Source organism: Helianthus annuus, chromosome 13, assembly GCF_002127325.2.
Source record: "Helianthus annuus cultivar XRQ/B chromosome 13, HanXRQr2.0-SUNRISE, whole genome shotgun sequence".
NCBI classification, from domain to species: domain Eukaryota; kingdom Viridiplantae; phylum Streptophyta; class Magnoliopsida; order Asterales; family Asteraceae; genus Helianthus; species Helianthus annuus.
The window spans coordinates 66833755-66905843 of record NC_035445.2 but is presented as its reverse complement, the minus strand read 5'-3'; the positions used below and the strand labels follow the sequence as shown (position 1 = coordinate 66905843).

The 72089-nt window shown below is 38.0% G+C and overlaps 3 protein-coding genes across 9 annotated transcripts; all 3 read left to right on the top strand.

Annotated features, from left to right (window-relative positions):
- The first annotated feature begins 36915 nt into the window (after positions 1–36915).
- LOC110898010 lies at positions 36916–41868 on the top strand. The gene is made up of 12 exons (XM_022144745.2): positions 36916–37089; positions 37883–38054; positions 38176–38238; positions 38337–38442; positions 39039–39143; positions 39221–39297; positions 39384–39513; positions 39607–39679; positions 39777–39968; positions 40578–40695; positions 40793–41017; positions 41610–41868. The coding sequence occupies exons 1-12, from the start codon at positions 37016–37018 to the stop codon at positions 41652–41654; spliced, it is 1380 nt and encodes a 459-aa protein (XP_022000437.1). The 5' UTR covers positions 36916–37015; the 3' UTR covers positions 41655–41868.
- A 3381-nt stretch (positions 41869–45249) lies between these two features.
- LOC110898011 (SHUGOSHIN 2) lies at positions 45250–48562 on the top strand. Of its 4 annotated transcripts, XM_022144746.2 has the most exons (11): positions 45251–45697; positions 46698–46735; positions 46872–46980; positions 47098–47121; positions 47210–47278; positions 47502–47540; positions 47632–47670; positions 47767–47805; positions 47898–47964; positions 48057–48114; positions 48179–48562. In XM_022144746.2, exons 1-11 carry the CDS (start codon positions 45560–45562, stop codon positions 48447–48449), a joined length of 891 nt encoding a protein of 296 aa, XP_022000438.1. In that variant the 5' UTR covers positions 45251–45559; the 3' UTR covers positions 48450–48562. The 4 variants fall into 4 exon arrangements, with proteins under 4 accessions (XP_022000440.1, XP_022000439.1, XP_022000441.1 ...); XM_022144748.2 differs by lacking the exon at positions 47632–47670 and having other exon boundaries at positions 45250–45697; XM_022144747.2 differs by lacking the exon at positions 47767–47805 and having other exon boundaries at positions 45250–45697.
- Positions 48563–56208: 7646 nt separating this feature from the next.
- Positions 56209–60030, top strand: LOC110898013 (protein UPSTREAM OF FLC). 4 transcript variants are annotated; one of them, XM_035981944.1, is made up of 8 exons: positions 56241–56615; positions 56775–56975; positions 57051–57291; positions 57379–57448; positions 57808–57923; positions 58052–58874; positions 58961–59257; positions 59753–60030. In XM_035981944.1, the coding sequence occupies exons 3-8, from the start codon at positions 57060–57062 to the stop codon at positions 59787–59789; spliced, it is 1575 nt and encodes a 524-aa protein (XP_035837837.1). In that variant the 5' UTR covers positions 56241–56615; positions 56775–56975; positions 57051–57059; the 3' UTR covers positions 59790–60030. The 4 variants fall into 4 exon arrangements, with proteins under 4 accessions (XP_022000442.1, XP_035837838.1, XP_035837837.1 ...); XM_022144750.2 differs by having other exon boundaries at positions 56209–56981; positions 57053–57291; XM_035981945.1 differs by having other exon boundaries at positions 56240–56977; positions 57053–57291.
- The last annotated feature ends 12059 nt before the right edge of the window (positions 60031–72089 follow it).

Genomic DNA, 72089 nt, shown 5'->3' with positions numbered 1-72089 from the left:
GCGGAATTGCAAGCACTGATAGATAACGCTGTTGCCAAAGCTATGGATAGGCAATTCAGGGAATCTAGCGGTACTCGGAGTAGAACCCGAACAGTAACGCACGTAAAGCCCAAGACTCATTCTGAGGCTGATAGTAAGCCACCTTCTAAAAAGAGTGAGCCGAAGAAGGATGAGGATGATAATCACTCCTCCAACCATAGCAGCATCCCAAGGCAAGAAGTTAAGATGAAGCATGATACGCACAGCAGGTCCTGTACGTACAAGTATTTCGTATCTTGCAAGCCCAGAGATTTCACTGGGGAAAAGGGAGCCGTCGATTGTATGACATGGATTGATGAGATGGATACTGTGGTTGATATCAGCGGGTGTGCTGATAGGGATGTTGTGAAGTACGCGTCCCAGTCGTTCAAGGGAGACGCGTTAGCATGGTGGAAGTCGCTTCTACAAGCTACTGGAAAGACCGCTCTGTATAACATGACATGGGATCAGTTTGTAGCACTGATCAAGGAGAATTTCTGTCCGCAGCATGAGGTTGAAAGAATAGAATCGGATTTCGTATCCCTGGTTATGAAAAACCTCGATTATCAGGCATATCTCACTACGTTCAACACCTTGTCTCGTTTAGTGCCTTATCTAGTGACCCCGGAGCCGCGTAGGATTGCTCGATTTATTGGGGGTCTGGCACCGGAGATAAAGGCAAGCGTCAAGGCTTCAAGGCCTACTACATTTAGATCAGTAGCCGACCTATCCCTCTCCCTCACTCAAGATGTGGTCAGATTGAGAGCTATTAAGAGCTCAGAAGAAAACAAAAGGAAACGTGAGGATGACACCTCACGAAGGTCTGAGAAACGACACAGAGGGAGCAACGACCACCAAAAAGGGTCGGGATCTAAGAAAGGAGATCGTCAGTCGGGTGAGAAACCCAAATGCAAGGTTTGTAGGAGGCATCACTTTGGGAGATGCAGGCAGGAGTCTAAGTCCCAGTCTTTCGAGAAACGTTGTGGGATCTGCAAGTCCACAGATCATAAAGCTGTGGATTGCAAGAAAATGAAGGATGCAACCTGTTTTGGTTGCAACGAGAAAGGGCACATTCGGCCCAACTGCCCAAAGAATGCGAAGAAGGTTGATGATGGAAAGAAGACTAATGCGAGAGTCTTCAGAATGGACGCCAAGGAAGCAGTCCTTGACGACAACGTCATTACAGGTACGTTTCTTGTAAATGATGTTTTTGCTAGAGTCTTGTTTGATTCAGGAGCTGATAAGTCGTTTGTAGATGATAAGTTTTGTAAATTGTTGAACCTTCCTGTTAAAACCTTAAGCGTGAAATATGAGGTGGAATTAGCCAACGGAACCATAGAAACCGCCTCGACTGTTCTAGATGGATGTGTTATATCCATTAGGAATCATTCTTTCCCGTTATCCTTGCTTCCCTTTAAGCTAGCTGGATTCGACATAGTGATAGGCATGGATTGGTTGTCGAGTAACCAAGCCCAGATTCTGTGCAATAGAAAGCAAGTAATAGTTAAGACTCCGTCTGGTGAGTCACTTACTATTCAAGGAGACACCCAGCATGGATTGCCGGAGCAGGTGTCCATGCTCAAGGCATCCAGATGCATGCAGAAAGGATGTGTCATTTATATGGCACAAGTTACCATTGATGAGCCGAAGCCGAAGATTGAAGATATTCCTGTTATCTCGGAGTATCCTGAAGTATTTCCTGAAGAACTACCCGGTTTGCCACCGGATAGGCAAGTAGAGTTTCGGATAGACATCATTCCAGGCGCTGCACCTGTAGCAAGAGCACCATACAGATTGGCACCAACGGAGATGAAGGAGTTGAGGACGCAGTTGGATGATTTTTTAGCTAAAGGTTTTATTAGACCTAGCTCGTCTCCTTGGGGAGCGCCAATCTTGTTCGTTAAAAAGAAGGATGGATCGATGCGTCTGTGTATCGATTACCGTGAGCTTAACAAGGTCACTATCAAGAATAGATATCCGTTACCCAGGATCGACGATCTGTTCGATCAGTTGCAAGGAGCAAGCTATTTCTCCAAGATCGACCTGAGGTCAGGTTATCATCAGTTGAAAGTCAAGGATGAAGATGTGCACAAGACAGCGTTTAGGACTCGTTATGGACATTACGAGTTCCTAGTGATGCCGTTTGGGCTCACCAATGCACCAGCCGCATTCATGGATCTCATGAATCGTGTCTGCAAACCCTATTTAGATAAATTCGTTATCGTCTTTATTGACGACATCCTTATCTACTCGAAGAGCCAAGCTGACCATGAGAAACACCTTCGTTGTATTCTCAAACTTCTGAATCAGGAGAAGCTTTATGCCAAATTTTCGAAGTGTGAATTTTGGCTTCGAGAAGTCCAATTCCTTGGACATGTTGTAAGCGAGCGTGGTATCCAAGTAGATCCCGCTAAAGTAGAAGCAGTCATGAACTGGCAGGAGCCGAAGACTCCTACCGAGATTCGCAGTTTCCTAGGATTGGCAGGATACTATAGGCGATTTATTGAGAACTTTTCAAGAATTGCTGCGCCCCTAACTTCGCTGACTCGTAAGAAGATTAAGTTCGATTGGGGCCCTAAGCAGCAGGAATCCTTCGATATTCTGAAGAAGAAGCTGAGCAATGCGCCAGTGTTGACATTGCCCGATGGCATAGAAGATTTCATAGTGTATTGTGACGCATCACATACTGGCATGGGTTGCGTACTCATGCAGAAAGGCAAAGTCGTTGCCTACGCTTCTCGCCAGCTAAAGGTGCACGAGAAGAACTACACCACCCACGATTTGGAATTGGGTGCGGTCGTATTTGCTTTGAAGCTATGGAGACATTACTTGTATGGAACCAAGTGTATAATTTATTCGGATCACAAGAGTCTTCAACACTTGTTCAATCAGAAGGAATTGAACATGCGTCAAAGGCGTTGGATGGAAACTCTAAACGATTATGATTGTGAGATAAGATACCATCCAGGCAAGGCTAATGTAGTTACCGATGCCTTAAGCAGAAAGGAAAGGGTGAAACCGATCAGAATCAATGCCAAGCGCATTGAAATAAGAAATAATTTGAATGAAAGGGTGTTAGCTGCACAGAAGGAAGCTGTGCTGGAAGCTAACTATCCTGCAGAAAAGTTAGGAGTAACTGAGGAGCAGTTATCCTACGACAAAGATGGAATGCTACGACTAAACGGACGAATATGGGTTCCAGTCTATGGAGGACTTCGAGATGTTATCCTCCAGGAAGCCCACAGCTCTAAATATTCCGTTCATCCTGGAGCTGATAAGATGTACCAGGATTTGAAAGCAAACTACTGGTGGATTGGTTTGAAAAAGTCAGTAGCTGAACATGTAGCTAAATGTTTGACTTGTGCGCAAGTCAAGGCTGAGCATCAGAAGCCGTCAGGTTTGCTTCAACAACCTGAAATTCCCAAGTGGAAATGGGAAATGGTGACAATGGATTTCATCACCAAGTTGCCGAAGACGAAAAAGGGAAATGATACCATATGGGTCATAGTAGATAGACTGACTAAGTCAGCTCATTTTCTACCCATCAAGGAGACGTATAGCTCTGATATGTTAGCTCAATTATACGTCGATAAGATTGTAGCATTGCATGGTATACCTATATCTATTATCTCTGATAGAGATACTAGATATACGTCGCATTTTTGGAAGAGTTTCCAACAATCGTTGGGCACTCGTTTGAATTTTAGTACGGCCTATCATCCTCAGACTGATGGTCAGAGTGAGCGTACTATTCAAACGTTGGAAGACATGCTTCGTGCATGTTGTAACACCTCGAATTTTTGTGTCCAATGATGTGTTAACACGTGTCATTTGATTACACGTGGCATCTATAATAAATAAAGGACTAATTTTGACAAACCTTGAAAGGATATAAATTCGAGGGTTATAAATGTCAACAAGGGTAAATATACTGTATAGTAACCCTAAATAAATGCTTGTACCTTCAAACGAATAAATCATAAATCATACGGAAGCGAAACGCGGAAGAAAGTGAGAGATTACGAGCTACAGGGGTTAACTGTGTCAACATGTTTAATTATACCTCTGAGTGACCCTTTAACGTTCCCAAGGCTTCGTAACAGTATTATACGCTCACTAGAACATACTGTATAAATTCCACGAAGTTCCGTCTTAAAACGAAAGAGTTATACTCAAATTCGTATGAGAAGGGTTAAAAGCGTCAATAATGAAAGTTAAGGCTTTCTGTATAATTAATAAATAAACCGGGGACTTAACAACACGGGTAAATAACACGAGGCCCCTATCGGTAAATAACCGAGGGCCAAACCGCAAAGTTACCCTTTCAAACCCGAAAGGTCAGGTAAATCATTACGAAAGATTTCGTTATTAATTACCAGGATTTCGCAATCATGACAAAAGATTTAAAATTTCTGAAATCTTAACCTCTCGCGACCCGCGTGAAGGTTATGGTTAAGTTGAGGCGGGCCGCGAGCCTCCTGTATTACGCGTCTGATATTCAAATCCTAGGCGACCCGCATTAAAATGGCATGGAACTCCCATGCGGGCCGCGTGGGACGCCCAGATGCAGAAACATTGTAACTACTTGACCTTTGGACCCTTTGAACGACCAACAACCAATTAATGGGGCATGGGCACTCTATGCTCGACCCATAACACTTAGGGGACATCTGCCCATCATCCACACTCAGTGTAGCATGAGTTGTAATGATCTTGGAGCCTAAGTTTCACTATAAATAGCCACATTGGCTCATAACAATTCACACAACACAAATCAACTTCTCTGGTCATTCTAAAGAAGCTCCAAGCATCTTTCTCTGCTCTATAAGCAAGAACACACTTCTGTAAGTCGTTCATACTCAATTGGTCCTGCATTTCCATAGTTATAGTTCATAAACGCAACCGTCGTAACTAACGGTTGTCATTACCATAACTTGCAAATGGTTCAGTCTTATGACGAATCAAAAGTAGTTTTGAGAAGGTAATTATGTGGGTAATAAACCTCTAAAAAGGTTCCCCCTGATCACCACTCTAACTATGTCAAAAATCGAGTCAAACGTGCGGTTAAAAAGTCAACAAAAAGCTATTTTAGCGATTTATGCATAATCTGTAATGTATATGTTATGAAACCTGTTTTGACACTTATAAAACATGATATTAAGTATATAAACTTGTTTGCGCTCGTTTGAATCGATCATTTGCTATATTGACCCGGTTCGGAGCCGAATGTCGCAAAAGTTTGACTTTTGCTTTGACTTCAGTTCTGACCCGTTTTAGTGAGGTATAAATATACCTTAGGACTCTCTTAGGACCAGGTTACATGATGGTGTAAACCTCTGTGATCGGTTCGTGAGTTATCCGAGTCTTTTGCGCATTTCCGTCATTCGCCTAAAAGTTGACCGTAACGGCCTTTATAAAATAAAACGAGTATTTCGGACACGTGAACGGACCATAACCTTGCTTATTAAATTATAAGCATGTCCTTAAAGTTTCACGTCAATCCGAGGTCTAGAATGAGAGTTATGCTAAAAAGCGCAATTTAAATAAACTTTAGTAATAAACGGCGCAATTAGCATAACACCTATCTAAACCAAGATTTCGTCACCAAAACTTTTACCCACTGTATTAAAATAATATTTTGGGAATTTTAAAGATTTTTAATAATTTTTGCCTCGCTCATAACCTGCGGTTATGGCTACGGTTCGGTAAATACCGAATATGCCCTTTTCGGCCAAAACATGAGTTCTACAAGGTCTTTTGACCCGATTCCAGTTGCTACTGGTTTTAAATAATAAATAAAGTATTTTAAGCTTTATAAGCTGTTCGGGAAACTCAGATTTCCTGTAGAACTCGAAAAGCCCTTTTAAAGTCTTTAAAATGACCGAAAAGCCCCTACGGAGCATAATATTAACTTAAACTCGTTACGGGCGTCACGGAAGGTATCCTACTGATACAACAACCCAATTAAGGCATATTGACTTAGGAAATAAGCGTACGACTCTCATAGTTAACCGTTTCGCCTATTGTGCGCACGGTTCGGCTTATGAAACTAGTTTTCATAAATTAGCCGATACGGGTCAAACTATATTATTTGAACCCCAAAATCCAGAGTGTGAACCATAAACCCGTATAAAACAAGTCTCTGAACTTGTTGGGTCAGAATCACACTCCATTCTCGGTTTTCGCCTTTCACGCGATTAAACCATATATATATATATATCGGAACCAACCGGTCTAGGCTACGGCCATTATAACGACCCGTTAGGATTCTAAGAGGTTAATTAAAACCTTCGTTCCAGATTAGGAGCCCCAGTAAAAGCTATCGGTGATTTAATCCAAATTAAGGAAATATACTTGCAAAGGTAAATACTTTAACTTATTTCCCCTATATGGGCTTGGGTTACGGTATATTAATACCGCTTGATTGAGCATTATATTCTTCCATCGCTTAGGTGGTTAATTAAATAATATGATCGGCTCATTTAAACAGTTTTGTTGCTTATAAGCCTTTGGGGGGTTTAATGACCGTTGTCCCGGATATCCTTGGCATCATTTTACGAAATGGCCACGACCATCGACATCCCGGTGTAGGCGTACACCCGGTATAAAGTGTCGACATTAAATTTAAAAGACGTAGCCGTTGGTTTTTATACTACGGTTTTACGCAAACGTGGTGTGTCTATAAATCTTTAACCCGGCACGACCCGGGCTACTGAACGCATAAAAGAACATGTAAAACGTTCACAAGATTTTATTATAATTTTCCCAAGTTATAAAAGAGTTTGTGCCTTGTGCATTCAAATCAATTTTAATAAACATTTTCAAATGTGTCAGTTGAATGTATTTACCAGTGTAAACTGACGTATTTTCCCCAAAAAGATTAAGTGCAGGTACCTAAACGTAAATTGGCTGGTATTAGCTCCCTAGCGTCGTGATAAGTCTCGCAAGCTTGATTGCAGTATCTGATGGAACAACACTTTATGTTTATTTACGATCCGCTGTGGATATATTCAACTTCTGTAATACATTTGATATTACAACCTGAGGTTGAAGTTTATATATTTATCTTTAAGCTTCCGCTGTGCATTATATAATTGTGTGGTTTGACTATATTGTTGCCAACATCGTCACGGAAATCCCCCACCGGGCCCACCGGTGAGACACGTGGAAATCGGGGTGTGACAGGTTGGTATCAGAGCCAACATTGAGTGAATTAAACACTATCCTATTGTGTTTAATCTCAATGACACAATTGCACATACTTGAGTCTAGACAATAACTTAGGACAAATTCGGATTGATACTCCTTTTTGTCTTTATTTCCGATTCGATTTTTAATAAGTTTTGGAGCAGGAAAATGCCACCTGTTATATTCCGAGGAAGAGGAAGGGGAAGAAGAGGCCGAGGAGAAATCGTGACACATCACGATAACGAGGCTGGACCATCTGGTACAAGACATCCTTCGATGACACGGAGTGAAGAACCACAACGACGAAGAGATCTGTACGAACCTGCGAGGCATTCCACTTCGCACAGCTCGACGCCATCCTACCGGCACTCCTTTGGGCCAAACTCAGAAAATGATCCCAACAACCCACAACCTTCCTTCATACCACTACAACGTTCAGTATCGACCCGGAATTATGACGACCCTACTCCATACTACATAGGTCAGTTTAATCCAGCTGACTACATACAGGAACCTTCAGGATTTGTTCCGCTTGGTCCACAAGACCACTTTTCTGAAGATCCCATGGAGGAAGATGAGGATCCTACTGAACCAGCTCGTGGTACGCCCACGCATCCGATAGAAGTTTCTGATGGGTCATCCTTCCATGGAACGCCCTATCAAGGACCTGACAGTTTCCAAGCGATGTTTGACCGACATGAGTGGTACTACACACCACCTCAACAGACATCTCAACAACCGAGACATCCACAGGATCCCTCTGAGGATTCACGCTTTGAGGCAGTTACGCCACCACCTCCGCCACCGGCACAACCAGTAATACCTGATCCGCCAAGGCGTAGGAGGACAAATGCTCGTATGTCTACACGAGGAGGAGGGGGTATCCACTTCGGCACTCCTCGACATTCTAGTAGTAGCCACTATCCGCCGCTACAAGGAGAAGGACCTTCAAGTCCTATACAGGAGGCGAACTCCGCACCAGCTGCACGAAATTCGCCACCATTTGGGTATGACCAACCCATACCTGCTTATACGGGCCCGACGGCTTACAACCCGTTCGAACCGTCACAAGCACAATACAACTACGGCTATGAGCGCGACCCATATGTGGTGTCGGCAAGATATAATGCGCGCTACCCTGACGGAGCACATGGAAACATGGGACCACCGGACTACTCAGCTCATGGGTATCCAATACCTCCCAGACCTCCAGTTCCACATCAAGCGCCACAACCACGTTTCTCTGCTCCTGAACAGGAAGAAATACTCCATCGACTAGATCGTGTGGAGAGAGAGTTCGAGGAAGAAAAGAAAAGCCACCGAGGATTTCTCAAGGGCTTGGCAAACCTACTAAAGGGCAAAAAGAAGAAACGTGACCATTAGCCCTTAATAGTTGTACGAATGTAATTTCTACTTTGAAATAAGTCCCTGCGTGGACACTTATCGTATTTCAGTCCCTACGTGGACTTATCTTTTAGTCCCTACATGGACACCTATCTTGTATTAGTCCCTGCGTGGACTTGTCACTTATTTTTAAACCTCTATGGAGGTATGTACTATTTGAAAGACCCGTTTAGGGCAACATGTAATTGTATTTGAGATTTTTGGAATGTATGTTATGAGTTTTGTTTTAATATGTATAAAATAAATCAAAACCATTCCTTTTATATTGATCTGCCTAAATAAAGAATCTTGAAAGGTGAAACCTAGCTTGGTGTCTTTTAAGATCCAGTCAAGATGGTATGACCTAATTGAAAAGATTCTGATTCCCTGTTAACCTCTGTACGCATGTTAACAATCATGGCAGATGTGATTCGTTAAAATCATGCACGTCATTCTTATACAATAATCCTTTAAGGATTTCAAACCCCACTAAATGACTTATAAATCGTGGGTTAAATCACCAATGAAGGTGATCAATATTATTAAAACATCCATTAGAGATGTAGCGCCTACGGGCCAACCATATTAAAACATCCATTAGTGATGCAGTGCCTACGGGCCAATATTATTAAAACATCCATTAGTGATGTAGTGCCTACGGGCCAGTATTATTAAAACATCCATTAGTGATGTAGTGCCTACGGGCCAGTATTACTAAAAACATCCATTAGAGATGTAGTGCCTACGGGCCAACCACATTAAAGCATCCATTAGAGGTGTAGTGCCTATGGGCCGTAATAAATGTCTTATAAAGACAAAAGGCAGTGGTAGTCTATGACTCTCTGTCAGAAAGAGATAAAAGAACTACGGTTCAAATCTCTATGCCTTTAATTCTCTGAAATCTCGGCTAATATTATAAAACATCATCATGAATAGGCTTTATGCCGCCAATATTATCTATATAGCTGAAATAGGATATATTCAGATCCTAATATGTAATGAATTAATAAGTTAACCAAATATGGTCTCTGTACCATGGTTGACAAATTGTCATAAAAGACAATTATATAATAATCTCCTGAATAAAAATTTTGTTATCTTCTGTAACAGATTCAAGTTACAATGGCGGATCCCAATGGAGAGAACAGCCACACAAATGAAGATGACTATGACAATACGCCAGTGCATCTGACAGGCGCACAACTGAAGGCTCTGATTGACAATGCTGTTCAGGCAGCTATTGATCGTCAATATACTGAGTCCCAAGGCAGAACCGTGTCAAAACCACCCTCTAAACCAAAGACACACTCCAAACCACCCTCTGAACCCAAGAAAGATGACGACAAACACTCGTCCACTGAGCACAGCGTTCATCGCGATAGAGAATATACTGATGCATCCAGTGCTAAGGGTTGCACCTACAAATATTTTGTATCATGTAAGCCCCGGGAATTTACAGGGGAGAAAGGTGCGGTTGACTGTATCATCTGGCTAGACGAGATGGACACGATTGTGGACATCAGCGGGTGCGCTGAGAGGGACGTGGTAAAGTTTGTGTCCCAGTCGTTCAAGGGCGAGGCCCTGGCGTGGTGGAGAGCTCTGGTGCAGGCTTCAGGTAAGTCTGCCTTATACAAAATGTCATGGGGGGAGTTTATTGCCCTCATAAAAGAAAACTACTACCCTCAACATTTTGAGAAGATTGAGGCGGATTTTGTCTCACTAGTGATGACAAACCTGGATTGTCAAGCATATCTGACAAGCTTTAACACCATGTCACGCCTGGTGCCATATCTTGTGACACCAGAACCTCGAAGAATTGCCCGCTTCATTGGGGGCTTAGAGCCGGCGATCAAAGCCAGTGTGAAGGCCTCTAGGCCGACGACCTTCAGGTCAGTTACTGACCTCTCCTTGTCTCTTACACTTGATGCTGTCCGTCTGAGGGCACAAAGGAGCAAGGAGGCTGAAAAGCGAAAACGTGAGGATGATACCTCACGAAAGTCTGGGAAAAAGCACCGTGGAAACGGTGAGGGCAAGAGAGGGTCGGAGGCAAAGAAGGAGGGGCAAGCTGATGGAAGACCTCACTGCAAGGTCTGCAAGAAACCTCACTCCGGGAAGTGTAGGTTTGCGTCTGGTTCACAGTCGCAACAAAAGACTCCATCCTGTGGGCTATGCAAGTCCAAGGATCATAAGACCGTGGAGTGCAAAAAGATAAAGGATGCAACCTGCTATGGTTGTAACGAAAAGGGGCACATAAAGAGTAATTGCCCTAAGTATGCCAAGAAGGCGGAAGAGACAAAAAAGTCAAGTGCGAGAGTTTTTCGCATGGATGCAAAGGAAGCGGTTAAGGACGACAATGTGCTTACAGGTACTTTTCTCGTAAATAATATATTTGCAAGAGTACTATTCGATTCTGGCGCTGACAAATCCTTTGTAGACCAGAAATTTTGCCAACTACTAAATATGCCTATCAAAACCCTTGACGTAAAATACGAAGTAGAGTTAGCAGACGGCACGATAGAAACCGTCTCTACTATTCTAGAAGGATGTGAAATGTCCATTAGGAACCATTCTTTTCCTTTATCTCTACTTCCCTTCAAATTAGCGGGTTTTGACATTGTGCTAGGCATGGACTGGTTATCCCGTAATCAGGCCCAAATCATTTGCGGCAAAAGGCAGATAGTTTTAAAGACTCCGAGTGGTGAATCTCTTACCATTCGAGGGGATACGCATTACGGATTGCCCGAAGACGTATCTATGCTGAAAGCTTCAAGGTGTTTGAACAGAGGCTGTGTAATTACATGGCTCAGGTGATAATTGAAGAACCGAAGCCGAAGATCGAGGATCTTCCTGTCATTTCTGAATACCCCGAGGTTTTTCCCGAAGAACTACCTGGTTTGCCACCAGATAGACAAGTGGAGTTCAGAATAGACATTATTCCTGGAGCAGCTCCGATAGCAAGAGCACCTTACAGGCTAGCTCCAACGGAAATGAAAGAACTGAGGACCCAGTTGGATGAACTGCTGGCGAAAGGTTTTATCAGACCTAGTTCATCTCCCTGGGGAGCTCCTGTCCTGTTTGTAAAGAAGAAGGACGGATCAATGCGGTTGTGCATTGATTACCGTGAGCTGAACAAAGTTACCATAAAGAATAGATATCCTTTACCAAGGATCGATGATCTGTTCGATCAGCTGCAAGGAGCGAGCTACTTCTCAAAGATCGACTTAAGGTCGGGCTATCATCAACTAAGGGTCAGAGATGAAGATGTACACAAGACTGCATTTAGGACTCGCTATGGTCATTACGAGTTCCTAGTGATGCCTTTTGGGCTCACAAATGCACCGGCTGCGTTCATGGATCTCATGAATCGCGTCTGCAAGCCGTATTTGGACAAATTTGTCATCGTCTTCATCGACGATATCCTTATATATTCTAAGAACCAAGCAGACCACGAGAAGCACCTCCGTTGCATTCTCGAACTATTACAGCGTGAGAAACTCTACGCCAAATTCTCGAAATGTGAATTCTGGCTAAGAGAGGTTCAGTTTTTAGGACATGTTGTGAGTGAGCGTGGTATTCAAGTAGATCCCGCTAAGGTAGAGGCGGTCATGAACTGGCAAGAGCCAAAGACGCCTACCGAAATCCGTAGCTTCCTGGGGTTAGCAGGATACTACAGGAGGTTTATTGAAAATTTTTCGAGGATTGCTGCGCCCTTGACTTCCTTGACCAAGAAGAAAGAAAAGTACATTTGGGGCCCAAGGCAGCAAGAGTCCTTCGAAATACTGAAGCAAAAGCTAAGCAACGCACCTGTGCTGACATTACCAGAAGGTACAGATGAATTCGTAGTTTACTGCGATGCATCACACACAGGCATGGGGTGTGTGCTTATGCAGAAAGGCAAGGTGATTGCCTATGCTTCAAGGCAATTAAAGGTGCATGAAAAGAATTACACCACCCACGACTTGGAGTTGGGTGCCGTTGTATTTGCACTGAAGTTGTGGAGGCACTACCTTTATGGTATTAAATTTGTGATTTATTCTGATCACAAAAGCCTCCAGCACCTGTTCAACCAGAAGGAGTTGAATATGAGGCAGCGCCGTTGGATGGAGACCCTGAATGATTATGACTGTGAAATCAGGTACCATCCCGGCAAGGCGAATGTGGTCGCCGATGCCTTGAGCAGGAAGGAAAGGGTAAAACCCATTCGAATCAATGCCAAGAGCATTGAGGTTAAGAATAATTTGATGGAAAGGATATTAGCTGCGCAGCGTGAGGCTGTGCTGGAAGCTAATTATCCTAATGAAAAGCTGGGAGTAACTGAGGAGCAGTTGACTCTTAGCAAGGATGGAATTCTTAGGCTGAACGGACGTATATGGGTTCCGATTTATGGAGGACTACGAGATGTTGTTCTCCAGGAAGCCCATAGTTCCAAATAATCAGTCCATCCTGGTGCTGACAAGATGTACCAAGACTTAAAGGCAAATTATTGGTGGATAGGCTTGAAAAAGTCTGTAGCCGCCCACGTAGCAAAGTGCTTGACTTGTGCTCAAGTCAAAGCCGAGCACCAAAAGCCGTCTGGCTTACTGCAACAGCCTGAGCTTCCCGAGTGGAAGTGGGAATGCGTAACTATGGACTTCATAACCAAGTTACCCAAAACCAGGAAAGGAAACGATACAATATGGGTCATAGTCGATAGGCTGACTAAATCAGCTCATTTTCTACCCATCAAGGAGACGTATAGCTCCGATATGTTAGCCCAACTTTATGTTGATAAGATTGTAGCTTTACACGGCATACCTGTGTCTATTATCTCCGACAGGGATACTAGATACACATCTCATTTCTGGAAAAGTTTCCAGCAATCTTTGGGCACGCGTTTAAACTTTAGTACGGCTTACCATCCACAGACGGACGGTCAAAGTGAGCGTACTATCCAAACGCTAGAAGACATGCTTCGTGCATGTGCGATCGATTTAGGTGGTAACTGGGATAAAAACCTACCCCTAATCGAATTCTCCTACAATAATAGCTACCACACCAGCATAAAGGTTGCGCCTTTCGAGGCATTATACGGTAGGAAATGTCGATCGCCTGTTTGTTGGGCGGAAGTAGGAGAGGTCCAATTATCGGGACCAGAGATTGTTTTGCAGACGACGGATAAGATTGTCCAGATCCGGGAACGTCTCAAGGCTGCCCGCGATAGGCAAAAGAGCTACGCTGATCCAAAGCGTAAGGATTTTCACTTCGAAGGGGGTGAAAAAGTATTACTTAAAGTGTCACCCTGGAAGGGGGTGATGCGTTTCGGCAAGAAAGGCAAACTGAGTCCGAGATACATAGGACCTTTTGAGGTCATCGAACGTGTCGGATCAGTCGCCTATAAGTTGAACTTGCCTGAAGAGCTCAATGGAATTCACAATGTGTTCCACATCTGCAATCTCAAAAAGTGCTTCGCCGATGAATCATTGGTGATTCCGCACACAGATGTGCATATAGATGAGAGCTTAAAATTTATAGAAAAACCTTTGTCGATTGAAGATCGACAGGTGAAGAAGCTTCGCAGAAAGCACGTACCGATTGTAAAAGTCAAATGGGATGCTCGTAGAGGTCCTGAATATACGTGGGAAGTCGAAGCTACAATGAAAGAAAAGTACCCCTATTTATTTGAGTAAATCTCGGGTCGAGATTTATTTTAAGGGGGTGAGGATGTAACACCTCGAATTTTTGTGTCCAATGATGTGTTAACACGTGTCATTTGATTACACGTGGCATCTATAATAAATAAAGGACTAATTTTGACAAACCTTGAAAGGATATAAATTCGAGGGTTATAAATGTCAACAAGGGTAAATATACTGTATAGTAACCCTAAATAAATGCTTGTACCTTCAAACGAATAAATCATAAATCATACGGAAGCGAAACGCGGAAGAAAGTGAGAGATTACGAGCTACAGGGATTAACTGTGTCAACATGTTTAATTATACCTCTGAGTGACCCTTTAACGTTCCCAAGGCTTCGTAACAGTATTATACGCTCACTAGAACATACTGTATAAATTCCGCGAAGTTCCGTCTTAAAACGAAAGAGTTATACTCAAATTCGTATGAGAAGGGTTAAAAGCGTCAATAATGAAAGTTAAGGCTTTCTGTATAATTAATAAATAAACCGGGGACTTAACAACACGGGTAAATAACACGAGGCCCCTATCGGTAAATAACCGAGGGCCAAACCGCAAAGTTACCCTTTCAAACCCGAAAGGTCAGGTAAATCATTACGAAAGATTTCGTTATTAATTACCAGGATTTCGCAATCATGACAAAAGATTTAAAATTTCTGAAATCTTAACCTCTCGCGACCCGCGTGAAGGTTATGGTTAAGTTGAGGCGGGCCGCGAGCCTCCTGTATTACGCGTCTGATATTCAAATCCTAGGCGACCCGCATTAAAATGGCATGGAACTCCCATGCGGGCCGCGTGGGACGCCCAGATGCAGAAACATTGTAACTACTTGACCTTTGGACCCTTTGAACGACCAACAACCAATTAATGGGGCATGGGCACTCTATGCTCGACCCATAACACTTAGGGGACATCTGCCCATCATCCACACTCAGTGTAGCATGAGTTGTAATGATCTTGGAGCCTAAGTTTCACTATAAATAGCCACATTGGCTCATAACAATTCACACAACACAAATCAACTTCTCTGGTCATTCTAAAGAAGCTCCAAGCATCTTTCTCTGCTCTATAAGCAAGAACACACTTCTGTAAGTCGTTCATACTCAATTGGTCCTGCATTTCCATAGTTATAGTTCATAAACGCAACCGTCGTAACTAACGGTTGTCATTACCATAACTTGCAAATGGTTCAGTCTTATGACGAATCAAAAGTAGTTTTGAGAAGGTAATTATGTGGGTAATAAACCTCTAAAAAGGTTCCCCCTGATCACCACTCTAACTATGTCAAAAATCGAGTCAAACGTGCGGTTAAAAAGTCAACAAAAAGCTATTTTAGCGATTTATGCATAATCTGTAATGTATATGTTATGAAACCTGTTTTGACACTTATAAAACATGATATTAAGTATATAAACTTGTTTGCGCTCGTTTGAATCGATCATTTGCTATATTGACCCGGTTCGGAGCCGAATGTCGCAAAAGTTTGACTTTTGCTTTGACTTCAGTTCTGACCCGTTTTAGTGAGGTATAAATATACCTTAGGACTCTCTTAGGACCAGGTTACATGATGGTGTAAACCTCTGTGATCGGTTCGTGAGTTATCCGAGTCTTTTGCGCATTTCCGTCATTCGCCTAAAAGTTGACCGTAACGGCCTTTATAAAATAAAACGAGTATTTCGGACACGTGAATGGACCATAACCTTGCTTATTAAATTATAAGCATGTCCTTAAAGTTTCACGTCAATCCGAGGTCTAGAATGAGAGTTATGCTAAAAAGCGCAATTTAAATAAACTTTAGTAATAAACGGCGCAATTAGCATAACACCTATCTAAACCAAGATTTCGTCACCAAAACTTTTACCCACTGTATTAGAATAATATTTTGGGAATTTTAAAGATTTTTAATAATTTTTGCCTCGCTCATAACCTGCGGTTATGGCTACGGTTCGGTAAATACCGAATATGCCCTTTTCGGCCAAAACATGAGTTCTACAAGGTCTTTTGACCCGATTCCAGTTGCTACTGGTTTTAAATAATAAATAAAGTATTTTAAGCTTAATAAGCTGTTCGGGAAACTCAGATTTCCTGTAGAACTCGAAAAGCCCTTTTAAAGTCTTTAAAATGACCGAAAAGCCCCTACGGGGCATAATATTAACTTAAACTCGTTACGGGCGTCACGGAAGGTATCCTACTGATACCACAACCCAATTAAGGCATATTGACTTAGGAAATAAGCGTACGACTCTCATAGTTAACCGTTTCGCCTATTGCGCGCACGGTTCGGCTTATGAAACTAGTTTTCATAAATTAGCCGATACGGGTCAAACTATATTATTTGAACCCCAAAATCCAGAGTGTGAACCATAAACCCGTATAAAACAAGTCTCTGAACTTGTTGGGTCAGAATCACACTCCATTCTCGGTTTTCGCCTTTCACGCGATTAAACCATATATATATATATATATATATATATATCGGAACCAACCGGTCTAGGCTACGGCCATTATAACGACCCGTTAGGATTCTAAGAGGTTAATTAAAACCTTCGTTCCAGATTAGGAGCCCCAGTAAAAGCTATCGGTGATTTAATCCAAATTAAGGAAATATACTTGCAAAGGTAAATACTTTAACTTATTTCCCCTATATGGGCTTGGGTTACGGTATATTAATACCGCTTGATTGAGCATTATATTCTTCCATCGCTTAGGTGGTTAATTAAATAATATGATCGGCTCATTTAAACAGTTTTGTTGCTTATAAGCCTTTGGGGGGGTTTAATGACCGTTGTCCCGGATATCCTTGGCATCATTTTACGAAATGGCCACGACCATCGACATCCCGGTGTAGGCGTACACCCGGTATAAAGTGTCGACATTAAATTTAAAAGACGTAGCCGTTGGTTTTTATACTACGGTTTTACGCAAACGTGGTGTGTCTATAAATCTTTAACCCGGCACGACCCGGGCTACTGAACGCATAAAAGAACATGTAAAACGTTCACAAGATTTTATTATAATTTTCCCAAGTTATAAAAGAGTTTGTGCCTTGTGCATTCAAATCAATTTTAATAAACATTTTCAAATGTGTCAGTTGAATGTATTTACCAGTGTAAACTGACGTATTTTCCCCAAAAAGATTAAGTGCAGGTACCTAAACGTAAATTGGCTGGTATTAGCTCCCTAGCGTCGTGATAAGTCTCGCAAGCTTGATTGCAGTATCTGATGGAACAACACTTTATGTTTATTTACGATCCGCTGTGGATATATTCAACTTCTGTAATACATTTGATATTACAACCTGAGGTTGAAGTTTATATATTTATCTTTAAGCTTCCGCTGTGCATTATATAATTGTGTGGTTTGACTATATTGTTGCCAACATCGTCACGGAAATCCCCCACCGGGCCCACCGGTGAGACACGTGGAAATCGGGGTGTGACACATGTGCGATCGACTTGGGTGGTAGTTGGAATAAGAACCTACCACTGATTGAATTCTCCTACAACAATAGCTACCATTCCAGCATAAAGGCTGCGCCTTTTGAGGCCCTATACGGTAGAAAGTGTAGATCGCCCATTTGTTGGGCAGAAGTTGGAGAAGTCCAACTGTCAGGACCAGATATCGTCTTTGAGACGACAGACAAGATCGTTCAGATTCGCGATCGTTTGAAAGCTGCCAGGGATAGGCAGAAAAGTTATGCGGATCCTAAGCGCAAAGACTTTCACTTCGAGGTAGGTGATAAAGTATTGCTTAAAGTATCGCCCTGGAAGGGTGTGATGCGATTTGGAAAGAAAGGCAAGCTAAGCCCGAGATATATAGGACCTTTCGAGATTATCGAACGTGTCGGGTCAGTCGCTTACAAGTTAAACTTGCCTGAAGAGCTTAGCGCTATTCACAATGTGTTCCACATCTGTAATTTGAAGAAGTGTTTCGCTGACGATTCACTGGTTATACCGCATACAGATATACACATAGACGAGAGTCTGAAATTCGTGGAAAAACCTTTGTCGATTGAGGATCGACAGGTAAAGAAGCTTCGAAGGAAGCACGTGCCTATTGTTAAGGTCAAATGGGATGCCCGTAGAGGTCCCGAATACACGTGGGAAGTGGAATCCACGATGCAAGAGAAATACCCTCATTTGTTTCAGTAAATCTCAAGGTCGAGATTTCTTTTAAGGGGGTGAGGATGTAACACCTCGAAAAATTTCGTCCAATAATGTCTTGACACGTGTCATAAGGTTCCGGTATGTGAAAACAAACTTTAGAGGGACTAAAAGTGACAAACAGTGAAAACTATGGAACGTAAGGGTCCAAAGTGTCAACAATGGATAAATAGACTCTATGATAACCCTACATAATGTTCATAACCTTAAACGGGTGGTTCATGGATCATACGACGCGGAAATTGCACAAAAGTGAGGAATTGCAAACTATAGGGGCCAAAAGTGTCAACATGTTTAATTTATACCTCTGAGTGAACTTTTAGCAGACCCGAAGCTTTTAGAAGCTAAAATATACTCACTAGAATATGTGGTTAAAATTTCGTGAAGTTTCGTCAACGTATGAGAAAGTTATGGCCAAAACCGTACTTGAGGGGTTAAAAGCGTCAACGTCGAATTTCATGGCTTTTCGGTTGAGCGCAAAGTTATCCGAGGACATTTCCATGTTGGTAAATGTCCTAAGGTTCTTAAAAACCAAGATTTAGGGTTTACGAGTCAAGATATGAAGCCGAAACATCGCATGCAAGTTCAGGGACCAAAGCTGTCAAGTTGGAAATTTGTTTGGCTGAACAGGAGGTCAGGCGACCCGCCTGGACAGGCCCAAGCGGGCCGCGTGAGACTGCCAGGTGCAGCATTTCGCGAAAATTGCATTTTAAGTCCAAAATTGAAGTGGTAACCAGCTGTGTTCACCTCCTTTTGCTCCAATAAAATCTCTTGCATGGCTAGGACAACAGTAACCTCCTTTTATCAGCTGATTTCCTCCATATATTGATCAAAGAGCTCATTTCTTGGGCATTTGCAATTGTGAACAAGAACACCCAAGACTTGCAAAAGCTCTCAAGGCATTCTGGAGCATATCTGAACGACAAGGCAGCATCCTAGTGTTCACTAAGCATCTATAGGACCCTTGTAAGCTTCTAATTCAATCTCTAATTCGTTCTTGCATCAATTATTAGTAAAAGTCAAACTGATTGTTCATATACTTTGACATTCTGATTAAACGAGTTTCACTCAGTCATTTCTCAAATTGAAACCAGATATATATAGGTATTTATGTGGGAAATAAACCATCTAAAGGGTATTATCTGAATCCCACTATATGCATGCTAATTGTCGAGTCAAACGTGTTTCTAAAAAGTCAACAGAAGTGATTTTTGAGACAAATAGCTTAAATGGTAATATAAATGACATGCAATCTGTTTGATCATCATAGATAGCTTTATAATGAATATAAGAATGTGTTTTACCACGATCAACTCGACAATCTTTAGTAGAGATACGAATCGGAACCGAAAGTCTTATAAAACGACTATTTCGTAGACTATCGATTCGGATTCGTACATGCATGTTTGAGATCTGTATTGGAGAGTATTTTTTGACTATTTTTATTTTGGTAAAACTCTCTGGAATTTTTGTTGTTTGAGTCTATGCTTAGCCGATTCAATTGCATGTTTCCGATTATGCTTAAAGTTGACTATTTTGCCCTTTTGATATAAAACATGATTTTTGGAAAAGTGAAAGAGTAGATATCTTTATTTCTAATATATAAACTTGCACCAAAAATTTCGGATCAGTTAGTGGTCCAGATTTTGAGTTATGGCCATTAGCGTAAAACTATATTCTTAAGTTACATAAACGGCCCTTTTCGCATATAACCTATTTCTGGCCACGTTTTGATACAAAACTTTTTACCAACTGATGATATATAATATTTTGGGATTTTAGATGATTTTTATTTAATTTTTGGCTGATCGTATCTTAGATCGCTTAGTTATTTCGGCTTAAGTCGGTTTTGACCGTTTTATCCATAAAATGAGTTTTATACATTCTTTTGACCCGAAACCTTTTTCTACTGATTTTATATGTTAAATAAATTATTTTGAGCCTTCTGGAAATATAAAAATCTCAGCTTTCATATATAAACCCGGAAACGGCTCTAAATCGCATTTTTAGCATTTTAAGCGCATAGTAAGCGTTATACTCGTTATAAACATATAAGACTTATACCTACTGATGTAAATTGCATATTTTCATATAATAACAGTAAGTATAATATTTTGAACTTAGGTTTCCAGTTTTGGCAGTTTTAGCCCTTGTGAAATTACTAAAATACCCCTACGGTGCATAGTTTGATTTTTAAATGTTAAGTTTGGTATATGGGTCATACCCTACTGATATGATATGTTAAAAGGAGTATATTTACTGTGCAAACCAGACCTGAAACTCAGATTTCTAATTCGACTCTTTTATAATATTTTAAATGACCAAAATGCCCTTCTAAGGCATAAATTCAGTTTAAAATTGTTCCGGGCAATATAGAACATAACTTACTGATATTATATCATATTTAAAGCATATTATCTCAGGGAACTTGCATTTGACTCTTTTGGCTACCCGTAACGCCCTTTTTGCGTTCGGTTCGGTTTACGTAACTAGTTTGCGTAAATTGACCGAAGCGGGTCAAACGTTATCATTTTTATCTCAAAATCCAGAATGTATTTAGTATACCCATATTATACAAGTGTTCAAACTTGTCGGGTCTAAATCACATTCTATCCGGTCTTTCGCTTAATCGTGCGTAAATCGTATCGTTCTTAAAACTAACCGGTCAAAGCTTAGGCTTAAATAAAAGACCCGTTAGAAATCTAATAGGTTATTATAAACCTTTGTTCCAGATTAGGAGGCCCAGTAAAAGCTACCACACTTACCGATTGTGTTACATACTTGCTCAGGTAAATACATTTTGACTTATTTTCCCTATACGGGCTTGGGGTACGGTATTTAAAATACCGCTTGATCGGGCGCACAAGTCCTGCGCCTTATGGGTGTACAGTCTTGAATAGCTCGTGCGACTCGTTTAAACAGTCTTGTCTTACTTTAGGCTTTGGGGGGTTATTGACCGTGTCCCGGATATCCTTGGCATTATCTTACGAGATGGCCACGACCAGAGCACGGGGTGTAGGCGTACACTCGGCGTGTATAACTCTTTAATGTGGTGTGTCATTTAATTCTTAGCCCGGACAGCAGATCCCGGGCCACCAAAGATACGAGTGCATGTAAATCGTTCACAAGTTTATATTGTATAATTATCCCAAGTTAATAAAAATATTTATGCCTTGTGCATTTAAATCAATTTTCAATCATTTTCAAAATGAGTCAGTCGATTTGTATTTACCAGTGTAAACTGACGTATTTTTCCCAAAAGGTTAAGTGCAGGTACTATACGAAATAGGCTGGCTGTTTCCTAAGAGCGTCCACTATAGTCTCGCAAGCTCGGACGACAAAATATCTGTTGAACTATTTTTATCTTATTTTATTTGATCCGCCTGTGGATCCGTTTCAACTACTGTGATATTTATTATTGCACTTTATTTAAAGTTGAAATGTATCTATTCTGCTTCCGCTGTGCATTATTATATTGTGTGTTTGTCTATGACGATGCCAACTACGTCACTGTACCCCACACCGGGCCCACCGGTGACACGTGGAAATCGGGGTGTGACAAAAACCCTAATACAAAGAGAATACAGAGAAAGTGAAGCGTAAAAGTGAAGAGTGATGATAAGAATGAAGTGGTGAACTCTTTTATATGGTGAAACTATAGAACTTTCACTTTGGTCCAAATCTTTCAAGCATGATGATCGCAGCCCTCCATATTTACAGATAGCCTCCTTAGATATTTTCACTGTTATAACAACTCAACAAACTAACAAACCAATCAGTAATATAAGCCCAATTTGTTAAGCCCACTTGGAATATAACAGAAATAAAGTAACAATAAATAAGGCCTAAATGAATGACCAGCTGAACATGTGCAATAAATCAACACATTTTAACATGTATAAGTATAATTACTTGCAACTAAAACTCAAGCTAGCTAGTATTAATAATTTAATATAGCTACAATCAAGTTGAAGTAACACAGTGTGTTGATAATGTTCAATAATTTATGTAAGTAAAATAAAAACACTTTTTAAATGAAAACGAACTAAATCATAACTCGTTTAAAAAAATATAGTAAATGCTATCTACATAATAACTCCTAACTAATAAATGAAAGTGATTTGGGCCACATGTCACTTAATTAGGGCATCTTCAATTCTCTTTTCCCGCCCAACAGTACCACACTTCCATCCCTTTTATACTCCTTCCGTCTTCTTTTTTCCTTTTCAAAACCCTAGATCTGAATCTTCTTCTCCTTCTCTTGTACTCTTCTCCCTTCTGAATCAAAGATCAAACCAAATCATCTCATCATGAATCATTCCAAGCGTCACTAGATAAGCCGTATATCTTCATTTATTTCAGTACAAAGTTTTTAATTAAACCCTAATTTCTACCTCTAATCTCATCATATGGTTCCAGGGTTGTTGTCATCGATGGTCATCAAAGTTGAGATCCGCTTACCTGCGGCTAGATTTCCGCCATGAACTGGTATGTTTGAATATGTTCAGAAACTAAGTGTTTTTTTCTTAACTGTGATGATATCAGTACAACATCTGTTGATTATTGATCTGTGAATATGTTCACCGATTATTCTTTTTGAAATTAGGGTTTCATTTGCTTGAGATTTAAATCTTCCGATTGTTGAAGTCTTTGAAGCCGATCCTTTTAAATTTCCAGTTCCCGGGGTATTATCTGTTTGTAACAGCAGTGGTTCAGCATCTACAGTGGATTCAACATCTATAGTGGATTCAACATCAGGTGTTTGGTTAATTTTTGGTCAGGTTTCCTGTTCAGTTTTGATGTTCACTTATCTAATTTTCATTTTATTTTTAGGCTTCTATATGATTTTGAGGTTGATTGATTGGTCACTTGCTATTATTATTTGATGTTGTTTGCTATTATTGTTTGATGTTGTTTGCTTTTGTTGTTTGATGTTGTTTGCTATTATTGTTTGATGTTGTTTGCTATTGTTGTTTGATGTTGTTTGCTTTTATTGTTTGATGTTGTTTGCTATTATTGTTTGATGTTGTTTTCTATTGTTGTTTGATGTTGTTTGCTATTATTGTTTGATGTTGTTTGTTGTTGTTGTCAACTAAGGTAAAAATGGCCATTCTAATTACCTGAATATTGCGTATGATATCCTTTTAATTTTAATCGCCCAACAAGTTTTTTGGTTTGTTTCTTTCATATTTCATTATGATTTGTATGCTTTTAGGGTTTGATTTTATATTGGTCATCACACTAATGGTGAGTACTCAAGAATATTGGATGGTTTACTTAGTTTTATTTTGGGTATTGTTTTGGTCAAAAATTACCGAAGCAATTAAGTGATCAAATTAGTTAAGTGAGGTAGTGTGCTAAGAGAATGTGTTCAAAAATGTGTTAATTAAGTGGTTTGCAAAAACAGTTTCAGGATACGGCTCAGGATATTGAGCTGTATCTACGATCAAACAACGAGCAAAAAAGGTAAAAGGTGACACAGGATATACGAGGAAAGCCCTTGATCAATCTAGATCGCCGGCACAAAACCTCGGGAGCTGACAATCGCAGCTGCCTTGTTCTTCTTATTGCTTTAAACGTCAGGATACAGTGCAGGATATTGATCAGATCACTAATTGTTACAATGTTTGTTGTGAAAGTGAAAGTTGCGAGAGAGAAAAGTGTGAGAGCAGTGAGTGTTTTTGTTGTGTCCTATTCGATCTGATTTATCATCTATTTATAGCTAGTAAACGAAAACAAAATCTCCTATAAGTATGGGATGCCTTCGAATATTCTTTATTAGCCGTTGGAGACCAAGTAAAGCGGGTTCAACGTCCTTCTTCGAACAACTTAGAGCGAGTCTTCCGGAGAAAAGGTCCTTATGAATGTTACAGGCTTGGACTCATATTCCTGCACATTACCCGTTAGTGATCCTCAGGATACCATTCAGGATGTTACCAATATCCTGAATGCGTAACCCGGGGTATGAACACATATCATATAATCAATATATAGCTTAAAATATTGACCAGGATATAGGCTCAGAATTTCACCCATAACAGGTATATTTGGATGATTTCATCCATTTCTTTAGATAGTTCATGATTGAAGATGTAGTTGAAGTTATCATTTGAGTGAAATGAATGTTGATTTATCAGAAGATGTAGTTGAAGGTATCTTAAATAAGGCAATAATTGCATTACATCCCTGTTGAAAAATAGAATTGATAAATTTAGGGAATGTGAGGTTGAAAGATGTTAACCCAACAGTGGAGATCTCATTCTACAGTTTCGATAAATTAAGGGTATTCTCATATAATGGTTCCTGGATGCTTCCAATGAAGCGGCACTTTGGACATCTAACCTAACGAGTGTCGCATCATATTCTTTAGTTTGACGATGTATTTAGTCATAACTGCCTTCACTGGGTATATAAAATACATTGGGCAGAGGTTTTGATCATTACCGTTTTCATCCATCTACTCAATCATCTTCAAAAATTTTGTTGACGAGATTTTCACAAGGCTCTCTGCAAAATGGAAAAATTTGGGTTTCAAGTGATTGTTGACGAGATTTTCACAAGGCTCTCTGCAGAAGATATTGGCCGTTTCAAATGTCTTTCCAAGAATTTTTATAGGGAATTGTCAAGTCATGCATTTCAAATGATGCATGATATCCGAAGTGGAGATTCAGTACAAAAGAAACTACTATCCTTTAAAGACACGTCAATTGTCATTGACGACGTAGTTGGTGGTAATTTGGATGTTGTTAGAAGCAAAACCTTAAGTTTTCCTAACAATGTGCACCCTAGCTTCTTACGTATTCTATCTTAATTTAATGGTTTGTTGTTAGTTTGCAATGAAGGGATTTGCTGTCAGTTGATTCTTTGGAATCCAACTATCAGGCGGTAAAAGGTTTTGTGTGATGACTACTTCAATTACAATCATCATCGAAACTCTGATACCGGTGGAATTTATTTTGATCAGTTCAATGATCTGAAAGTGCTGAACATCAGATGTTACCGTAATGTAACTGCTGCTCGTGTTTACTCACGACGTCGTGAGTCATGGAGAACAATAAATTTCGGTAGCATAAACAATTTTGGTTCAAGTAGTTATTCATGGTCTACAGGAGTTTATGCTGATAAAAGCATATATTTTATGGTTTCAAATTATTGGCATTCACTAGGTGAGAGGAACATCGTTGCTTTTGATGTTCTTAGTGAGACTTTCAGAATGCTTCATTTTCCCGAGAGTATTGTAGTCAATCCTTGCCAAGGGCATTTTTTGACCATCGCAAAGAGGTTGCATTTGATTGTTATTGGAAAGTCTGCTGAGCTAACTGCTGATTTGCTCCGATATGATGAAGAAGGCTGGATGAAGGTGTTTATTTTCAATAATCCCCGTGTACTTGATTATGTAGATAGTCATCGAAGTACTAATATAATTGAAGACAACAAGTGGTTGATAACAAGCATCTGGGGGGATATGATTGAAGTTGATCTGAGCAACGAACTTCTGAAATACCTCCAACATGTTGACAACTACAATGGTCCGAAAGGAGCTTTACTTATCGAAACTACTGTTTTACCAATTGATTAGGAATTAGGATCCTGTATTTTATTGAATGTTATTTGTTGTTTTGACAATTTTTTTTATATAATTAGTTGTGTTAAAATTATTAATCATGCTTGTTATTTAAATTAAGTAAATGAATATTGATGTTTGAGAGTGTAAAAGCTTGTAATATTGGCAAAGGTCTGTTTAAATGATCAAAGCTCTGTTATTGGGAACAGATGTTTCAAAATTAAACAGTGGTTAATACATCTGTTGACTTAGGTCAACAGATGGATGAACTTTGTATGTTGTTTGACACTTGTAGTTTTTATACAATTAGTTGTGTTAAAAATATTAACCATGTTTGTTATTTAAATTAAGTAAATAAATATTTAGGTTTTAAGAGTGTAAAAGCTTGTAGTATTGGCAAAGGTATGTTTAAATGATCAAAACTCTGTTATTAGGAACAGAAGTTTGAAAATAAAACAGATGTTTGGAACTACTGTTAAGAAAACCGTGGTTGAAACTACTGTTTGGTTAAAATGGTGGTTTAAAACCACTGTTGGGTTAAAATAGTGTTTTGTGGAGGTTGAAGGGGATTGAAACGACTGTTGGGTTAAAATGTAGTTTTTTTGGAGAAGGAACATGCTTGAACTACTGTTTATATAATGACTGTTGTTAAAGCTCAGTGTTTTAATCCACTGATAGGCTATCCACTGATAGTTATAGTCAGCTACCGTTTTCATTTTCATCATTGTAAACTACTGATATTGATTCATCAGTGGTTTCCTAACAACTGTCATCCATTATTCATCACAGGTTGTGACGTGGACAGTACTTAGCCGTCAGATCTTTGTATGTTGTTTCGCGCATTGATTTGGAATTAGGATGTTGTATTCTATTGATTGTTGTTTGCTTTTTTGAACTTTTTTTATTATATAGTTACCTCTGTTTTACAGTTGTAGTTTTTATATAATTAGTTGTGTTAAAATTATTAACCATGTTTGTTATTTAAATTAAGTAAATAAATATTTAGGTTTGAGAGTGTAAAAGCTTGTAATATTGGCAAAGGTATGTTTAAATGATCAAAGGTCTGTTATTGGGAACAGATGTTTGAAAATAAAACAGCGGTTGATACATCTGTTGATTTTGGTCAACAGATGGATGAAAACAGATGTTTGGAACTACTGTTGAGAAAACTGTGGTTGAAACCGCTATTTGGTTAAAATGGTGGTTTAAAACCACTCTTGGGTTAAAATACTGTTTTGTGGAGGATGAAGGGGATTGAAATGACTCATGGGTTAAAATATTGTTTTTTTTTTTTTTTTTGAGAAGGGAGATTCTTGAATCACTGTTTATATAATGATTGTTGTTAAAGCTCAGTGTTTTAATCCACTGATAGGCTATCCACTAATAGTTATAGTCAGCTACTGTTTTCATTTTCAGCACTGTAATATTGGCAAAGGTATGTTTAAATGATCAAAGCTATACACATATCTATATATTATGTCAATATATGTTATGCATGTTAAATATCTTTTATATTTACTTATAGTTGTCATTTAGCTATAATAAATAACACGTTTTGGTACAATATCTATACACATATCTATATATTCTGTCAATATATGTTATGCATAATTTTCTAAGAATCGATCCGTGTTTGCACACGGGTCTTACCGCTTCAGTGGTTGAAACACCAGTTGTTCCAACAACTGTTAGTCAGCAACCTTCCACTCAAATCACTACCACTCAATCCATTAAAACACCACCAATCTCTCTTAAACCCAAAAGGAGAAGGGTAACCAATGTTGTCCTAGATGATAACACTTCACCACCACAAACAACCACACAATCATTGCCACTTGTACCTGTTGCAATGTTTTCCTAGATGTTAAAATGTGTGTTGAAAGCATTTCTCTTGTTTGATTGTGTGCAAAGTTTATTTCCATTTTAATTCTGCTGCATTACTTGTTCATCTTCTTAATTCTTAAACAAAACACAATCAAAAAGAAATTCAGATCCTAACAACCTCTAACATGGGTTCATGATCTAATTCGGTGATTTGAAGACATTGTTGTTGAATCGAATGAGATGGTTGATGTAATGTGGTCGTATTAATAACAAATAGTAATTAATCTAAATAATTTTCTCAAGCCCGGGAAGCAATCCCGGATAAAAACCTAGTATGTTATATGTAATAGTTTTTTTTTACACACGAAAACATATGCAGAAATTCCAGGTATAATCATTTTAAAATATTAAAAAAAAACACTGGTAATAAATATTGCATTACAAATTACTTATTAATCTATACTATATAATAAAAGAAACCAACTTTGGACACATGTCATTTATTGGAGCCATCTATTTTTTAGTTTTCTTATCTTTATCTCCTACTTAATTATAAATAATTAATATTAATTAAAAGATAATTATAAAATTAAATTTAAACAATTCGTATATGAGATAATATAATCTTTTGAAATATTTATTAGATTTCAAAATTATTTATCTTGACATTAACAGAAAACCTACACTAAATATAAATTAATATAATGTAAAGAGTTAAACGTCATTTTAGTCCCTGTGGTTTGGGTCATTTTGTCAGTTTAGTTCAAAAGTTTTATAATACACAGGGTTTATAAAGATATAACTTTTTATTGATTGGTATATAAAATTACATGTGCTCAACCCATACAATATATGAGGTTCTTAAAAATGTAACTTTTTTCATTATTAATATATAAAATAAAATTTACTCAACCCATATAATACACAAAGTTCTTAAAGATATAACTTTTTATTATCTAATATATAAAATTACATTTATTCAACCCATGTAATAAATGAGATTTTTAAAGATATAGCTTGTATATATTTATTAAATTATATATTTAGTACATTTATCCGTTCATTATGCAGTGTAGCGGCAAAAACCATCTCAAAATATTGTAAAGTTCTCAAGTTCGAGTCTTTGCTCCATCAGTAAGTTTTTATTTTTGTAATTCATTTACCCTTAACCATAATTTTGGGTCTAATTCTTTTTGTCGCGCGAGGCCTAAATTTTTTCAAGAGTTTTCGGAGACGGCTCTGATTATTTGGTATGTAAAATTACATTTATTCAACCCGTGTAATAAACGAGTTTTAGATTTTTTTATTATTTAATATATAAAATTACATTTATTTAACCCGTGTATTACACGGGGTTCTAACCTAATTACTTATATAACTAACATGTCAATAACACGATGTGGTATACCAAACATACACATATACAGATATTATATATGGCATACTTTTGTTTAAAAATGTACTCAATCTACGATTGGCTAGACGTGATTTTCATAATTAAAATTCGTTAATAAACAAAATACATATTTGTCTTGAAGCTTAAGCAAGTCTTAGTCTCATCATTCGTCAAACACATTTATTTAGGACTTTAGCTACTGACAGGGACATAGATCAACAAACCATAATAATTCAAGATATTTTAGTAATACAATTTAATATATATTGTACCTATGTAGCTTATTTAATAACATAAAAAGTTTTTTTTATACCAATTAAACATTTTAGTGAACTAGCACATAAATGTTTAGATTTTATTTCTATCTAGTAAAGTCTCGATAAAGATCAATCATTGATCTTTGAGAGATCAACAACGGGAATTTATAACTATATAATTTGTGTGTATGACTTTTCACTATTTTCACACTCCTAAATCTTAATTTCATATCCCTTTTCACTCTATCTCTCTCTATATATATCCATGTATGTATAAAGAGCGATAGAGTGGAGGGGTGTGTGAATAATAATTCCCTTGTGTATGTTGTCGCGTGTCCAGTTGCTCTTTTGAAGACTTGATTCTATTGTGATATTCGAAAGATACTGACGGACTTCAATAAAACGATTTTAGTGGTTTTGTGTTATCCTTGTAGCGAACCGCAATTAATGACGGGTGAAGCCCTTAATGTTTTAGTTGATGGAAGTTTGTTTTCTAGTGCAACTTTTGAAATTTCTTTAATTTAACATACTTTCATTGATCTAACACATAATAGAACACACAAATTTAAAGAAAACATGATTTTATCAATTAAGCACTAATCAAATACATATCCATTAGGCATTAACTATTTGTTCCATTAGGCATTAACTTTAACTATTTGTTCAATTATAGAATCAAGAACACAACACAAAATTATTTGCAACCCCTGTCTCTATCATTTTCAATCACAGGTGAGTTTGTGCACAAATTGGATACGTAGTTCGGTTGGAAAGTTAGCTATTGATGAATATCACGTGTAAAGCTTTCAATTATATTAACAAAAATAACTATCACTTACAAAGTTTTGGAGAAAGTGATTTCTTCACTTTGGTCCTTTAATAAATATTATATTATTAAGGATCTATTGTAAAATGTTATAATTTTTTTTCTTATTATTTGTAATTAGTCACATCATCCATTCCAAAAGTGTCTCTAAACAAACCAAGGACAATTTTAGCACGCAATTGATACATTTTTAAATAGCTTATATCATTTCTCCAAATAAGTGCTAATTATTTTAAGAATAATGGTAAAGTTTAATCAAGAATAAAACTAACAACTAAATTAACCTTTTCAAAAGTATACATTCAATATTTATTTTCAAGACGACTGAAATATTTGTTTACCGTATGATATTATCGTTTGACATAATAAATCCTACTTTGTTTCAATACGTATAACTTAAATCCTACTTTCTTTTCATGTAAGAGCATCGACAATAGTGTGTTTTAGGTTGTTTATGAATTCACTCTTCACATCAAGGAGATGAATGATATGGAGAAAAGAGAGAGTATGGTCGTTCTTGTGCAAAAACAGTCAAAAAAGATTATGTGAAAGGGGAGAGAGGGAGGAGCGACATTGCACTTTCTTTTGGGTGTTTTTGAAGCCATTTTTTGTAGCGAGAAGGGCAAAGTCGGGGCAGGGGTGACGAGGCTGACGTTTTTATCCCTCTCATGCTCCAAAATCATCAACTATTTCACAAAAAAAAAATATGTATTCTGATCATTGTCACGTTAAAATAGATGAAGTGCAACCAATCACATCAAAAATCAAACCACCGAAGCACCAAGAAGAACAGAAGGGCCCTTTCTGATTGCCCTATTTAGATAATTATTTCATTCATTTTGGTGGGTAGGCCTGTTTTTTATGAAAGAATTTTGTTCTAACATTCCAAATATTCTTTTAATAATTATAACTGCCATAGAGAAAATGACCAAGCAATGTAGGGTCTTGTGTCCTATCCCAACTATTCCCAACCCTTGAATAAAAAAAAGTCACAAATGTGGGCACAAATGGCCAGGACTTAGGTTAACCCATAGAGGGGGTCCTATTGTGAGACTTATGCAAAGCAGCAAAGACAATGACCCTACACATTCTTAAATTATTAAGTCACATGACTCATGTAAGTCATGTCTCCATGCTTACACCACACGGTGTGGGGTAGAGCTGTAAACGAACTAAACAAACACAACCAAGATCTTGTTCGTGTTCGTTCCTTAAGGATATAATTTGTTCATGAAGGGTTCATGAACATTTACCGAACGAGATTTTATGTTCGTGTTCGTTGTTTAAGGAAAGGAATGTATTCACGAACGGTTAACGGACACATATAAAATCGGCGATGACGATGGTGGTTAGAGGTGGATGGTAAGAGGGAGCGGCGCTAGACCTTGAAGCCTTAATGTTTGACTGAAGGCCGGTAGTATTTTTCGATGTGAATAATGAGAAGGAAAGTGGAACGGTGGATATCCAAGGTGAAGATAGGGTTTCCTATTTTATTTATTTAGCTAATGAGATAAATAAGAATTAAAGGATACAAAAAGTTTACATAAAATTAATAAATCCTACAAAACCTTTAATGAATAGCATAAACAAATGAACATGAACAAATGTTCACGAACACATTACTGAACGTCCATGAACGCAATTGAACAAACGAGACATCTGTTCGTGTTCGTTCATTTAACTAACTGAACGAAATTTCTTGTTCATGTTTGTTCATTAATTAAACGAACGAAAGTAAACAAACTTTCCGCCGAACAGTTCACGAACTAGTCGTAAAAATGTGGTGTGTAAGCCCCACCACGTCGGGCACAACACCCCGCGTATGGCGTGAAGGGCGGCGTTGTCAGTGGGGCTTGAGGATCTCCACCGGTGTGGAGGGCAATTTTGTTGGTGATGTGACGCGAGTTAATTGGTGGTTTGTGATAGAAAATTTGTGATTGTTGAGTTTTTTTTAAACAAAAGGCGGGGCTCTTTTCACACCCAACACCACCCCTTGTTTTTTTAACCATGCTCCTTTACTGATGTACCTACCACATAATGCTTAATATTCCATCTTCATGCCCTCCCACAATCATATAGTGTTATTCATATTCTTGAACAAATTGGTTTTGGTGAAAAACAAAATAACTACAAATGTTTCCATGTTAGAAAGTTGACTCGATGGTATTGGACAAAACATGAACACATCAACCAATTTTCTTGATATTGGCTCGAGTTTTGTTTAGGAAATATTCAAACACGAATATCTTAATGAATTTGTAAAAAAAAAAAAAAAATTTCCTTGAAAAAGTAAACTCGGTTTGGAAGCGCAAACAGCTGGATTTTATAATTTTTTTTAAAACAATGACTAATAAAAAAAGTTTGGTTTGAGCTCGATCAAGTAAATACTAATGCAAACAGGGTTAAAAAAAACACGGTAAAACTAAAAAGTAAAGACTAAATTTTATAAATTTAAATCCAACTTGTTAAATATTTTTGGTTTATCTGCATTTAAACCCATATTCAGTAATATCAAACTTGATTAAGGGGCCGTTTGACAACTTCTGAATTGTTATGTGCTGAACCAGTAAGAGGTTGAACCATTAAGAGCCAATATAACGCTTAACCGTTCAAAGACAAATGTCTGACCAATTCAGATTAGAGGTCTTAACCATTCAGAATTCAATGTAATGCTTAATCATTCAGAGGCAAATGTCTGAATCATTCAGACATCTGCTCGCGAAACAAACAGTCTGAACCATTAAGTGTTGAACCATTAAGAGGTCTGAACTACTAAAAGCCCATAAAAAGGTAAACAAATAGCCCCTAAGCCGAGTTGGACCAATTCCCACCCTATTTATGAATTAGTATTCTAAAATCTCATAATAAAATTACTTTTATGAGTTTTTATATGAAGTATTCAATAGAAACAATGGTTTATGAATTAATGTTCTAAAATCTCATAATAAAATTACCTTTATGAGTTTTTATAGAAAGTAATCCATAGAAACCCAATAAATTGTTAATAGTGTGTAGAACTAATAAAATAACATACACATGCAAAAAATCACGTGCCGTCTCTAGGAAGGAGTTGGAACCACACCCAATCAATTTTTAGAATTTAAAAAAAATGGAATTTGAGGCATGAATATTTAATTATAGATAGCATAAGTTAGAAAACTATACCGATGTCGTTTTACTATTAGCGACATCAAATTAGTTATTGCGGTGTCGTTTTTGTAATGTTTTATGCATATAAGCGATGTTGGATATTTAGTTATTTATAGATTACCGACAAATTTAAGCTCGGGTTAGCAACTTCTCAAACTATCAAACGTAATTAGGCTAAGCTTGTGCATTGATTCATATGATCAATCTAGAATTTGCCAACATATCCTCTAGAGAAAAATCTTTCCGTTATACATGTCGTTAAAAATTACGTGTCTATAAGGTTTCATTCTATGAGTCCAATAAATATATATTCATAAAAATGGTGTACACCACCTTTGGGGTCCTCTATCGACCGGTTCCACAACAAGCATAAGAAAGGTAAATCAGGTGTACTATAGTAAATTAGGTGAGGTTGAGGTTTGATCTCCGTAGACGCTAGCTTGTCTGGCATTTAAAAAACCAGTTCACAACCCACCTCTTGTCATAGGTAAATGAGTGTGAAACTCTTCTTTTGAAACTTTTTTTTTGGGTCATACGGACTTTTCGAAATATAAATAAGTATTGAAAAATAAAGTTTATTCTATGTGTTTGTATATATTGGATTTGACATACAAATCTAGTTGAATATCATGATCTTTTCATGTGGTGGCATGTGGTCATCAGTGGTACCTTTTCAAATAGTGACCATATAACCACTACAAACAATTATAAGGGTGGTTAATTTTGTATAATTGATAATTTTGTTGAAAACATTTAGTACCAGAAATTTGTATAATCGATAATCTTGTTGAAAACATTTAATACCGGAAATAAGTAGTAACCTTTTCATTTCTTTGTATCAAAAATATACCATTCGTCCATTCATCGATATGTTGTTGAAAACATTTAGTACCGGAAATAGGTAGTAACCTTTGTGTTTATTTGTATCAAAATTATACCATTCGTCCATTCATTATAAACATAATTTGAAAGATTGTTTATTTAAAGCATCTATAGATTTATTCATTTGACGCATTTAGAAAAATGACTTCTCAAACACTTTTGTTCGAACCCATCCTGAAACTTGAACCAAAATCAACCGTCGCCGTACAATATGCCTTAAAAGTATACGTACACGATATTAGCATAAAGCTAAGTGAGATTACACAACAAATACCTTTTTAAAATAATAATTCAAATTTCAGACATATATCTTTCTCATTTTGGTTGTGTTCTTGTTTTTTAAGGCCTTGTTCATTCTTGGTGTTGGGCTTTTCTACTGGGCTCCTTTATGCTTCATGGGCTCTGCTTCTGGGCTTCTCTGGCTTCTTTCCTTTTGTGTTGCTATAGTTTTATCGAATTTAGAGGTGCACAAAAAACTCGAACCCCGGTATTAGAAAAACCGGGTTTTTTTTAACCCGAACCTGACCCTACCCATAGGGTAGGAATCGGGTATGCATATTATGTTCAATATCCGAACCCGGGTTTTTTCGTACCCAGATTTTCACCATACCCGGGTTTTCGTAATACCTGTAACTGGGTTTTCGTAATACTCGGACCCGGGTTTTCGTAATACCCGGACCCATTGTGTACAACGACTTTTTTTGAACGTTTAAAGCTTGTGTGAGGTGTTTTTGGACATATTTCAACGCATACATGTATAAATAAAGGTTTCCATTATATTTCTATGTTTTATGCCAAAAAATGAATCGAAAAACCCAATCTATACCCGAACCTGAACCCTGCCCAACTAATGCCTGAACCCTACCCGGATCCGGAAATAGGGTATTTTAATACCCAGGTATTGAAAACCCGAACCCGGGTACGGGAGTGCATGCTTGTTTGAGTGGTTATAATTATAAGTGTTCAGATGGAGCCTCTAATGGGGGTTCCATGTGGGCAATGCCCCCTTAGCGGGGGTCTGGGGGCAACGCCCTAGGAGCAGGGTCCAAGGGCCGGCAGGCCCTGGCTGGGGTTGATTTGGAAACAATTTTTAATTCAAAATAATAAATGCCTCATGGTGATTACTACAGATCATCCCTAATTTCAAATTCTATCTTTAGTCTCAAACATCTTGTTCATACGAATTCTTACAACACACATATACCAAGTTTCGTTATCAATTCTGAGTTGTATCCAATTGAATTATTCAAGAGAACCTTCGAAATAATATGATCTAAAAGTGATGAGTATCACACGTCTCTCAAATCATCAGTGTTTACAAAATTCCCCAATAGTTAGGTCAAAGACCCCCGATTCTCCATAACTTGAATTGCTCATGCTACTATACAAAGCCATTTCTAAAGGTTTATACATATAAAAGGAGATGCACTTCTAAGTCAAATACATTACATTTTAGTTTTACCCATTTAATTCTCATTATGACCTAAACCTACTTCCTCTAGTGTAGTTTTTAAGAAAACTAACGTTTTGTTTCAAACAGACAAAGTGACAAACTAATCTACTCCTAACAGAATTAACTACATGCTTGATAAGATATAACTAATTTATTTCATCAACATTATTCATAAGTCAAACTTATTACAACATGTAATTATGGCAAGTCAAAACTTGAAAGTTTGGGTTCAAGGATGCCTCTTTTGTCTTTTATTCGTAACGAAAATGAACTCGATTTTTAGACGCTCACTGATTTCTCTCTCAAGATACCCACTTTTAAAGTTTGCGAAATGTTTATAAACTTGACCAGCCCCTCTCCTCGTCAGAATTTTGATTAACTATCACCATATGACATAACTAGCCCCTCAAGTATCTAAATGTTGGTTGTTAACCCAAACTTGATATAATAGAATTAGAAAAATGTTTGATATAAAAGTCTAGAGTTGTATCAAAAAAACCAGTTCTAAAACCACTTATGGAGGAATCAGTTCCATACCTGACCTTCCAGTACATGGTTCCATATCCTACGATAGAAACATGTTCCAACCTGGTCATACCCTGTCAAACCGGTCAAAATCCAAAAAGAAACCGAAACTGAACCAATACCAGTAATTGACATGTTAACCAGAACCAAAACCGGTTTTGAAAAAAAAAACCCCGACTTTGTGCACCATAATAAAACGTGAAGACATGAAATAGTCTCAGGGGTTGTTTGACAACTTCTGAATGGGTAAGTGCAGAACCAGTAAGATGTCTAAACCATTAAGTGTTGAATCAATAAAAGGTCTGAACCATTAAGAGCTAGTATAATGCTTAACCATTTAAAGCCAAATATCTGAACCATTCAGACATCTGCTCATGAAACAAACAATCTAAACCAGTAAATACTAAACAAGAATCAGATCTGAACTATTAAGAGCTCGTTAACATCCGAAACAAACAACCCCACACTCAAAAGCCCAACTAAAAAGAATATAACCACACCACTTGAGTGGACAAAACTACTAAAGCCCAATAAAAACGGGCCGGGTCCATTAGAACCCGGTTTGTATTCGGGTACAGGTCTGACCCTGCAACTTAAATAGGGTTTTGCCCCAATTTTGGCGCGGTGAAATGCGTGTTGTTTCATAGTTTCAAACTCATCAACATACAACAAATTCTTCAAATCTACACAACAATTTCATAAAATTCAGAAGATGGAAGACGATCCGTTCGATTTCGAATCGGATATCCTACTCGCCACTTCACCCGTTGTCGCCCCTAAGCGAAAGTAACTTCAAATCTCATTTTGTTGCTGTTTTGAATCTCAAAATTATATTTTGTTATCTGCTTATTGTTTCATATGTGTATGTTAAGCTGTATGAAGTTGTAGAAATTGCATATCTAGTGTTTAATTAATATGGTTGTTGACTTTTTTTTATAAGTTGGATTGTTAGGGTTTTGATATTTATATGTTTCTGGTGAATAATTTACGGTTTAATTTAAATTGATGTGATTAGTGGATTTTTGGATGGGAATGTTGACAGTTAGGTTAAATAATTATGAAAATGAAAACCTAGCTATAAGTAGTTAATGCGGTAAAAAATCAGATATAGGTAATCGCAGTGGGATATCGGAAATTTTAATATCTTGCTGAATTTGTATATATAGCAATTTAACACTAACAATTCAGTATATTCCTCTACCATTAACAAATTAACCTTTTGCAACTTGCAAAACACTAACAATTGTAGCAAGTAGGAACTGATTAAGACTTAAAAACATCAACTTTAACACAAATAGTAGCAATAAGAAGAAAGACGAATGGTGGTACTAAGAAGAAAGGTACTGATATTGGGAAAATCGGTGATATGTCGGTCGATATCGCTGATAATATTGGCACCGATATTCTGCTGATATTTTGCACCGATATCTCACCAGGGGACCGATAACCGAAATATCGGTGATATCAACTACATAGATGAAAACTAGATGTTGATTGTGTTAATTGGGATTGTTTATCTGGCTTTGAATTAGGTGGCTTTTAATTTAACATACTAAAGTGCTTTTACGCGATTTTGTAGGAAAAAAGTGCTTGGATTGGATGATTTGCTAGTGGATCACTACAAGGAGAAGAATAGAGTAGCCGAGAGAGAATCTAAGTTGGCCAAGACTAAAAGGTCTTACAATTCGGATGACGAAGAGGACGGTCGTGTCGCTAAATTGTCGAAATATGTCGACGAATGTCACGAGAAGGCACATATCTTGATCTTAATTATCTTTTTTTTTTTTTTGGTTTTTTTTTTTTTTAATTCTAATGATATTAGTTGTTTTTTATTGATATCGATCGTGTAACTTTATGAGTTTAATTCTGTAGATGACTCAACTAGGTGATGAAGATGATGTATCCCATTGGGGTCTTCAAGTTTTTGGGAAACAGGTTAACACGCTTTAACCAGCCATTTGCCAATACAGTTTATGCAACGCTTATTTTAAAACAAACGTTATAACACAGTTGGTTTCTTGTGCAACATCCAGAAAACCCCACAATCATTTGCATTTAGTGAGCTTTCAAGTTGCTCACTTTTTCGTTTGTGTGTGGACCATGAAGTGAACTCACTGGTTGAACTTAGTACCGAATCAGGTCAGTTTATGCATAAAAGTGCAGCTATTCATGTATTATACATATATACATGAGTTATTATGTAGGGGAAGGTTCATTGGGGAACACTAAAAAAGTGGGGAACAGCGGGGAACCGACTCAAACGAACTCCGGTTGGACTCATTCCAGCGGCGTTGGAACCGTCTCGTCGAACCCTAACTAGGATCTCTTAACCCTAAACCCTAAATCCTAACTCCTAAACTCTAAACCCTAAAGCTAAAAAATAAGGCTAAAACCTAAGCTAAACCGTAAAATCTAAACTATAAACCCTAAAAGCTAAACCCTAAAGGCTAAACCTAAAGTTAAACCATAAAGCTAAACCCTAAACCCTAAAGCTAAACCCTAAAAGCCAAACCCTAATATATTTAGGGTTTAGGGGTTATGATTTAGGGTTTAGGGTTAAGAGATCCTAGTTAGGGTTCGACGAGCCGGTTCCAACGCTGCTGGAATGAGCCCAATCGGAGTTCGTTTGAGTCGGTTCCCCACTGTTCCCCACTTTTTCAGTGTTCCCCAATGAACCTCACACTTGTGTTATGTAAATGTTGGTGGATAATTGGATTGCATTTTTATTATTGCAGGAGAAACGTTCTTTGAAGGTTTGTTGACTAATGGCTGGCTATTGAAATTGGTCAGTAAATGCGGCGAAGTAGAGAAATCCATAGCGAAATGGACTTTCCATTTGAGTATGTCGTTCATCTGATAATACATGTTTAAATTATAATTTGACATTATATTTATTCAATTATATATGGCTTTATAGTGTTATACTCATCAAAGGAAGTACTCAGAAATGCTGCGGTTGACTTTTGGTGTGCTATTTTATCGCTGAAAAACGAGGTTTCTGTGATAATTGCGCATCAATTTCTTTTTGTTGCTTAACTATATGATTGTTATTTTTATAATTATTGTCATGGCTTAATCAGGATGAGTCAACGTCTATAAAGATTGATTGGCTACCAAGCTATTCAGAACTCAACGGTGCTCTTGAAACTTTCGGTTTCGTATTTCATTCACCTACTAAAGATTCTTCTGACACTGAAATGTTATTTGGAGGTAATATCATCATATAACTTTTATAAGTTATATCAGAAAATTTACGTTTATGTGGGATTTATTAATTACTCAAAACATTGACTCTATTTACAGATTCTGAAGGCAGTGAAGCACCTCAAAACGTTAGAACATGGATTAAATACGTAGCTGCTTGTAGCCACTCTAGGTTAGGCCAAATGGCACATAAGTACATAACAATTTTTAATCGTTTAAAATTTATGATTTTTGCTCGATTTGATGTTTTTATGTGTTTTTTATTGTAGGAATATTCATTGTACTTTTACCACATCAGAAGCAGAAGAGCTGTTGGTTGTTATAATCTGTCTTTTGTTAGATCGACAGTTACTAGGGTTATCCGTAGAATTAAACGAATGCACGCTAGCTTTAGTTAATTTCTTCACGGATGATGAATGGAGATTCAGCTGTGTACAAGTGGCAAAATCAGTAGCTTCAAGGTTTTAAATAACGTTATTGTTTTCGTTGTTTCTTTTGTTTATGTTGATTAGCGAAACAGAAAAGCCTATCGGTGAAATTTTAGTTAATAGTTATTTAAAGAGTTAAATGCCATTTTCGTCCCTGAGCTTTGACCAGTTTTGCAACTTTTGTCCAAATGTTTGTTTTTCCGCATCTGGATCCAAAAAGTTTGAAATCTTGCCATTTTCATCCGGCTCGTTAACTCCATCCATCTTTCTCAGTTAAGTCAGGGTATTTTTGTCTTTTTGTAAACTTAAAGGGCAATTCGGTATTTGAAATACTTCTATGTTATGCTAAATGCTTGTACATAAAGTGAGAAAGACCGAATTGCCCTTTAAATTAACAAAAAAGACGGAAATACCCCTGACTTAACTGAGAAAAGTGAATGGAGTTAAGGAGCCGGATGAAAATGCCAAGATTTCAAACCTTTTGGATCAGGATGCGGAAAAACAAACTTTTAGACGGAAGTCGCAAATTAGTCAAACCTCAGGGACGAAAATGGCATTTTACTCGTATTCAAAGTATCTGCTTAAACTGATGTTTTGAAACTTCTTTTTATGCTATATTCTTTCTTGATTGTTTGAAAACAGGGTTCCGAAGGATATGAATAGCTTGAGGGCTGTTGAATGTATTTCTGTGGTTCATGGGCCCACCAAGCTTCTCAGAAGTGAAATCGCGTTCCGTATTCTTCTTGGTTGTTTCGACAAGGTACATAACTTCATTAATTATTGGTCTAAAAGGCAGTTACTTTTAAAGTTTAATAATACAAAATAGGATTTACATTTATGCCCTTATCTTGTCATAGGTAGAAGATGAAGAAGAGGTCGTTAGGCAACTGACGTTAATCAATTTAAAAGACAAAAGTTGTGATCTTTTTAAAGTCTACATTTATTTAGTGTTGACGGAAAACTGGTTTTTATACAACCCGTTATTGGAAGACAAGCAGTTATTGAATGAAATGTGGGGTCTGTTTCTCCGAAATTGTTCTTGCCAAATCAACATCACAGACTCTAGGTCTTACGCTCCAAAGGTACTACATAACTCTCTTAATTACTTACTGGTGGCACAACGGGCGGGTCAGCGGCTAAGCAGTTGATGCGGTAAAATATATCGGATATTGGTCAAGGACCGGTATTTGAGATATAGGTTATCGCGGTGGGATATCAGTAATTTTAATATCATGCAGAATTTATATATATAGCAATTTAACACTAACAATTATAGCAAGTAGGAACTCATTAAGACGTAAAACACCAACATCTAACAATTAAAACTTAATACACTAATAACAGCAATAAGAAGAAAGACGAATGGTAGACTGAAGAAAGGTACTGATATTGGGAATATCGGTGACATATTGGTCAAATATCGCCTATAATATCGGTACCGATATTCTGACCGATATTGACACCATGGGTAACATGCCAAAACGGATGGGTAGGATTAGAAATGAAAATATTATTTTAATAAGAATATAAGTTTCTAATAAAATAATTTAAAAGATTTCATTCGTTGAAGTTAAAATCTGGGTGACGTTTGACCCGTTTCCTTTCTGTATTGTTTTATTAAGTCAAACTATTAAACATAATTAGTATTTAAAAAAATCTTGTACAACAATGCAGGTTAGGAGTAAAGCTTCGTATCTTCTTCAAGGCACTACTGATTGATTAGTGTAGTTTTGGTCATGCTAGTTGGGCAATGGGTTTAATCTGTTGAAGTGGTTAGAGTCAAACAGTGAACCGTTTAATCTGTACCGGTTTTTGCATGTAAACATTGTGCCATAATAGGATGGTGTATGTTTGTAACCTTTTTATCGTATATAAGGTGGTTGTCGTTAATGACTAACTATTGCTTATTAGTATGCAAATCGTTATGTTTTTTTATCTAGTAACCATGTAATAATCAACCATCTATACCAACTAATGTTAATTTTTAAATTTGTTCGCTCTGTCATAAACTTCTCAGGGGCCTCCATCCTAATACTACTCTTAATCAAGGTGTTCAAAATGCATTAATGAATTTGAGACTAGACATTCTTCATGAATTCAAGCTATCTTCTTTTACCAATATGATATTTGCCCAACGACTCTTAAGATGTAACAACTTGTTGGTTATGGTGTTCTAGATAATATCTAAATTAACATATATGAAAATTGAAACTACAACTTATTGCTTTGAGGTGAGTGATTTCTATGTCCACACCGTTCAATCGAACAATGTATTTTGGGTTTGTCACGAATCACTTTCTAAGATACAATGAAGCAATGGGTAGTATACTTTATTAACATTGCAAGAGTGTTGATAAATGGATATTGAATTTACTGAGTTTTCAGGGATTTTATGTAACTAAAGAATCGTGTTTGGATTGTAACATGATTATTTAGCAATATGGTATACCATAGAAACAAAGTTTGTAACTAAATGGGTTACTCATGACTTAACCAAAATATGACGAAAACATTGGTTGTGTTTATAAAGCAATAATCAATGTCCAACAAGGAAGTGTCGTTGATTCTGATTTAGTTATCATTTCATGTAGCCTAAATTTTGACCATTTGAGGTTATGCTATTGCTAATTGAGGGTAAAATTGTGATTTAGTTAAAGGTAAATGGTGTATTTGAAAAGGAAATTGATCAAAACGGATGTAGTGTACATTACGAGTAGAAGTGGCGATTTGACCTATTAACATTCACTTGCTAACAAGGCAAGTAAAATTAAAAAAAAGGTGACATTTTCAAAGAGAGTCTAGAGGGTAGGTCAGGTCTAAACTTGTGGTATGGTCGTTTCGGTTCGGGTGGTATTGACCATAAACAACACCTTTTATCCACATTTTGAACTTTTTGTAAAGAACTTGTGTTAAGCATGATCACTAAAAAAGTATGTATTATTAATAATTTAATTTTTTGAATAAAAGAATGAATTAAGAACTATATATTAGGCAATTTTACATGTTCAACCCAATATACGGGAATATAGTTGTTATGAATGACAACGGGTAAAATAAGTCTATCTGTAGCGGGGCGCTAAGAGTGGGTTTTTTTTGCGCCATAACGCCCTATAGCGCCCTGCACACCGCGACAGGGGGTGTTATGGGGCAAAAAAGGGGAGAGGCGCCATGCATTTCACGGCGTTATGGAGGTTCCTTTCAAATTTTTGACCAATCACAAACAAGCAAGGTTTTTTATAATTAATTAATAAAATTGAAAATTAATAATTAGGTAATGATGAGTAGGGGCAAAATTTAAAATAAAGAGGAAGGGTATTTTAGTCAATCTTATCCTTTTCTTCTTTCTTCTTCTTCCCAGTAACATCAAAACCCACCATTTTCAAAACCCACCATCTTCAACCATTTCTTCACTTTCTATCTCAATAATCACTACATTATACTGCGATTTTCGTCACCAATCAATGATTCAAACACCCGATCAACGTGTTCTTCAGCTTTTTTGAAGAAAACCCAGCTTAATTTCATACAAAATCTCGTTTTTTCCGGTGATTTTGAAGATAATCACTCGATCCATTCGATTCGATCTCTGATAAGTGTTTCAATCATTCAAATTTCGTCAAGCGTTGAAGAAACCGACTTCGATCCATGTAAGAAATTCTTTAATTTCATTTTTATTATCTGGGTTTTTGATTTATTCATTGCGTTTTACGATGCTGGCGGGGGTCCGGGGGCAGCGCCCCTGGTAGCAGGGTCCCATGGGCGGCAGCCCCTGGCGGGGTCCAAGGGGCAGAGCCCCTGGCTGGGGTTGAGCTGCCAGGTCAGCTCGGAAATTTTTTTTTCCGATTAGATTGCTTTAATAAAAATGCATCAGAAAATTTAATTTTCTGTAAATTGTCTCTGGAAAACTGCATTCATAGACAGTCTTTTGATCTCCTACTTCCTGGTTCAGACAATTCACAGACAAAACTATTGTCCTGGTTCAATGCGTTTTATAGAGAAAACACTTTCTTTGGTGTTTTTAGGCCATTGCGTTTTAGAACTAAGACATTTTTATATGTTTTCTGGCCATTGAGTTTTAGAAAAACACATTTTTGAAGTGTTTTTAGTCATTGCGTTTTAGGTAAAACACATTTTTAGGAGTTTTCAGTCCATTGCGTTTTAGAGAGAACACTTTCTTTTGTTTTTTTAGGCCATTGCGTTTTAGAAAGGAGACATTTTTAAGTGTTTTCTGGCCATTGCGTTTTATAAATAAGACATTTCTTTGTGTTTTTGGTGCATTGCGTTTTAGGTAAAACACATTTTTATGTGTTTTCAGTCCATTGCGTTTTAGAAAACAGACATTTTAAGTGTTTTCTTGCCATTGCGTTTTAGAAATAAGACATTTATTTGTGTTTTTGATGCATTGCGTTTTAGGTAAAACACATTTTTATGTGTTTTCAGTCCATTGCGTTTTAGAAAGTACACTTTTTCTTTTGTGTTTTTAGGCTATTGCGTTTTAGAAATAAGACATTTCTTTGTGTTTTCTGGCCATTGCGTTTTACAAATAAGACATTTCTTTGTGTTTTTGGTGCATTGCGTTTTAGAAAAATGTCATTTTTTAGGGTTTTTTTTCATTGCGTTTTAGGCAACTGGGTTTTTTCCATTGCGTTTTACGCAACTGGGTTTTAACATTTTTTTTCGAAAATATAGCAATAGTATACTCGTTTTAAAGATAAAAAAACGCTCGTTTTTTTGGTGCAATTTTTATAAAAAAATAATGTCGTATGAAAGAGTTATTAACGTTTAAAAAATGAAGGGGGGGGGGGAATTGGAGGAGAGATAAACTATTGCCTTGGATTGACTAGAATGTCCCTAAACAAACCCACGCGCCCATTTTCTTCCCTTCAATTTCCCTTATTTAATCTTAGCCCTTGATTAACTAAATGGATGATCAAAATTACTTTCTAGCCTTCTTAGCCAAATAAACTTTTTATTATATGCTAGCCCAGTATCTTATAACATAATTGCGTTTTCATAAACATAGCTTTTTAATTTTATAATGATTTTTTTAAAGAAACTTATCTACTTTGCAATAAACCTCTGTCAAAAACCTCTCATCATAAATGTAATTTTTTTTTAACAGAGTTCATAAATGTAACTAACCCGCTCATAACTTTTCTTAAAGTTTAAAATATACTCCAACAATAAATTTTCTTAAAAGTTTAAAATATACTCCAACAATAAATATCAAAACACAAAAACTAGGCTCGGATAGCCGTTGAGTATCCGAACCTCTTTAAACTCCCACCTTTTCTTTTTAATCTCTTTTTACACTTTCATTTGTTTCATTTCAGCAAAATTCAAAATCTTTCCCAAATTCGTACCGCTGGCTGTTTCGCCTTAAAACAGTTCAAAACCCTAATTTCACAGCAACCCATCAAACCCAATTCCTAAATCGATTTCATGTTACAGTTTTTCTCACACCAAACCCCTAAAAATCCGATTTTTAGATCTGGGTTCTTCGATTTCTCTAAAAAAGATTGTTTCTTTATTGTTTAGTGTGTGTTTTTGGGGTTTAAAACAAAACCCAAGAACCCTAATTTGTGAACTGAATATTTTTCAAGGGTTTTGAAGGGGCAACGGCAATGGGAGAGGATAAACTGGTCAAAAGATCGTCTTTTGGGAAGTCGATAAGAAAGCGGCTTTCGGATATTACAAATTATGAGCCACAGTTGTGTTCTTCATCATCTTTGGATAAAGGGCATGTTGATCATCTTTTGAAGGTAAAGCTTTATCTTGTTTTAGGATCAGAATATTGTGAATTGTAGGAGTTGTTGGACCCGTTTTTGCGTGTAGGTAAATATGGGAGGACTAATTTCGAGGAGTTGGTTAAAGTTAGTTAAGTGTTGTACTAGGATTGTAACATGTTGGCTGTAAACAAACCAAACGAACACGAACAAGACCTTGTTCGTGTTCGTTTGTTAAGAAATATACATGTTCACAAACTGTTCATGAACACTTACAGAACGGGATTTTATGTTCGTGTTTGTTTGTTAAGAAAATGAACTTTTTCATGTTTGTTTGTGTTTGTTTGTTAATTTTAGGCAACGAATGAAAACGGACGTTGATAGACACAAATGGAAACAAACGAACACAAACAAGCGTTCATGAACATAATATATAATACATTAACACTTATTAAATATTTTATTTGTCATAATTTTGAAGTATTCAGATAAAATTTAAAAACTAAAAACACTAATAAAAAATAGAACACAAACGAACACGTTACCGGACGTTCACGAACATAAATGAACGAACGCGGCCACTGTTCAAATTTCGTGTTTGTTTGTTTAATAAACAAACGAACACAAATGAACTTCCCGCCGAACGGTTCATGAACTGTTCGCCAACGTTTGGTTCGTTTGCAGCCCTAGTCAGTAGTTGTCTTGGTCTAATTATATTGTGGGAGTTAGCCGTGATTTTACGTTCGTTTGAGTATCGATGTGGACTTGAGGGGTTCTATATTATTTAGGATTAAGTTAGTCTCCTAAAATAGGTTGTTTTACTTTTAACAATTAGTCATAGTTTTGTATTATTAATTTCAAGCTTTAGTTCTTTCAGTTTACCTTTTGTGGTTTTGTTAATAAGCAATAGTCTATGTGATGGTTAGGGGTGTATAATAATAGTCAAAATTTGAATGGAACTGAATTCGAATCCCTGTTTTGAATTCGGTTTTCAATCTTTACCTGATTATTTTCGTTTGATGATTAAACGGGGCAGGAAAATGCAGGGCTGATGAAGCTTATCACAGAGAAAAAGTAAGTTTCGTTACCATCTAACTTAAAGCGCAAAATAGCAAAATAATTGCCATCAAAATATGGAACTTAAAAATAAGAGTTTGCATTTTGAATTTATGTCAAACTGATATTTTCTTTATGATATTAATGATAACAGCAAAGTCATAGAGATGAATGGAATCGAGCTTCAAAAGGTGCGAGTTCTTCTTCAGAAAACACAATTTCAGAATTGGAACCTTGCTCAATCAAACAGTCATATGACGGCGGTTAGTACATTGCTTTCACAGCTCAAACATCAATATTTTTCGTTAAAAGTTGAAAAACATTAAGTAGAATTTTTCTACAGCAATGTTGACATTAATGTATATTTTTTTTATTGGCAGGAGCTAAATTTAGGCAAAAAGAAGGTATGGTGTTTTAAACTCCCAATTTCTAATGATTGAATGAATCAATGTTGTGTGTAACTGTGTATCTATTTTTTTCGGCTTATAATAGCTAAAAGAACTACAACATCAACTTGCTTGCAAAGATGCTTTGCTGAAAACCATGAATTCCGAGTTTCAGGTAACTCTTTTTTCGCTATGTTAAATTTGAGTAGACCTATTTTGACCCGTTATGTAATATGAATAGACCCATTTTATAACTTGAATACACATAAATGAACCATAACGAAATAAAAGTTTACCCAAATCAACTCGTTACTTGATGAATGAGTCATGATTGTCCGGTGTAGTTTAACATTATAGCATGAATATTAAAAATCTAATGGAGTACTTTGGATTATCAGGTGAAGCGTGAGATGAGCGAACAAAAATGTGAATCTAAGGTAGTTTACGAGTTTTTATTTTTTTTTTTATTTTTAAATATTTCTCCTTTAAAGAAAAAAACTAATATCGTTATATATGTTGGATATTCAGGTAAAGCGTGAGACGAACGACCAAAAATGTGAATCTAAGGTGGTTTACTAGTTTTTTATTTTATTTATTTATTTTTTTTTTAATATTTCTCCTTTAAAGAAAAAACTAATATCGTTATATCTGTTGGATATTCAGGTAAAGCGTGAGACAAACGACCAAAAATGTGAATCTAAGGTGGTTTACTAGTTTTTATTTATTATTATTTTTTTAATATTTCTCTTTTGAAGAAAAAACTAATATCATTATTTCCGTTATGGTGAATGAAGGATGGTGAAAAGGCTCTTACCAACCAACAAAACGCCAGTAGACGTATTCGTCCAGGAAGAAGTCGATGTAAATCCTACAAAAACGTTAAACTTATTATATATCAATATTGGTTACTAATTAGTTGGTGTTTAACTGATTATAACATGTGGTGTTTGCAGCCGTTAGCCAGTTGACTACAGGTGCAGAATCTGAGAACGATATAGTTGAAAACAAAAGGTTAGCATAATATTATTTCGACATATTTGCTATGTTTATATATCGCTGATGTGTTTACAAACAGGCGACGTGTGAGAACGCAGTCGGCTAGGTTCACATCACAAGAACATGAAGCGGATGAGAATTTGTTTGAGATTAAAGATCTTAAATTGCATGATGAGTATGGGCCAACTTTAAAAGTGAATGTTGAACAAGAAAATGACAAATGCGGTTCAAAATCCGAACCTCAAAACTCACAAAGGATGTCGTTCAGTAGACCATCAAGAAGAGCTGCGGAGAAAGTACAGTCTTACAAGGAAGTTCCTCTTAATATCAAAATGAGAAGACCAGAATAAGACATTTGTAATATGAAGTTTTCTAATTTGGGTAATGTTTATGTAACATTCTGAAACAAATGGAATCTTAAGGTTTTTATAACTGTTGCTATTTGTTCATCTTCAACCCCTGATTCTTACCTTTTGAAGTGAAAATGAGAAAAAAGCTAGAAATTAATTCCTGTTTTGGGTCGAAAATGTGTTTTGAGTTTGGCTGACCCGGAACACTTTTGACAAAGAAATCATCATTTTATATATGAATTCGCATATGTGCAATCAAACACCAATGGATGTACTGTTTTTGGATGGATCATTGACCAAATGCTTATCAACAAATGTCTTGGTTCATGTATAATAGAATTACAGAGGAGCATAAGAAGATCGTATCAACAGTTGTTGGAAATCAGGCCCTTGACCAAACACATAAACGGTATTGAACTTTTGGTTAGGTATATAGATATTCATGTCGTTAATCCAACTATTTTTTCTAGTTTTGCAGAGATTGTGGAGAAAAGTAAACCGAAGCCCCAATTTCAAGTCGCATAAGAGAAATTGGAAAATTACAAAATTAGAGAGCTTCTTAATCTGATATAACAAATATCTTATACAAAGAGTGCCTTTCTTTGTAACTTCTTGATTCAATATTACACATTATCGTGTTATGAATTTACATCGAGATAGATGGTAAATGGGCAACAAGCTGCGCCGCTACCCCTTTTTGAATAGCAAAACTAAGTCTTTTAAAAACTACGTCCATAGATCTTGGGGTTATAACATTTCTTAACTGACCCATTGGAAGGGAGATCTACCCTTCGACCAGCCGATATTTTGGTCTTTGGATGGGTAGGAAGAAAACATGTATGTGTGGATCTAACAGGAGTTTCCCCGTTTGTGGCTTAGGGTAGATCTTTTAGTCTGTGTTATCATTTTAAACGGTGGTAAAATGGGCTGAAAATTGGACGGATTGGGTAACGGGTCAAAACTGTTAAATATACATTGTTATAACAAATAACTTTTTTTTAATTAAAAATGGTAAAAGATAAAGAAGTTTTATGCATCTTAATACAGCTGACTTTCGACTCATTTGACACATATCATTTATCCTAAATTCTTTTAGCTTAATCTTTTTGGACAGGAAGTCTTTCGAGTATCTTTACATACTAATCTATTAAAAGAATATCGAAGAAGCAGGTGAAGGTTTTGATCGAATGGAGCTTCAAGGGACTGCACGAAATACGACGACATATAACATACTTATGGAAGGTCTTTGCAAGAACAGGCGGGTTGACGTAGCAGCTATGCATATGATCAGATGATAACCAAAGTATTAAAACACGATAAGTTAACGTATAATTCCGTTATCTCTCACTTTACCAAAGGATTTCCCTCTTAATGATGTGTCATATAAGATTGTCTCATAAGATAAGCAGAGATGACTTCAAGAGGTTTTATACCAGAGTTTCTTCTATTTATTACTTTGAATATGAGATATGAGATGACATCAAATATTGATTACATGTACTTGTGGCTTATCTTAAATTCTGTTATAAATTAACTTTTTTAATGAAGTTTTATAGCAAGCTTTTTTATTTGTTAAATTTAGGGGTCACTTTATTTGTTATAAATTAACATTTTTGTATATCTTTGTTTTATGTGGACTTTGCATGTAATTGTATGCTTGTTTTTATATCTATATGTCGTTTAATCATGTTATATACTTTATCAGGTGCGGCCCTGGGGGTGGGCAGGGAGGACCACCGACTAGGCCCCGATATTTCGAAGGGCATGGTATTTAAAAAAACAATATTTGTAAAATAATATATATATATATATATATATATATATATATATATATATATATATATATATATAGGGTATACTCATACAAACACTAACATAGGCCCGCTTACAAAACTATTCTTATGGTTTAGATTAGTTATTAGCCCATTGGCATTAGGTTTAGACCTTTAGTGAGCCAATACCCGATTTCGTTAAGACATAAGGACACGTTTTTTCGAGCTCGAACAGGGTACGCAAATTTATAGGACCGGCCCTATACTTTATCTTTTTTGCTAGGCTACTCTTCCACCTTTTTTTTTGGTTTTTGGTACCTCTCTATTTCTTTGTATTTAGTTGTGCTTGTTCGTTTGCGGTTTGTTTTGGAGCAGACCCTACCAATAGCTCTGCTATTTGTGTGATTTAGTGTGTTTGGTTGTTGGTTAAATGTGGTGAAAACTCTAAACATGCAGCTAGAATTAATAAAAAAAACAAGCTCAAGGAAAATTCAAGAAAATAAAATCCCAACAAATATGTCAAGGTTCTATAAATCCAAAGCTTGATACTGAAGAAATTGTCCAGAAAGATGCTGCCATGGTGTTGGTCATTGGTTCACAAACAAGTGTACAAAGGTGTTAAGTTACGATTTCTAGGAATTCCATTGATCTTGGGTGAACATGCTTGTTGAGTTTGAATGTTATTAATTTCGGAAACCCGGACTAGGATATATATATAAAACTAGTTATATTTTATGAAGAAAAGGGTAAAATCTTTTGGTTGAAAAGATATTTTTAAAATTTGTTTTAAACATTCTCTATTTAATTTAAAAGAAAAACAAAAAGAAAACAACAAATACTTGCAATAACCCGAGTAGAAGTACTCGGATTTCTTACTCGGCCAAACTACCCAATGGTGAGAGTGTTGGGCCAATTCCCCAAGCACCCGATCCAATTGGGAGGAGACACAACCAAATAATAAAAGATATATAATCATATAGTATAATCATATGTAATACTTATCTCTTTATTTAGATATATATTAAAGGGATTAGGAGTAAATACAAAGGATTTTAATTGTAAGAAGTGTAAAAAGGCTTCTAAAAAAACTCACTACAAAAAAAAAAAAAAAAACTTAAATCCACCACCACCCAAAAACCTAAACCTCCACCCCCACCCACCCCCTCCCCCATCACCCACCCAAAAAAAAATAAATTTTTTTTGGTTTTGTCGAAGGGGTGGGGGTTTAGGTTTTTGGGTGGTGGTGGGTGTTTAGTTTTTTTTTTAGGTTTTTGGGGTGTGTGTGTGTGTGTGGGGGGGGGGGGGTTAGGTTTTTTTTGGGGTTTTTTTTTGGTAAGGTATAGTTTTTTTTTGCCGGGGGGGGGGGGGGGTTGGGTGGTGGTGGTGGGGGGGGGATTTAGGTTTTTGGATGGTGGTGGGGTGGGGTGGGGGTGGGTGTTTAGATGGTGATGTAGTGGGTTTAATTTTAGGTTATTGGACACTTGTCACTCTATAAATCCTTCTTACACTTCTTACAATTAGGAGCCTTTGTGGAATAACTTGACCCATATCAAAGATATTGCGTCTATACTTAAGTATTCGTATGATCATATCTCTTACCACTTTAAAGTTTGTTCGTCTTTGATATCTTTATAAGTTTTTTTCTTGAACGACAAAGAATCTCATGTGTAAACCCACCCGGCTTGGGGCTATGTTTTCCTCGACCGCCATGAGAACTCCCCCCCCCCCCCCCCGAATTAAAGCCCAGATTCATCCCTGTTGGAAGTTTTGGGTGTGTGTGAATAAAAGCCTTAAAGTGGTAAAACACTTTGTCCCACATTGGTGTGGGAACAAAGGGAATAATTGTTTATAAGCTAAAACATTTACCAATTCATTACAACATTATGATATGTTTTTTCACAAGTCATACCCGCGCACGCGCAGGGCGGTGCTAAAATTGAGTTTCGGAACTGGATTTTGGTAGAACTCGTACGTGCCCGCACACGTTTGATGCACTAATGACCATTATATCTGTTTTAATTTGCTGGAGTAATGGATCACCCAGATGTCCCTCGGAAATGACCCAAACTAGAATCGAACATGCGTCTCCGTTAGGAAGAACAAGCCTTCTGACCACTGGACCAACATCTCAGGAGTCGTTATAAATATTTTTAACAGCACAAAAACGCTAAACGCCAGTTACGTTTTGTTTTAACCTTTGAACTCTTTCAACTAGGATGAGAAATAAAAAACTTGGTGCAACCATTGTTCTCTATTGTATGTCACTTGCTCGAATACTAATGGGACAACTCTTAAAAGGCATTTAATGGTGTATAAGCTAAACCCAAATAACTCGAAATAATATATAGAGAACAATATTTGTAAAAGGAGGATATTAGTGGTGAGGTAGTAGTAGTTTAAAAACATGTAATTTTTTAGAAAGTTATATGTACTACTTTAAATATTCCTTTCATTATTTACAGCATCGAGATACTCTACCGAGTGCCAAATTAAAGATGTAAGCAGTTTCTATGGACAGTTCTAAACCATTTTATTGTTTTTTTAACGGCAAGGAATGACGTGCCAACCACCGTGACACCGGGCGCTGTGGCCAAGGTTGACTACTCGACCGCCGCCAGAACCGGCGCCACCCGTATTCGCCCTTCACCTGGATGCCGCAGAAAATAACGTGGAGAGTGGGAGTCGAACCTAGGTTACAAGGAATACCAAGTATTTCTCCAACCACTCTTCACCACTACCTCATTGGCTAAACCATTTTATTGTTATTATAGTATTTCAATACAGAAAAAAGAGTAAAAAACTTCTTTACAAAAGAAATATGGTCACAAATTAAATCCTTGTGTAACATCCAACACATGGGGTTGGACACACAAGAAGGTTGTTATATATATATATATATTTTTTTTCACATATAGAATTTTTCATTCATACTTGGCATTGGCAAGTTACATCAAAACAAAAGATGGACGGGTAACAACCTACGCCATCACCTCTTTCTGAATAGCAAACCCTAATATACCAAAGAAAAAACTCTGCTCCCTGGGGCTGAACAATTGCTGTGGATGACCCGTTGAACGCTGGTCAGGAATTAGGGACAAAAACATGCTGGTTCTCTGCACAAGTAAGAAATAAAAATGTTTTTAACAAGCACTCCATCGATTATGAAGATGATGGAAAAGATCAAGACAAACACATATCTTTAGACAAGAAGTAGATAAAAAAACTTCATTCTTTAGATCGGTCAATGTCAATCTGATGTAATTTCAGTTTCTTCAATTACATTCCATTTCTTCAATTCCATTATTTATATCGACAAATTTAGTCATGTAATTTTAATTTCTTTAGTTTTTCATTTATTCACTAAACATAGTTGTACTACATTGCATGCTTCTAGCATCTTTCTCTAGATTTATAATAAAATTCCATGGCTAGTAATATATATTTACATGTATAAAATTGGTGGGAAACTGAAGCATGCGTACTAAAATAAATGCTTTGGAATCATGATCTGAGCTGTGTCATGAAATAAAATATTCCTTTTTATAATTTTATTTCAATGTGATGTTATACAAGAACATTGGAACAAATGCATGGCAGTTCTAATATTATTATATTATATTATATACAATGGGCTGCTTTTTAGTAATATTAAATAAAAAAGCTTCTCGTTAATTTTACATCCCTACACCTATATGACTTTATACGTATAATATTATAAGACCCGTATAGTGTTATATGACTCATATAATGATATACGACCCAAACCCTGTATAATATTATACAACCTGTTATTTTCTCCATCTATACGAGTATATAACGTTATACAAGTCGCATAGCTTATATGACCCAATGTTTGTCATGTCAGAATATTTTATACGGGTCGTATAACCCAAAAGTTTGCAATACCTTTCCGTAACAGGTACCGAAGTCGTACCAACTTCGACATAAATTTCTAACTCTAAACATCATACGTTTAACTTTTTTTAACCATTTGAATGAACCAACATTAACAATAGAAAAATTACATAAGAATGACAGGTAAATAGGCAACAAGCTGCGCCGCAACCTATTTTGAATAGCAAATCCAATTCTACTGAAAATAAAACTTTGGTTCCTTGGCATCGAGAAATTGCTATGCATGAATCTCTGCACTCTGTCTAAAAAATCAACAGTTTAAGGAGCAAGGGAACCAAATCAAATTCTACGTTTTCCTCCTGAATTTTCATCACGTCACAAAACGGAATTCCACTAATAACAATATAAGACAGTGTCCTGAGAATTTGGTCCAACGGTTAATTGGCCTGCTCTCCCTAGTGGAGATGCATGTTCAGTTCTCGTTTGGGTAATTTTTGATAGACATCTGGGTGAATTGATAAATCGAGGTTTTAATCTCAGGTTCGAACCTGACGATGGGCAAGGGTTTACAAATTCCATCAAATTCCCGCACATCAAGAGGCACAATCTCATGACAGTCAAAGAATCAACCTTGAATATAATCCCAAACAGAGTGAGTTTACATGTGAGATTCTTTCGTATTAAAAAAACAATATAAGACAGCATTCCAAAATAAATAAAGAGTTAACTGCCATTTTCGTCCCTGTGGTTTGGTCACTTTGGCCATTTCAGTCCATTTTTCAAAAATGCGCCATTTTCGTCCCCCACGTTCTGGAAAGGTGCCATTTCAGTCCAAAAATCATAACCCAGTTAAGTCAGTTTGTAAATAAGGACTGATTGTGTAAATTTGTAACATAAAGGACTGATTGTGTAAATTTAAAAAATGGACTGAAATGGCAGTTAACACCACCACCACTAGCCTTGCCACCACCACCACTCCGCTGCCACCACCACCACCACCACCGCCACCACAGCCACCACAGCCACCACCGCCACTCCACAGCCACCCTGCCACCACCACTCCGCTGCCACCACCACTCCGCTGCCACCACCACCACCGCCACCACCGCCACCCTGCTCATTTCTGCAACTCGCCGGAGTTTGGAGTTCATCGGAGAAGACGACCGGAGAAGACGAAGACGTCCCCGTAACCCGCAAGCTTTTCGTTTCGGTATACCGTTCTCGTTCCTTTGTTTTGCTCGTTTCGGCTTTTGTGGTGGATAGTGGTGACAGGCGGTGAGGGGCGATGCTCGCCCATTCGAACTTGTTTTAACTTGGCAAGATTTAATAGTAACCGTTTTTACCCGCTGTATTATTTGAGTAGACCCAAAATCAAAAGCCAAGACCTACATGTCCCTGGTTGTTGAGCTACCATTAGGGAGACATTTAGTCTCTAGGTCACCACCAGTAGCCGTGCAGATCGAACCCCAGTTTTCTAAAATTTGGGTAAGCTCAAATCAGTTTCTTACACAGAAGAGGTTTAACACAAATCAGTTTCTTACGAGCAAAACAAAGGAACGAGAACGGTATACCGAAACGAAAAGCTTGCGGGTTACGGGGACGTCTTCGTCTTCTCCGGTCGTCTTCTCCGATGAACTCCGAACTCCGGCGAGTTGCAGAAATGAGCAGGGTGGCGATGGTGGCTGTGGTGGCGGTGGTGGCTGTGGTGGCGGTGGTGGCTGTGGTGGCGGCGGTGGTGGTGGCAGCGGAGTGGTGGTGGTGGCAGGGTGGCTGTGGTGGCTGTGGAGTGGCGGTGGTGGCTGTGGTGGCGGTGGTGGCGGTGGTGGTGGTGGTGGCAGCGGAGTGGTGGTGGTGGCAGGGCTAGTGGTGGTGGTGTTAACTGCCATTTCAGTCCATTTTTCAAATTTACACAATCAGTCCTTTATGTTACAAATTTACACAATCAGTCCTTATTTACAAACTGACTTAACTGGGTTATGATTTTTGGACTGAAATGGCACCTTTCCAGAACGTGGGGGACGAAAATGGCGCATTTTTGAAAAATGGACTGAAATGGCCAAAGTGACCAAACCACATGGACGAAAATGACAGTTAACTCATAAATAAATAAAACTTGCTTAAAATAAAAAACCGAATAGAAATGGAGGCAGGGTAAGAGAAGCCCAGTGCTCCATGCTTCAACCTCTATTTCACCAAAAAGATTTGTGGGAAATTAAGAACCCTAATTATATATCTATTATGCAAACTCACAACAATGAAACCTCCACTTTATCTCCATAACACGCAATCAAAAGGCAGAAAGAAAAAAAGTTAAAACGTATCTCCACCACCACCACCACCACTGTCTGTCACTTTTCGACACATACCTCTCACCAGATCCGTCACTATCGTGTTCCAATCCTTTAACACCTACTTCATCACCCTCAGTAAATGCAATGCATCCATCAGTAGTAGTCAGTCTTCTCGTATTCTTCACTCTTTTTTCGCTAACTGTAATACAGTAGCAGTAAAAGCCTTTTTCAGCTTTTATTATTGTCAGGTTTTTCCACTTTTAAATTTATTATATTTGTTCACTTACTCTCTCTTAACCACCTGCCATTTCTGTCATTATTCAGGTTTTGTTTGTTATTTTTCGTTTGCAATGTTATTATTGTTGCGAATTTGTTGGTTTATGATTCGACGTGTGTTGTCTCTTCAGATTTTGAATTAGTTTGCGGTATCCGGATTGTTATAGATAGTTTTTAAATTTTGAAATCACTCATCGGAGGTATTCGCGCTATTGAGCTAGTTATTTCACCTTTGACTCAAAGTCTGGGTTAATCTTATAAGTTTATCGTACATGTGAGTTTCTAGACCCCTTTTGACAATACAATCTTGAGTCAGGATTAATCTGACAGACAGACAGGTGAGTTTCTAGACCCCTTTTTACTTTACGGTTTTGAAATTTTTGAATTACAAAAGGCGGTTGTTGGCTAGGGTGTTGATGGACCCGCGAGTGAGGAAGTATGGGCAGATGCATCAACAATTGAGCCCGGACAGAGCGAAAGTGTGGAAGGAGAAGTCGCGAAAGTATCAGCAGCGGGTGCCAGAGCTGGAGATGGAGCGGAAGAGCCGGAAGGTGGCTGTAGTTTATTATCTATGTAAAAATCGGCAGCTCGAACATCCTCACTTTATTGAAGTGTCTCTCACTTCATCAGAAGGTCTTTTTTTGAGAGGTAATTATCTTGGCAATTGAATGCAGCATTGTGTGATTTGATGAAATAGTTAACCGCGGAATTTTGTTTTGAAAATGATTAATGTAGATGTGATTGAAAAGCTTAATGGTCTTAGAGGAAGCGGTATGGCTTCAATGTACTCATGGTCTTGCAAGAGGTTAGTTTTTTTAAGAGTAAATTACTTTTTGAGTCTCTATGTTTTATTAGTTTTAACCACCTGAGTCCCAAATCAAAAAGTTAACGCTTCGAGTCCTTAACCGCTCATTTTATAATGTTTAGAGTCCCTGTGTTTTAGTGGTTTTAACCACTTGAGTCCAAAATCAAAGTATAAGTGTTAAAAATTGGACTCAAAACGTTATAAAATGAGCAGTTACTCGGTTAGGGACCCAGGGCGTTAAACATTTTGATTTTGGATTCAATGGTTAAAACCAATAAAACACAGGGACTCAAAAAGTAGTTTTTTTAATAATTGTTACATTTGCTTTTTTTTTTTAATTGTTTTGCTTGATGCTGCAGGAGCTACAAGAATGGGTTTGTTTGGCATGATCTTTGTGAAGATGATCTAGTTATTCCGGTTAATGGCGATGAATACGTTCTCAAAGGATCCGAGCTTGTTGAAGAATCTAATTTAGGTACATTTGTAAAACTCGAAAAGAATCAATAGTTTCTTGGTGTTTTGACAAGCTTAATGAAATAGGAAAATTCAATGGACCATACATTTTAATAGCCCTAAATTTTGAACATGACAACGTATTTGCAGATGGTTTTGCTCCTAGTGTAAAATTACGGAACCTAAAACAATTACCAGAACCACCATCTGCAAGAAGTCAAGACAACTCATCACCATCCACAACCACGAGTGGAAGAGATAATAAAAATTCTCAAGACGACGAGCTGTCACCTCCAGCTCGGCTTTCCGGTTCATCTGGCTTGTCACCAGAATCTAACGGTCGAAAAAGTACAGCGTCAAACGGCTGTCTTAGCTTAACAGAATACAAAATCTGCAAAACCGACGGTCTTGCTGACGCCTCCACACAAACAGAAGAAAATACAAAGGCCAATAAAACTCGAGAAACTTGCACACGCGGCATTTCATCTGATGACGTGGCATCAGAAATTAAAGATCATTCCGAAATTCAAACAGATCCATCACCTCCATCTTCGTCAAGTACAAGTTCGTCTATAGGAAAAACCGAGACGTTGGAGTCGTTAATCATAGCTGATGCTAGTAAGTATAACAGTTTTACAAGACTAGAACGAAGTCAAACGCAGGTCAACTCAAAGCTCAGGGCGACAGATATGTTAATGCAACTGATTTCCTGCGGGTCAATATCGGTCAAAGATCATAGTTTTGGTCTAATTCCGTCATATAAACCACAATTATCGGATTCTAAATTTCAGTCACCTTTATTTTCAACGTCTGTTATGTTGCGGGAGCTTGACTGCTATTCGGATAATTCAAGATTTACGAGCATGAGATTAGAAGATAAAGAATACTTCAGCGCGAGTTTAGTGGAGACCAAATCGCTTAAGGAAGAAGGCACCGCAACTTTAAAAAGATCATCGTCCCACAATGCTGACAGGTTTGTATTTTCTTGTGTTATATCGTCTTTAACTTTAGTTAAACTAATGCGTACTTTTGAATGTGATCGTGTGATATGAAATGCAGGACTGATAATGGTAATCATGTTTCGGATAAAGAGGAAACCGCAACCTTAATAAAATGTATACCAAAATCACTCAAAGCGTCACTCAGTAAACACTCAAAAAACGAACCAATGAAATCTCCAGTTCACGAGGGCCCACGTATCTCATCAGAAGCGGGCCCCAGTTCGCGAATTGTGTCACCTTGCGCTTCTAATAGCAGTAGCAAAAGAATAACTACTGACCCGTGTTCTTCCAAACATTCGGGCCGGTTAGAATCCTTCCGGGAAGAGAAGGATAACGCGATCAAAGTCGAAGAAAGTTAAGTTATGATCTTATTTCCATATTCCAAATTAATTTAATTAAAGAATAACCAATTCACCTTTGCAGTTAATGTCGGTGATATAGCGGTTATCGGTCCCCATGTAAAATATCGATCAAAATATCAGTACCGATTTTATCGGCGATAGTTACTGATATATCACCGATTTTCCTGATATCAATACCTATCTTCTTAGTTCTATCATTTGTCTTTCTTCTTTTTGCTGCCAGTAGTGTTTTAAGTCTTTATTGTTAATTGTTACTGTTAAATGTTAGTGTTTTAAGTCTTAATCAGTTCATACTTGCTACAATTGTTAGTGTTAAATTGTCATATATATAAATTTTGTATGATATTAAAATTACTGATATCCCACCAATATCTCACCGAGATAACCTATATCTCAAATATTGATCCTTGACCGATATTCGATATTTTACCGCATTAACTGCATAGCATATATCTCATGTTTTTGTATTGTTTTTTTTTTTTCAACAGGCTTGCTTCAGGAGCTCGTGTTATTATCCACTCTTGAAGCACTTTCTAATACTTGAAGTTAACTTGTAGTTGTAGGTGGTGGGATTGATTCTGTTGGCGTTCAAAAATTTTTTTTGTCTGTGGGTAATTTGGTAAATTGGGTATGTAAATTTGAAAGAAAAAGAATCAAGATATCCAAGAAAAAAGGTGACAAATTTAATTAATAATGGGTGGGGTGTGATTTCCCTTTTTGATTCTTGGTCTGCCTTTTTATACACTGCTTTTTTTTTGCTTTACAACTATAAATGCAATCCTTAGATTCTGTTATCTTCATGGCATATATTCGATTGGCATCTAAGACCTTAGTTTACTATTGCTTTACCAAGATTAAGTTTAGTTGTTGCACCAATAGTATATTTGGAAAACATTATTACAATGAAAAACACAAATGTTGAAATAATCTTAATGCTAATAAAAGCATAGAAATCACCAAGATACACATGTGAACATTGACTACAACAAGGGTCTAAAAAATTTAAAATACATGCCATTAAGAGCTATCTTAGGCAGGGGCGGACCTATAGTGTTACAAGGGGTAACCTCCGTTGCCCCTTGACGCTCCGGTGACACTTCGACGGTTGTGTAAATTTTGGAAAAATTTGACGGTTTTCGATTTCGTTACCCATTTTTTTAAACGTTACTCCTATGCGGATTTTCTAGATCCGCCACTATCTTTAGGGGTAAATTACATAATATCAAAGAGGGAGCCGATTAGAGTGCGACATATGACCACAAGTATGTGATCTTTGCCCACATGTGACTCATCTAGGGTTATTTTCGCCCAAATTTAACTTATTTGTCATAGTTTTAGCCCAATGAGAATATGTGTTAGTCGCAAGTTTGTCTACCTTTTGGTGGACGGAACATCACAAGGATGGGAGATTAGGTAGGAGGGGTGTGTAAGTAAATGTCTGGTTGGAGCTCGGTGTAACTTTCGCCCACATGTGACTTATTTGTTATAATTTTAGGGTGGACTACACACTACAAGAATGGGAGATCAGGATGGAGGGCCATGTAGACATGTTAATTTGGAGACCAGGATGGAGGGATTAGATATGTGGAACAACTCCTCCCCCCCCCCCCCCCCACCACCACCCCCACACCACACACACATTATCTCGAATGGGTTGTCCTAACTCTCGAAACCATTTCGTAGAGCCTTATGGGCGAAAATCTGTCACTTTTGTTCATAAGATGAACATATAATTGTTTCGTAAGTGGGAAAAAAGCATTTTTTGTGAAAAAGTTTAGTTTAGTCAATGTTTGTAAGATTAAATATATTATGTTTAATATTTAATCTATAGCCATCTTAATTATTTATATTATAGAGATCAAAATATATTAGAACCTATTATTTAATTAGTTGGTAATTGTTGATGGACCATATTACCCTTAGTAACTAATTAGGTTTCCTCCTGGGTGCTTATATAAGGAGAGTTATGTGGAGGTTTAAGGGTTACTCAGTTTCACAATTCACACCCCATTAGATCATAACATCATTAGTTTCGGCCTCCTCTCCAAAGCCGATATCCCTTTTCGGTTTTCTTAGCACCATCATCAGTTAGCATCCTAAGGAGGAACCAAATCAAGATGACAGGCATGTCGAACTCTCTCACAGGATTCTCCTCTGCACTATCTGCTGTGACAGGTATGATTTATTTGTTTTCCTTCATGCTTAAACAGAACTGATCCAACATGTGGTATCAGAGCATATGTTGATTAGTCAGTTCTGTTTTCGTATCCATAATTCTGGGATTGAAACTTGGAAAACGGAATTTTTTGAAACCGTATGAACATGACAGCCGATTTCGAGTTCATCAGTTTGCGACTCGAGATCTCTGTTTTTCGATGAAAAGGTCATTTATTTGTTCACCGAATTAACTGGATTATAATTTTAGCCGAAATCTGTTTAGTAAAATTATTAAAATTCAGGTTTCGGGTTCCAGAATTTTATTTTTTTTATGATTAGGGTTCATCATGTTTATGTGAAAATTCGAATATTCTGTTATGTTTTGGAATATGATTTGGATTATTAAGTGTTTTTCCTGATTTTGATCTAATTTTGTCCTCTAAATTTTTTAGAAAACTGTTAAAAGATAAAGAGATTGAAATTTCGAAATCTGTTGACAAAATTAGATCAGCTTAAACAGGAAAGGATATCTCTTAATCCCTTAGATTTCGAATTTTCGGTTATGATATCAAATTAACAGCTGTTAGCGAGGTTGCTACTCGAGACCACGAGGTTGCTACTCGCAACCATGAGGTTGCTACTCGCAACCATGAGGTTGCTACTCGCAACCATAACGTCATTAGTCGAGACCATGAGGTTGCTACTCGCAACCATAACGTCATGACTCGCAACCATGAGGTTGCTACTCGCAACCATGAGGTTGCTACTCGCAACCATAACGTCATTAGTCGAAACCGTAGTTGCGACTCGCAACCATAACGTGATTAGTCGAAACCGTAGTTGCGACTCGCAACCATAACGTGACTAGTCGAAACCGTAGTTGCGACTCGCAACCATAACGTCATTAGTCGAAATCGTGGTTGCGACTCGCAATCTCATTATTTTAAGTTCGATCCGCGCTAACGGGTAGTTTGCTATTAAATAAATGGTTTTGTAATTTACTTAGTTAACAAATCAGAATCAGATAATGTTTTTGCAAAACCAGAATAGCTTAACTTGAATGAGCTTTTGATATATCATTTCTGGCCAAAGCTGACTTGATACATCTACTTATCATTCAAGTATTACGAAAGCTATGCTAAATGTGCATCATAAGCATGAATGTTTTAATATCTGGCCAAAGCTGATTTAATTCTTTCATAGATGGCATACTTAGCAAGTGCATAACTAAAGTGATTGTTTCAATTTCTGGCCAAAGCTGATTTGTTACAACCACTTTGCACATATGCTTAAATGATTACACTTCTGGCCAAAGCTGTTTTGTTTTCGTTTAAGTAGAATTTTTAGTTAAGTCTATTATTTTGATGTTAGTAATAGACATTATCACAGCTTCATTATGTAAAATGGTCATTATTTTGCCTGCCTTAGTTTAACGTGCCCATAGATCACATTAGTTTTTCTTCCTTAGTATCATAACTTGCTCATCTTATTTCCACTATCAGCACCCAACTGCGGGATTCCACCTTTGACTGGTGATAACTTTGCTGCATGGAAGGATGCTCTCATGCTTACTCTCGGATTGCTTGATTTCGATTATGCTCTAAGAGAGAAAAAAGCCAGCGGACCTTACCACTCAAAGTACTGCTGCTGAGCAGTTAACTCATGAAAAGTGGACTAGGTGTAACCGCATGTCTCTCATGTTTATGAAGCAATCCATAAGCAATGCAATCAGGGGAGCTATTCCTGATTCTGAAGATGCTAAAACCTACTTGGAACATGTGGAGGCTCAGTTCAAAGGGACGTCTAAGGCGCACGCTAGTACTCTTATTCTCAAGCTGGTGACAACTAAGTATGATGGGAGGAGCGGCATTCGCGAGCACATCATGATGATGAACGACATGGCCAATAAGCTGAAGGGGCTGGAAATGGAAATCAGTGATGGTTTCCTTGTTCATTTCATCATTACTTCGCTTCCTTCTTCTTTTGAAGCATTCAAGATCAATTACAACACTCAGAAGGAAAAATGGACGATGAGTGAGCTGGTCGCTATGTGCGTACAGGAGGAGGAGCGTATGAGGATGGATCGCCATACTGATTTTGCCAACTTTACTACCTCCAATCCTAAGAAAAGGAAGCACAATTATCAGAGGAAGGATGCTTCTAAAGTCCATAAGTCTAATCCTAACTCTAATGCAAGTGCACCTTCCAGCTCTAAGAACTCCTTAGGCAGTATCCGCTGCAAGTTCTGTAAAAAGACAGGACATATGCAGAAGGAATGCCCTGATTTTAAGGAGTGGCTGGCTAAGAAAGGTAACGATTATTTTATGATACTTGAGTCCTATAATTTAAGTGTTCCTGCTAATTCTTGGTGGTTTGATTCTAGTTCTATGGTTCATGTTACCAATTCTACTCAGGGATTCCTTTCAATCCGGAAGCTGGAAAGAAACCAAAGAACGCTTAAGGTTGGGGATGATCGAGAATTAGAAGTGAAGGCCATTGGAACATTACAATTAGTTATGAAAACTGGTTTATGTATTAAACTTTATGATACCTTATATGTTCCTGAGGTAACTCGGAACCTTGTATCAGGACCAAAGTTAGACATGGACGGTTTTATTGTTTCCCATGGTCATCGCCAACTCTCTATCCATTATGATTCTGTTCTTTATGGTACTGGTGTTCTGGATGGAGGTCTCTATAGATTAGAACTAGATGATGGCTTTTCCAAATCTTTGTTGTCATATAACATTAATGAATCACTCACAAAGATGGAAGAGAAACGAGACTTAGAGACTTCATCCATGTTGTGGCATCAGCGTTTAGGCCACATTTCAAAAGAGCGATTAAATCGTCTCGTAAAGGATGAAGTCTTACCTCCTCTCGATTTCTCTGACTTTGGAACATGTGTCAAATGTCTTAAAGGTAAAATGACATTAGCGAATAAGAAAGGTGCCACTAGGAGTTCTAATTTATTAGAACTCATTCACACTGACATTAGTGGTCCCTATCAAATCGCTGGCATAACAGGACATACTTCATTTATCACTTTTATTGATGATTATTCTCGTTACATGTACTTGTATCTTATTAAGGAGAAATCTGAATCTCTAACAACTTTTAAAGATTATAAGGCTGAAGTTGAAAAGCAATTAGATCGTCAGATTAAAGTTGTGAGATCAGATAGAGGCGGTGAGTATTATGGAAGACATACTGATGTGGGTCAAGCTCCTGGTCCATTTTATGAGTTTTGTAAGGGCCAGGGGATTGTGAACCAATACACCATGCCTGGTACACCTCAGCAGAACGGTGTCGCTGAAAGAAGAAACCGTACCCTTATGAACATGGTGCGCAGTATGTTAGCCAACACTAACTTACCATTATTCCTCTGGACTGAAGCGTTAAAAGCAGCTGTTCATATACTCAATAGAGTTCCTTCTAAGTCTGTCCCTAAAACTCCTTATGAACTTTGGACAGGAAGGAAACCGAGTCTTAAATATATGAAAGTATGGGGCTGCATTGCTGAAGCAAAACTTTACAATCCTTTCCTAAGGAAACTTGACCCTAAGACAGTTACCTGTTTCTTTATCGGGTACCCTGAGAACTCTAAGGGTTATCGTTTCTATTGTCCTTCCCATGTCACCCGTATTGTTGAAACCAAGTGTCACACCCCAACCGATGGCGGAATCATCGGGGCGCGGCACTAGGCGAATCAGATTGCTCAAGAGAATCCATAACAACTATATTGCGATAATATTTATTACATTTGTCATCCCATACTAACAAACAATACAATCACGTAAGTCATCACAGATTTCTTGTCCTCTCGAACAATTCAAATCCGACAACCTAGATTTTAGATGAGTTTCTAGACTTCCTAGCTTGATTTGATGTAAACTTCGGCTAAACCTGCAACATACGTTAAAACTTTGTCAATACAAAAGTATTGGCGAGTATACAGGTTTGATATGTGTAGTATGATAGATTAAAAGTGCTGCGAATTTCCACATGCATAAACGTAATACACAACATATATACTCACAAAACTGATACTACCAGCTAAGTCCTCGATGCTCGACTCTTGATGGCATAACTAGACCCCGTCGGGCGAAATAGTACTATACTAGTCTTGGTGGGACGTCACGAGTATAAGTTCTAGCATACATGTAACTAGCATCACGTATATCTATGCAAACAGTTATTCGCAAGTGATAAATAGTCCAATTGAATCATTCGTTTGATAAGTTTGGTTTTTATGGAACGTATGTTACACCCAAAATTCGATAAAAGGGGTCAAGTATACTCACAGCGCGTATTCGGTTAGGTTAGCGGAACCGGTGCCGGAGAATATCCTGATTTCAGACAATTTATGTGAGTGATAGGTTACTATGCGTTAAACGGTATCGATTTGGCAAAAATTGGGTTGAAATCGGACAAAATGGTGAAATTGGGCTGAAAATTGTAATTGGGCTGGCCCAGTCGAACAGGCCACTCGATCGAGTGGGCCTGGTCGGTCGGATGGGCTTGGTTGGTCGGATGGCATGATCGATCGAATGGGCCTGATCGATCGGACAGCCTGATCGATCGACCAGCTGTTCGATCGACCAGCTGTTCGATCGACCAGCTGTTCGATCGACCAGCTGTTCGATCGACCAGCTGTTCGATCGACCAGCTGTTCGATCGACCAGCTGTTCGATCGACCAGCTGTTCGATCGACCAGCTGTTCGATCGACCAGCTGTTCGATCGACCAGCTGTTCGATCGACTAGCTGTTCGATCGACTAGCTGTTCGATCGACTAGCTGCTCGATTGGCCAATCCTGTTCGGCTGTTTTCGATGATTTTTCGAGCGTTTTTCAGCGTTTTGGGTTAGGACGTTACGATGAGGTGTAAAGCAACTGAAATCCCGTCAATTCCGACCTGTTTTAACGGCCGGGAATCACCCCGTTCGTCGGAACTGGTCGTTTTTGTCGGTTTTTCCGTGTTTAACTCGAAATCGATCATTTTATCACTAGATCTGATGTAAAAACCTTGATTTTACTTAGGAAATGCCCTGGATCTGAGTTGTTCTTGATGATATAAGGTCAACACTTGAAGTCCATAAGAACTTTGTGATGAAATCTATCCGAACAACCCAAATCCGTGGCCTTTTGATTAGAAAAACATTGATTTGGTTGAGATTCATGAAGAATCGTACGTAAATCATCCGAATCTGAGTTGTTCTTCATGGGATGACATCACCTTTGAAGAACTTTGTGGTGACATCACCTTAGAACACCCCAAATCCGTTGATTTCACGGTTAAAAATCGAGATTCGAAAGATAGAAAGATGAAGGATTGCATTTGGATCAAGAAAGTACAAGATTCGGGTTGAAAACTTACAAGATTCGGAAGAAATCGAGAGATTTGAGGGCTGGAACGTCTTGTTCGGTTAGGAGCAGCAACACAAGTGTTTGGGAGTGAATGGAGGGGTATTTATAGGCAAGGAAGGAGAAAGGAAGGCAAAACTGCAGTTGGTTCGGCTGGCCCAGTCGATCGGCTGGCCCAGTCGATCGGCTGGCCCAGTCGATCGGTTGGCCCAGTCGATCGGCTGGTCCAGTCGATCGGCTGGCCTATCCGATCGGCTGGTCCATCCGATCGGACTGGCCCATTCGATCGGACTGGCCTATCTGATTGGGCCGGTCTGACCAATTGGACTAGTCTGATCGAATTGATCCGTTCGGAAGCCTTTTGATCCCGTTTTTGGTGCGATTTCGACGGTTTGAGCCATATTTTCATATATTTATATAATTATTAAATTATTTATTATTATTAATCACAAAAGGGCCGTATATACGTATTTATGTATCCAATTCTCAGTGCGGTGATCGAGTTACGCGTGCCTTTGAGTGCGTTCTACGATGTGATGTGCCACAATGATTATCGGGGCACCACTTACCCATATTGCCATCATCGTCATGACGGTTAGAGTCATAGTACTCACCCGATAACCCTCGTTAGCGTTGATTACTCACATTTTGACACCTCACGCTCATCGAGAAGGGTAGTTTAGGCCCATATTCGACATCATCGTGAGTGTTATGCGAAATAGGTTTGTAATAGCGATAGAATATGCGTAATTATTCGATTGTACTTCGATTTAGCGATATAATTGATATAGTTACATTATGATCCGAATCTCCGGTGCTAGGCGTAACGAGTGTATCGAGTAGTAACAACGCACGAAGGTGCGGGTTGTTACAGTATCCCCTCCTTTAGGAAATTTCGTCCCGAAATTAATCCAATAGTAGGGTTGTAAGAGTTGATGCGATTGAGAGTAGAGATTATTAGCGTCTAGATAACGAGCGATCGATTACGATTTGGCGAGTGAAAATAGAGAGAGCATACGATTCAATTACTTAGAAGTGATAACACACACAAAAAGCAATTCCATAGCGTTTTAAACTTACCAATACTCGATTAATTTCCGAAGTTAATTAAGAAGAATCTCCTCATGGCGCGGTGTCGACCGTTTTGATGTCCACACCAGCGCTATGTGGAGGGTTTTGTTATTTGATAACAGGTTTTGAGTTTTACATTTTAAAAGAATCAGGTGGCAAAATAAGTTTTAAGAAAACTTTCCTACAACGTAGGTTCGAGCGGAACTCGACTGCCGAACCCTCGTTCTCGGGAGGATTCCTGTCGGTCATTGCAAAGGTTTTTAAGAAAAGAATTGGACTTATGAAATTTTCATTGGGCACGGAGCCAAACTGATTCAATGTTTTCTCCATGTTGTAAGGAATTTCATTTGTCCAACGGTTTTAGTAAAAATTTTATAAAAATAGGTTTTTCTTTAATGATACAGAAAACAATTTACATCGGGCCCCACGTGGCACTTTCCCACGAAAGTTTGTTAATATGACTAAAACACTTATATATAGGAAGTACCAGCGGCGTATCCACCATGTTTTACCCATATTATCTCTGTTTCGTGCGGCGGTGTCACGTGTGCCGATACGACACAGATAGAATTTCGGTTTCCTTGATCCTAGCGATGAGGTGCTAGACCGAGTTTTGAATAGAAATAAGTTGGATGCAAACCAAGCGTAGGCAGCGGGTGCGAGTAGTCCGGTCGCACAACGCTGATATGGTATGCTTGGTTGGGCAACGAATGACACGATTTTGATTCGGGTAAATGAGATTTCGATTTGATTCCACACGAAGTTCGCATGGCACGTTTCCACAAGACTTGCTAATATGACAAACACCATGTTTCCATATTAGTTTTATCTTGTGAAGCAATGTCATGCATCCTAACATTACACCACCTGCGATGACTTCCAAGTAACATTCGAACATCGATAAACAATAGATTCCGACAGATTGATAAGCGTCGATTGTTGCGTTGCGAGTGATAGACGATTGATTGAACTGATTACACCACGAATAGTACTAAGGCTAGCCCACCCGGCCTTTTTCCACAAGGTTAACTAATATGGTCAAAACATCACCATGTTTCAACCTTGTTAGTTTCGTCTCGTGAAGCGAGGTCTTGTGCGCTAACATGACACGTAGAATGCGTGCATTGATAAGTAATAGCGAACCATGATAAGAGTATCGAGTTGGTGGATTAGGTGCGAGGCGCGTTAAGAGTGGAAGGCGGCGAGTGATTCTCGATACTCGTCTAGCGAATCCACAATAGGCGATCCACACCAGCTGATAGAGGTTCACACAATTGACAATAACCAGCGTTAGAGATTTCTAGACAAACACATGATGCAATTGCGATTTCGAGCCACTTATCGAACGATTTGATTGCGAGATTGATCCGGCAAAACTGCGATTAAGTTGCGTTCTAGACTTTACGACCAGTCTCACGTTGCTCCAATTGCTCTTCGGGGTGAACTTACCTAAGTTCATCGATGTGGCAATTTGTGTACGCGGACTTACGAGAAGCCTCGCAGTGATGCGGTTTAGTTTTGTTACGCCTTGTGATTGATGGTAGAGTGTCAAATTAACCATAATAGTATAATAGGTCTAGTAACGTCCAACTCCACATGGCACTTTCTTCACGAGGTTTCGGTAGTATGGTAAAGCGTACCCCCGCGTCACCCCTACTACTTATGCCCCGTGCTTTGGTGTCACACTTTGTTGACACGACCAAGACCCTTGACCGTGCTCTTAAACGTTATGGCACCATTAGAACTTCACTACGATCTCCGTGCACTGACCAAGGTAATCCCGTGTGCACCCGTGATTAGTTGTCCCTTGCACGTATACCGTAGCTCATTCTAAGAGTGTTATAGGGATAAAATACATAATATAGTACATAGTGCTAGCGTTTAGATAGTGCTCGGTTGTAAGAGAAATAGAATCCACACACGATGATATATGAAATGAGTTCCAGAAATGATAGCGTTAAGTCGCATTATTACAACAACATTAGGATCAAAATAACGTCGTTGTGGATACTTGCGGAGACGGCGGTTGCTGATGACTTCCTTCCAGGTTACGGTCTTGTACGGCACTGCGACGTATAATGCCCATACCAGTTGCAATTTACGCAATAGCGACATTTTGCTTCTAGCGGGTGATGATACGTGCATGTGAAACACAGGGGATGAGATCCATTGTAAGCGCGTTGTGACTGAACTGGGACTGATCGGAGAGGTTCGGGTTGCGGCAGTCCAGTTGTTGAAGAGTCTGGGCTCACGGTCTTTCGTTTGCGGCTCGGTTGGGCTTCCTGAGTTGATGCGGCGTCGTCTTCGGATTCGCCTGACGACTTAGTGGAGGCATTGTCGGAGTAATTCTTAGAAGAATCCTCCGAGGAGCTGTCAGATGATCCATCGACCGATTCTCCAGAGGAATCGTCGGACGAGTTGATGATGATTGCTTGATGAGCTCGTTTGACAGGCTTCTTGGAGAAGAATCCGTCCACGACTCGTTTGCTGTTGAGCTCTGCGGCTAGACGGTAGGCTTCTTCGATGGTAGCAGGCTTTGCAACTTCGACAAAATCACCCACACACTCTGGTAAGCCACGAATATACTTCGCGATAGCTTTCTTCGGAGTGTCGACTTGACTTGGGCAGATTATGCTGAGCTGTTTGAACCTTGCTGTATAGCTCGCATTGTCACCTTTGGTTTGCTTGATTTCCCAAAATTCGTTCTCTAGCTTCTGGACTTCGTGAGGGGGACAATATTCTTCCTTCATGAGTTCCTTCAGCTCACCCCATGAGAGGGCGTAAGCTGCGGAAATCCCACGTTTGTTGCGTTCGGCGGTCCACCAATCGAGTGCTCGTGATTGAAATACTCCAGTGGCGCAAGTAGTTTGAAGGTCCTCGGGGCACCCACTCTGACGAAGGGTAACCTCGATGGCATCGAACCACTGGAGTAATTGAGAAACATCTCCTTCACCAGTGAAAGGCATTGGATCACAGGCTTTGAAGTGTTTGTAGAGGAATGCAGATTCCGTCTTGACGTCTTCCGGGGCTCGAGAGTGGCTTTGAGAGTGCACTTGCGCGACAATTTGAGGAATGAGCTTGACCACTTCCTTGGTCACAATTGAGGCAATCCTCTTATCGGCGCGTCGTTGGGCTCTTCTCCTAGCTACTCGTCTCGAGATCGAGTTGTTGGAAGGCATCTAGACAGAAGGATTCGGAATGAGATTCGATCATAATGATTTTTGAGCTTTTGATGCGATTTGATTCGATCAAAACTCGGTATAGAATTTAATTAAACACATAGGAGCCACATAGGAAAATTCTAGGTTCCTAAACTCTCACATAATTGATTCGTTTTGTATTTAATACATATATAGATATAGTTATAGGTTATACATAGATATTGGTTCAGAATTTGTGAGGACGCGATAAGAGAAATAGCGTGAGCGAATTCGAGTACTTAGGCGTTTGTTTTGTTGCGATCATTCGGTCTTTGTTTTAGATTGCGATTGCTGTGCGGGTTGTGCGCTTTGTAAATCGAGGTTCGTAAATTCGATAAATCGAGAAATCGGTAAATCGTAAAGCTTAAATTTGAAACTCATAGACGTAATTGATACCATATACGTAATAGTTTAGATAGAATGCCTTGGGTGTTTAGGCGTTGACTACCCAAGTAACCCGACTATACCCAACAAGTTCGGGCATACGCGTTGACCTAGGGGACTCATGCTTCCACTGGGATGCAGCTCCTGACATTCGTCTCTCTAGTCTTCGCGTAGCCTGAGTCGTTGTTATGGTCGTGACCTTGGTGAGAGCTTTTGTAAACCATTTTATGGAGTGGAACAGTCGATTAAGGTATGGGTTTCACCCCTGGCTTAACAACTTCGTTCCCATTTGTGGTTGAGCTCATCGAATAAATCCGAGAGTTCCACCAGAATTTCGAAATGGAGACCTTTTGTCGAGATGTGGATGTTACTCCTAGCTCAACGAAGAGTTCTCGTGCTAGAAAAATACGCTGAGTGAGTGATCCTATCGAGAGTTATTGGTTTTCACACCTGGTCTCGACTAGATCACTTGGTTTTGTTATGCGAGTAGTTTTGAAAACATGTGTATTGTGTCAGCCTTAGGAAAGGCTAAGTAACCTTCTAGCCTTAGGAAAGGCTCTTTGTGTGAAGCTGTAGTATGCGGTGTTCACACAATAGTTGTAACTTTTCAACAAATTCGATCGAGAGTAGCAAGTTGGCCCAAACAAAC

Coding starts and splice junctions, on each gene's coding strand:
- LOC110898010 (XM_022144745.2), top strand. CDS start 37,016: ATGGAAGACGATCCGTTCGATTTCGAATCGGATATCCTACTCGCCACT. Junction 38,239..38,336: donor TTCAAGTTTTTGGGAAACAG/GTTAACACGCTT, acceptor TGCAACATCCAG/AAAACCCCACAATCATTTGC. Junction 40,696..40,792: donor TTCTTGGTTGTTTCGACAAG/GTACATAACTTC, acceptor ATCTTGTCATAG/GTAGAAGATGAAGAAGAGGT.
- LOC110898011 (XM_022144746.2), top strand. CDS start 45,560: ATGGGAGAGGATAAACTGGTCAAAAGATCGTCTTTTGGGAAGTCGATA. Junction 46,736..46,871: donor AAGCTTATCACAGAGAAAAA/GTAAGTTTCGTT, acceptor TAATGATAACAG/CAAAGTCATAGAGATGAATG. Junction 46,981..47,097: donor CAAACAGTCATATGACGGCG/GTTAGTACATTG, acceptor TTTTATTGGCAG/GAGCTAAATTTAGGCAAAAA.
- LOC110898013 (XM_022144750.2), top strand. CDS start 57,060: ATGGACCCGCGAGTGAGGAAGTATGGGCAGATGCATCAACAATTGAGC. Junction 57,292..57,378: donor AGAAGGTCTTTTTTTGAGAG/GTAATTATCTTG, acceptor TGATTAATGTAG/ATGTGATTGAAAAGCTTAAT. Junction 58,875..58,960: donor TCGTCCCACAATGCTGACAG/GTTTGTATTTTC, acceptor TATGAAATGCAG/GACTGATAATGGTAATCATG.